Below are 71,785 nucleotides of genomic sequence, written 5' to 3' on the forward strand. Positions count from 1 at the left end.
TGCTCCAAGCCCCATCCAGCCTGGCCTACATCTCCAAATTCCATTTTGTCACACAGAAATCAGGAGTGCATGTCCACTGTGAGCTCCAGTTATGATCTGAGTCTCCTGAGACAAATTTGCCCATTTTTTGAGGAGAATGTGGTAACACCAAGCACAGGAGAAGCTTCACTGCTGATAGATACCTCAGCGATGAGGTGGACTCAGTCTGCTGGGTGGCAGAGGAGTGAATGAAATGCTCTTTTCCAGCCCAACATTTCTGTAATCCAGGTTCCAAACACCCTGAGCAGATTTCTGGATTAAACAAAGACCTCAAATACCTCCACACTGCTGAATTAAGTTCTTCACAGCATGAAACTCTGCCTGCACAAGGAAGGATGTTCATAAGTCTGCACCCTTCTTTGGGATTTTTTTTCTTTGTTTTTAAGAGAAAGAAAATAAAAAATAGGTGCAGATGCTGGCACTGGCAGGAAGTCAGTGCATTAAAAAACATCCTGGTACAAGATGGTGAAGTATTTAAGGAACACTCCACCTGTGTCATTAAAAAAAGCACCAAAAAACACCCAAAAGGCCAGAGCAATAAATCTGTGAACCAGTGCCAAAATCATGCAGAAATGGAGAAATTGCTGTGCTAATGAACAAGAGGAACAAAAGGAAAGGATGTATTGTAGTTACATCTCAGCTTGGGATGTTTTTATTTCCCTGATTACATTGAAAAGCTCTTGAAAGAATTTAGTGTTCAGTGTTTGTTAAACAGTGCTCTGCCACTTCTGGTTTGGTCAGTGTTTGTTAGCAGACAATTAAAACCTGAAAATATAGTATTAAAATTATAGATAAGTACAATAGGGATAATAACTTTGAAAACATTTCTTTTGAGCTTGTGTGGTCCAGTGTTACAGAAATTAATTGATACAGGAAAATAAGGAAGCAAAATTGACAAGTTGCTCTTAATACACTGGACCCCAGAAATGCACAAAATAAAGATAAAAGTTTTACAAAGGAGAATAAACTGAATAGCTGGGCATTTTTTCCAAGAGTACAAGTGACAAAGATTGCTTTGTTTCAGGACCACACGTGACAAAAATTCATTAAATGTGAGGAAAGAAAAGGGATCTGACCTGGCTTGAGGGACAGGACCTGGAAGGGTTTAATGCAAATAAAGATTTGGTGGGTCTGCTCTGCTTCTCTTTCCAGATAGCACAAATAACAAGGATTTCAGCTTTAAACACCCTGCCAAAGTAGACAAATTCACATTGTCTGCTGGAAAACAAAAGGCATGTCTGAGAGAGATTCTCCTTCTGATGTGAGAATTTGTATCCTCTGAGCAAATCAAAAAGTACTCAGGGCTGTTCCTGTGCCTTGGACCCTTTTTCCATTTCTAAGCACATTCCAGAGTGGATGATTTTGGTGTGGGGTCCTCCCCCAGATGTTTTTCACTGTCTCTCCAAGCTGTCATCACTGTTAGACAGGAATGCACCCAGAAAAATCTGGATCCTTTTACCCTGGGCAGCTGAACATCAGTGCTGGGACTGACCTTGGCCATCTTTGGGGCAGAAACAACAGTTCCAGGGTGGATTTGGGTTTGTTTGTTAGGATGGAAAATGCACCCCTAGAGAGGTTTATATCTCTGTTTATATCCCTGTCCTGGCTGTTCTGGGAGCTGGGCTGGCAGCCCATGTGTGCAGGGCAGTTGTCTCTGTACATTCTTGTGAATCCACCCTTAATCTCCTCACAGACAGCCAGGCCATGATTTCCCAGCCTCTTTATCCCATACAAAAGGCAGTTGCTGCACACCATCCCTCCATCATCATCATCACCACCACTCCTGCTTAGGATAGGCCCCACATCCCTGCAGGGTCAGTCAGAACAGGGGATGGGTGATGCAGCTGCAAACTCACTGGTCAAGCAGAGAAAAGAGAGGCTCCTTTAAGAAATCTGCTCTGAAGGGACCTCAGGCTGTGCTGGAGGAGATTGGGAAGCTCCAGTGTGGAAGAGGGGGAAAATGCTGAACAAAATCCTTGGGCACAGGCTGTGTTTAGGTCAGGCTGAAGGAATTGTTGTGTGGAGACCCAAGGGGATAGCAAAGCACAAATTCCCTGGTTTTAAGGCCCATGTGTCCCTAGAAAGGTTGATGATTCCATCCTTGAGTCCATGGATGAGTGTAGTGACCACTGGCATTGCCAGCAGCTGTTCCTGCCATTCCCCAGTGGGATGGACACCAACCCTTCTGCAGCTGTAAATCTGTTCACATGTGTTAACTCCACTGTGGTTTAATCATGTTTAAGATCTGAAGATAGACCTGAGGTTCCATTCTTGCCTTGTGCACCACAAAAGCAACAAAAGAAAACCCCTGAGCTCAGCAGAGCCCCAGCAGAGCCCAGACAGAGTTTGTAGGGTTTGTATAGGAGATAGATCCTGTTACCAATTCACACCACTCCCTCCAAACACAGCTCCACAAGACATCCCAGAGGGTTTTAAACAGAAATGTCCATCCCTGTGCCTGACACTGGCCTAGAAAAGACTGCAAGCCTCATTTCCAGAGGGGAAATAAATGCTTTGCCCAGGTCCTCTGTGTCTGCAAGTGATGGAGAGGGTTTGTGTGGGGAGCATCACCTCTGTTTTGAAATCAAGTGGTTCCAGGAAGTTTTGGGAGGCAACAAAAGAAAAGAACAAAAATGCAACAAAAGAAAACCCCTGAGCTCAGCAGAGCCCAGACAGAGTTTGTAGGGTTTGTATAGGAGATAGATCCTGTTACCAATACATACCACTCTCTCTAAACACAGCTCCACAAGACATCCCAGGGGTTTTAAACAGAAATGTCCATCCCTGTGCCTGACACTGGCCTAGAGAAGCCTTCAAGCCTCATTTCCAGAGGGGAAAGAAATGCTTTGCCCATTTCTGCATCTGCAAGTGATGGGAAAGGGTTTGTGTGGGGAGCATCAGCTCTGTTTGGAAATCAAGTGGTTCCAGGAAGTTTTGGAAAGTTTGGGAGTCTGGTATTGTACCAATCCCATCAGAGACTGCTGGTGCTGGCTTGCCTCACTCTCTCCCTCCTCTGCCTTTGTTGAAGATGGGGTGGCTGAGAACAGAGAGAGGGAAAATCAAAGGGCTGTGCATCTTCCCTCCTTTCCTTCTCTGATCCACATCCTTGCCAAAGGAAAGTGTGAGAATTGTTGGTTGGCACCCAGAGAGGTTCTGAACTTCCTCCTTCATGAGCAGGCTGGTGTGATCTCCTTTGGAATAGCAGCTGATAGGGGCACCCAAAATGAGTCTCTCAGGGGAGTTTAGATCCCCATTCCCTTCTGTTTGCTCTGTGGGATATGAGGAGTCAGGGGATGGAGAAAGGGATTTCAGCCATCCCTGCTGGTGTTCAGGGCTGCTCTTGAAATCTGCAGGAAGGCCTTGAGGTGTGTAATGCTCATGTGCAGGTCTCCACCAGCCTTACAAACAGATCCCTGCAGGGTCAGGACCTGCCTTTTTGCTGGGAGGTTCCTTGGAAAGGGGGTGAAAGAAAGTTCATACCCTCCAGCTATAACTCCTGGATTGTTTCCCTCTTAGTGATGCTGATCTGGAGATTATGAACTCGTTTTGCAAGCAGTTTTGCCATAAGAAAAGAGAGAGAGCTGGGAATGTTCCCTCTGACCTTGAGAAAATGAGAGTTTGATGACATTAAAAAGAAGCATCTCAAATCCAGAAATATTTCCCTTTTCAGCCGGGCCTTGTTCAGTAAATTGCCATCTTTACTGTGTCATGCATGCATCCATTTTCAGTCAGTGAAAGGCAGAAGCACAAATCCCATCCCAGGCAGCTGTCCTCCATCCAGATCTACTGCTGACTGGGAGCAGGAACTCATTTCTTCCTCTCTACTTAGCCACAATTAATTAAGGAAGTTAAAAGAGTTTATTGCTTCCTAATATCATCTGGGAATGGTTGCCATATGTTGTATTATTCTCCAGAGTGGGCAGAGCTCCCCTGTGCCAGCAAAGTGGGGTGCAGCATTGCTGAACCCCAATTAAGTCGTGTTTAAGGATAGGTTGCAGGTGGCCTCTCACAGAAAGCTGCATTTCATCCTTGGTTTCCAGACACCTCACAGGATCCTTTCCACGGGAAAATTAAGCAGACACTCTCCATATCCAGTGCAGCTGTTTGTGGTGTTAAATTAAAGTGCTGCTATTGCAGAGAGCCATGCTGGAGCTGAGCTGTTGCTTAATTGTTTATGGCCATGGATGCCAGCCAAGCAGCAGTCCTGGAGTGGCAAACACTGCAAATCTCACCTGGAAAACAGATGTTTGGGCCAAAGCCAAGGTGGTTTCAGGAAAGACAGTGGGAGGAATGAGAGAAAAGCAGGAAACCAGTTATCTGTCTGATTTATTGGGCAGGGTAAAGAAATCCACCCCAGAGCAGAGTGCTCACACGAGGCTGGGACAGCAGTAAACTCTGGTTTGAGCAAGCTTGAGCCAGTCTTTGCAAGGTTTAGGAGGGCAGCTCTTGGTTTATCTGTGCTGATTCTTGCTGTGCCAAACTGTTTGCTTTGCAGCTGGTGGAAAATTCTCACCTGTTTGCTGGAGGCTGCAGAGTATCTCCTGCAATAAACTGGTTTTTGTGAAGTGTGACCGTGTTCACAGGGATTCTTGGATGAGGGAAGAGACGAGGATCTGACTCCATGTTTCAGAAGGCTTGATTTATTATTTTATTACATATATTACATTAAAACTATACTAAAAGAATAGAAGAAAAGGTTCTCATCAGAAGGCTAGCTAAGAATAGAATAGCAAAGAATGATAACAAAGGTTTGTGGCTCGGACAGGGAGTCTGAGCCAGCTGACTGTGATTGGCCATTAATTAGAAACAACCACATGAGACCAATCACAGATCCACTTGTTGCATTCCACAGCAGCAGATAATCATTGTTTACATTTTGTTCCTGAGGCCTCTCAGCTTCTCAGGAGGAAAAATCCTAAGAAAAGGATTTTTCATAAAAGATGTCTGCGACAGTGAAGTCCCAGCACAAGTCTCTCAAATTTGATACATTGAAGGGATCCATTGAAATTTTAATGGTTTGAGGAATCCGATCAAAACTAAATCTTGCAGTGAAGGTGCTTCATGTGAACAGATCATCCCCAGGTATTCACACTAGCTCTCAGAGGAGGGAAATCTCACATTGGTGGTTCCAATTCAGGAGCTGAGGGTGCCAATTTCCCTGTGTTCCTCACTCAGGAGCCCAAGGGACTGCCTGACACGGGGATGCAGATGTTGCAGACATCTGGGTCTTGGTGAGATCTATCCCCCTGTGTCTCCACAGAACCTCTTGGGCTTCAAAACTCAAGAGGTCACTTGACCTTTGAAATGATGTCTTCTTGTCCCCTTCTTGTCCTCCTTCTTGTCCTCCTCTTGTCCCCCTGCTTGAGCTTTGAAGTGACTTCTTCATGCCCAAGCAGGGACACCAGGTGCTGCCCTGGATCATGCCCAGATGGATTTTGAATATTTCAGGAGTGAAGATTCCACCACATCTCTGGGATACCTGATCAAGAGGTGCTTGATTGCAGAGAGCCAAAATGAAGAGTTGCACTGGAGGGGAGGGAGGGAACATTCAGCATTTAAGATGAAGGAAAGTTTTAAATGCCACTGCTCAGGGAGCTGATCCACAGATCTGAGCAGTAGCATATCCAAGCTGTGATTTTTGGAGCAGTGATTGGAGTATTTAGCAGGACAAGAGGCTTTCACAGTTCTACCTGTGTTGTGAATACATTGATTTAATTGAAGTGTGATTAATTGCAGCTGAAACATTTAGTCCTAATTTTATTTCTTTAGTACCTGAATCAACAGTGTCACCACATTCTACTGCTGAGGAGCCATCAAAAGATCTTTGGATTCTTTTAGCAGCACTCATGTTCTTAGATGCCCAACACACTGAATAATAATCCTGACTGCCACTCTGAGCTTTTAAAGGGGAATTTGGAAAGTCGTGGTAAGGGAATGCTTAACCCCTAGCACTTCCTCCTGCTCCTGCTTGTGGAACAAGAGGTTCCTAAAGCCAGAGGTGTAGGAATTAGGGATTTGGAAGAAGATCATAATTTTCTCTTGCCCAGCAGTGAGCAGAATTGGTGGAATATGGTAAGAAAGGACATTTCTGTTCACACACAGAGGTTCAATGAGGATGTTTTCGCTGTTGATTTTAGTCTTTGCCCATCTTTAGCTTTCCACACTGATGCTACAGAATATGCAGCTGCTTGGATTTCACCTCTGCTGCCAGACACCCTTTGATTTGTTTTTCCTTTTGTCTTTAGACTTCATAGGCTTCTTGCTTTTTGAAACAAAGGAAATGTCTAAGTAGTAATACATGTCTGCATCACACATAGAGGGGGAAAAAATTATATTTCTTATTTAATAATATATTTATATTTAATATATATTAAATATATATTATACATATTATATGTATTATACATATTATATATATATTATATATATTATATATAATATATATAATATATTATACATATTATATGTGTACATCTATATTTCCACTGAAGAGATTTTTTTTTTCCTTTCTTAGTTTGATCAGGTTTCTCTGCTTCTGACAGTTGAGGCAGAACTTTTAGCCTTTTCTTGCCATGGAGCGCTCTCAAACCACTCACTGCACTTCTCTGCAGTGCCACAGGTCTAGCTGTGCTTGAGGATCTGTATAAATGCAAGTGGCTCTCCAAAGCAGCTTCATCAGGCACTTGGCTAATGTGAAACCTCCTTCAGAGATGCTGCCCTCATCCAGAGGAGAACAGGATTGTCCTGATTGCCTGCATCCAGCCCCACCTGGCGCTTTGCCTTTCCCAGCTTTTGGGACTTTGCAGAAGCTCTGATGTTTTCCTGGTTGAGGGCAATGCCACGTGCAGAGATCCGTGGTCTCTGCATTTCTGGAGATACACAACAGACATGAGTCACAGGACATTTTTCCCTTTCTCTGCCCCAGACACCTGATGGTTTTCTTCTCTTTTCAGTGCACTATCCAAGAGAGTTTGTGACTTTTTTGCTGTTTTCCTGAAAACTCAGCCTGGTTGTTGGCTAACTCAGCCAGGAGCTCAAATGGGAACGAGATGCTGTTTATTGTATAAATTGGCCTGATGTAGAGCAGTAAATTTAGGGAAACCTTCTGGGAAGGCAAAGTCTTTGTCAGAGAACAGGGACAGTTGGCTTCATGAGCCATCTGTGTCGGGAAACGTTGGAATGTGAGTGCTCAGTGCTTGTGAGTGCTCAGCCTGAAGATTTGGTGTTCCAGCCCCAGCAATAACTGCAGCAGTTTGTCTTTGTTTTATAAAACAGGAGGAAGGAGAAGATCCCATCAGATCCAGGATACAAGTGGAATAACACCCTGAAACCTGGCCATGTGCTGCCGTAAAGTTGTTCTGGGTTTGGTAGCAGCCCCAGACTTTTGTACGAGGGGCTGATGGAAACTCATCGCTCCATACTGCTGGGGAAGAGAGAGGGCACTCAAGCAAAGGGCTGCATCTTGGTTCCTCAAGTTCTCCTCTCTCCTTGATGGTCTTGCCTCCTGTGTCCTTGAACAGAGAGGCAGGTTTTGAAGGCAGCCTGGCCAGAGGAGCAGGTATTCCTTCAGCTGAAAAAACCTGCCCATGTTGTCCACAACAGTGATGAAAAGAGAAGCCCCTCTCAGAGACTGAACTCGTCTGTCAGAAAAATACCATTTGCAGGTAAGAAAATGCTAGTCCCAGCAAAAAACCTGGAACTTCTTCCAAGTTTGGCTAGAGAAGCTTCCCTTCACAAAGATATTTTTAATGTGTAAAATGCAGAAGAGACTTGGCTGCATCCCACACCACAAGTCGTTCATCCTTTTGCTGTTGTGCTTGAACAATGTGTCCTTGTCAATATATTTGACAGATAGCAGCTGGTGATAGCACTGATGGCTTTTAACTCTGGTGGTCCAAGACAGACATCTGCAGCTAAGTTCAAAGTGCCTCTTGCTCCACATTTACTGGAGGAGAAGCCAGGAATGACAGGCTCAGATGATGAGACAAAAGTTGGGTGGTAAATCCCATTTTTGGGCCCAGATGGTAAAATGATGGGCACTAGCTACAGCAGTTAGTAATTTCTGGTTTTACTAAATCTTCTCTCTGAAGGCTTTGGAAGACCTTGCAGAGGAAGTTTTGTAGTTTTTCAACCCAAAAGTTTTGTAGTGTTTCAACCTAGAGGTTTTGCAGTGTTTCCTGGCACCTTGATTGTATTTGTTTCTGTTTTCAGCTGCTTAAAATAAACCCTGAGGTGCCATTTTTTCTGGCGGGATATTTTGTTTCACTGTCTATACAGTGTGGTACATATGAGCTGAACTTTCTCTTTATAGCTTCACTTGTGAATGTGGTTCAGCACCCAGGAATGCCTGAGCTCCTTCCCATGCTGTATATAAATAGTGCACAGTTATTTCACAGTTTCACATTCAGCTTGCAGGCTTCCAACAGTATTCCCAAACCCCTCTCTACACCCATAGCATTCGGGTTCTTGATGTGACTCAACATCCATTACAGCAGAGGTTCACCCCAGGCCAAGCAAGCTCTGATCTGTGACTCCTGTGCATTGTCATCCTCGTTCCCGGCGGCCGGCGCGGAGTCAGCAGTGCTCAGGGCTGCTCCTGTGGGTTTTTCCCAGCCCTGTGATGAGTTCAGCTCCGTGGTTAAGCCAAGAGCTGAGTTCCAGTACCTTGGGCACGTCCAGCAGTGCTGGCTCAGTCTGTGGAGGGAAGTCAGAGAGGCTCCAGCTGGATGGATAACTAGCGGCCGCTGCCCGACGGAGATAAGGGGCTGCTCAAACCCAGGGGAAGTTTAGACTCTGTCCCAAGAGTTGCCTGTCTCTTGTTTGGCACAGGACTTGTCATGTCTCCCTTCCTGAGGATTGGTTTGTCCAACTATGACAGTGGCCCTTACCTGCCATCCCAGGGGGAGGTGATTAACCCCTACTGCGCCGTGATGGTCAAAGAAGCCGTGGAGTCAGGTGAGTGGGGAGGGCTTGGGGGCTTCTGTAATTCATGTCTGTGCTTTTCTGGGTCATTTCCTGTGTGTGGGTAACTGGAATGAGCCATAAAATAGGTTGGCTTGGAAGAGACCTCAGAGATCATCCATTTCCAACCCCACTTTGTAAAGATTTGTGAAGTCCTTTGTGTGTCCCAGCACAGCGCAGGTTTGGGTTTGGGGTGGTCTGCAAGGCAATCTGATTTTAAGATGGTGCCAGACAAATCTGTATCTCCAATTTGAGGATATTATCAGCTGCATTACAAGCCCCAGCATGTGACAGAGCAGATGAGCTGAGCTGTATTTGGTTTCACTCTTCTATGACCAGTTGTTGGTTTGTTGGTGGGACTCCAGACAGGTGAAATCTGAGTGCGCTAAAATATTCTGGCAGAGCTATCTTTGTTAATCACTTTTTGGGGGGAAACTGACTGACACAGCCACTTCCATAATTAAAAAAAAAAAAAAAGCTAATCAAACAGCCCAGTCTCTGCAGAAATAGTTAATTTATCTGTGTAATTGCTGCGCTGTGTAAAAAGTTTAAAAATGAAACCTCCCAAGAAGCTGTTTGCTGTGTCTGGATCTATGGATTGTTACACATTTATCCTGGTTGAGCAACACTGATGAGTCCTCCTTCAGAAAACATTTATTCTATGTCTTATGCATGAAAATAATTCCAGTGAAAGGATGAAAAGTTCTCCAGTTGTGCTTTCGAAGGATCATGAAGAGCAAGACCTTCAGTGTTAGGAAATATTTGATAAATTTCTAATTTGACTGCTGTGATTCTTTGAAAAATAAAATCCACTCAGAAATCCCTATTTATTGAGAATCCCCGTGTCTGTAATCCCCAGAGGATGTTAAAGTGGTTTAAAAAAATTAGAATTTTAAAACATTTCAGTATTTCACTGGGGTTCTTTTTTTGTTTAAGAGTCAGCATTTATCACATTGAACTTTGTCTTGCCTTAAATGATACTTCAAATAATAATGGAAGATGTGGTGAATAGTAAATTCAAAAGGAAAGAAAATACTGCATGACAAGATATTCCTAAAATCTTACTTTTATCAGAAAATGCATTCTGTTTTAGCTCTGTGCAGAGCTTGGCTGTTTGCTTTAATGAGACTCTTGAAAGCCATAACTCAAATTGAAATCTGTGTCAGTTTAAAAGTGAATAAAATCAATTTGGTCAGAACAGACCTATATTTATTTGTCTGACACAGAGCTGAAAGTGTTTTCTGGTATCCAACAAACACAAAAGTGTTTTCTAAGGGATATAATTTTTGTGCTCCTCAGAGTCAATAATCACTATAGTAATTATTTTAGTTATTAGTGTAATAATTATAATTATTTTAATTATTATTATAAAAAATCCTCCACCAACAAAAAAAATTGTGTTTGAGGGAACTTTTCTCCATTAGTAAGGGCTGAGTGTAGGAAAGTGACTTTTTGATATTGGGAGATTTCTGTTTGCTGGGATGAAATTTCATCTGGTGATGGCTCAGAGCATGGTGGGACAGAACCTCCTGGGGCTGATCCACCTCACCCTCCCCTCCTAGGGTGGGCTGAAGCACCTGTGGGAGGTGTTAATCTGCTGGAGGATGTTTAAATGTGTGGATGGACAACTTTACTTTAAGGGGTCTGAGGAAAGTGAGGCCACCACAGAATCCATCCACCCTGTAATTCCCAGGTTCTGCTGTGTGAGCAATCCCAGCCTGAGGAGCACATCCATGAGGAGTGGGGTGAATCACACCCTGGAAAAACTCCCCCTGACCACACAGAGCACTCAGAGGTCTCGGTCTGACGTGCGGGGAGATGAGCCTGACTCCCAATCCCAGGAATGCTCTCCGTCACCATCCCAAGGAGCTGTCGTGCTCTAACAGGCTTCAAGAAGGCAAAAGGTCTCCATTAACTAAATATATTTGAGGTAGAATCATGGAATCATTAAGATTGGGAAAGACCTCCAATAACGTCAAGTGCAGCTGTGAATCCAACACTTCTAGTTCCACCACTAAACTGTGCCTTATCCCTGCTTCATGATCATTTTTCTTTTGGTCATAATTTGCTCTCCAGCTCCCTGGTTTGACAAAGCAATTGCTACTCAGTTGTAATTGGATGAAAAAAAAAATTAAAAATATTAAAATGTATATATATATATCACTGATATACAAATTTTGGCTAAAATTTTGGCTTGACCAAGGAGTAGGAGTGGGCCAGCTGCACAGCTGGTGAGAGATGGAAATCATCCTGGCCTTGTGCACTGACACTTGGCCATGAAGAAGATTTTTAGGGCAGAAATGATTGCTGAGCAGGGCAGGACATGCCTACATGTTCAAGGCTAAGGAAGAACCTGGTGTAGTGGAAGTTGTTCCTGCCCATGGCAGGGGGATGGAACTGGATGGGTTTTAAGGTCCCTTCCAACCTAAACCATTCTGTGGTTCTAGGTTTAGCACTGGCAAATTGTGGGGATTTTTGGTTTTGTTTTTGTTTGTTTGGTTGGTTGGCTGGGTTTTTACAAACACAACAGTGGTAGATGATAAATGTGTTTCCGAAACCAGTTTGACTTTGGGTTCATGCCAAAGGCTGCCCCTTGTCAACCAGCCATAAGGAAAAGGTTATTGGTCCCCAGGGATCTGGGAGTGTTGAACATCCTCTGTGGACACAGGGATGTCACAGCAAGACCACAGTGAACAATTTCAGGAGTTGTGGATAGATCTTGGGCAGCCTTTTACATTTTTGCACTTGCTTATTTTGTAAAAGAAACCCTGTCACATTATAATGCAATCTGAAAGAAAAAAAAAAAAACACACCTCCATACAGTTGGAGGTGTTACAGCAATTTATAACTGATGACAAAATATTTCAGAAATTATGTGTGCCTCTGAGATATAAAAAGAGTCTGCCCTTTAAAAGTGGCTTCTGCCTTCACAAGCCACCTGGCTGGGTGCCATTTTGCCACCTGCCTTGGTGACATTTGCTTCATGAAAGCTCCTGCTCCATGTTTGAACTCAGCAAAGCCCCCAGGAAAAGATCTCCCAGCCGCAGTGGAAGCTGCTCCCCGGGAAAGACAGTTGCAATTTCATTTTTCAGGAGCCTGGGGTTGGATTAATCCCTGGCAGAATTCCACAGCCGTCAGCGGGACGCACCAGGGGTGGCTGTCTGATCCCGTATGTTGGGCAGTTCATTCACATTCCAGGGCTTGTTTATTTAAGCCTGGTGTCCTGGAGTGCAACACAAATGAAATCACTTGTTTTGCAAGTGCTGTGTTTCACATCTGTGGCTTTTCCACTGATGCAGCAGAGAAATGATGGTCCTTTACTGAGATTCCTGTTTTCCGGGGTGCTGGAAAGTTTATGTCTCATTTTTGTCTCAGATTTTTTATGAATTAGTCCTCTCATTTAGGGAAATTTTTTTTCCAGCATGTGTTTCCTTCCAGCTGCATATTCTTTTCCATCTGGGATTATTGGAAATAGCAGCAGGGCCTTTAGATAGGGGTCACAGGTCTGCTGCTCTTTTTCTCTTATTCCTTCAGCTTCAGCATTTGATGGGTTGCACTGTGATATAGAATTTACCTTGTGTAAGCATCCAAGACTTTTACAGGGCTGTATGAAGTAAAACTGGCTCTGTGAGATAAATAAATCTGGCTGAGATTTTTTTCAGAGACCCAGTTAGAAACCTCTGCAAACCTCAGAGATATCCATTTTTTTACCCATCACCATATTAAGATGCTGTGAAAGAAAAGGAATTAAAGAATTAGGGAAAGCTTGTTTCATTGAAAACTCTACATCCCTTTGGGATAGTTACAGATCTGCATGACAGTTCATGTTTTAACATCCCTTAGTTGGCCACTGGGCTGGACATTAATCCCAAAGTACACCCAGATTTTGGTGGGTTTGAAGCAAACCTGTCTCATTTTGCAGTGCTTTGGGACAGGTGATAAACAAGGTGGGATGGGATTCACCTGATTAGAAGAGGGTGTTTATGGTGTTGGGGTCAGCATTAGAGATCTCCTCAACAGAACTGATGGGGTCATGGGTGGAAATTACATTTTTAGGGTAAATGTCTGTATTTGATCTCATGAGCAGCCCTCACTGGATCAATTTGTGTTCTCCTCTCAACAGAGAATGGCCAAGTGTACGTGCAGAAGAAGCCCACCATGTACCCACCCTGGAACAGCACTTTTGATGCCCACATCAACAATGGCCGGGTCATGCACATCGTGGTCAAGGACAAAAGTGCTGAAATGGTCTCAGAGACCACAGTGGAGCTGAAGGTGCTGGCAGAGAGGTGCAAGAAGAGCAATGGGAAGACAGAGATATGGGTGAGCATCACTCTCTCCTCCTGCAGGATGTGCTGGGGATCTGCTGCAGGGTAAGGGGAAGTGTCCTTGTGTCCATGCCAGGCTGTGGTGTCACCAGCAGCACAGGGAGACTGGCTGGAATAATGTTTGGAGACTACTTGGGCATGACTTGAGGGAGAGGCTTGTCAGAAGAGAAGAGCTTGGCACTTTTATTTTAATTGAAACCTGCCCTGTGCTAGTGAGGATCCTGCTTCAGGTGAGCTGTGCCCATGTATTAGTCTTTGTGAGGAAACCCACTGGGAATAAGTGTTAGTATGACTGGCTGAACATGAGTTATTTTATGTTCTCTGGGGAAACAGCTTTAAAAATTTTATCTGATATCAAGTAGCTGTTTCACAGCTGCCTGAGTTCAGAGTTATGTCAGAGCAACTCCTTAAAAATCACTGAAGTTATGGTGGTGTAAATTTGAACAGTCTTCACAGGAATGCTGAATGCAAGGTTGTGTTCCCTGTTAGTCCAAGCAAGAAAGATCCTGGCAGAAATCTTTAAAATGCAGTATCCAGCTTATATGAATCCAGTGGATTCAGATTTCCAAAGGCACTTATGGATTATGAGTAGGGTAAGTGGGAATTGCCAAGTCCAAGGGGGAGGCCCCAAAAATGCCTGAATCACACAGAATGACTGGGTTGGAAGGGACCTTCAGGATCATTTCGTCCAACCCAGCCCCAACACCTCAACTGGACCATGGCACCACAATAATGAGCTTGTAGCATCCCTCAGGTTGACTGTAAAGTTAGACTTACAGAACTGAGTGCCTAAAAGATTTCAGCATCACCTGTCTGAAGCTGGCTGGGTTTTTTGAACTGCTCCCACTTTCCCCTTGCAGGATCCATTGGGAAAAAGTTTTTTCTGTAGAAAGTGGTGGTCCTAATTTGGTGTCTAAAAAGCTGCCCACATCTTCTGTGCTTTAATCACACTCATCTCTCCTATCATGCTGCTCTGAGTGTTTGATATGATGTGATCAACCCTCCTCTCTCTGTAGCTGCTCCTACCCTGCTTGTTGCCTCACATGGGTATGAGAAACCTGAAAATTAGCATTCATTGCTATTCATCAGTTCCCACTGGGAAAAGGAGATCGCTTGCAAGTCATCTGAAAAGATTTTTCCTTCTCTGAGTGACTGTTTAATGGACTTTTTTCCTTGTTTTTCACTTATCTCAACCAGCTAGAACTGAAGCCTCAAGGGCGAATGCTGATGAATGCAAGATACTTCCTGGAAATCAGTGGCAAGTGATTCTGTTTTTTAATTTATGGCTGTGATTTCTGGGCTGTGGGGCAGACATGGTGTCTTCACTAAAAGCATTGCCTATGTTATTACTGACTGATCCATAACAACAAACATTAACTGCTTGAAACAAAAACTCCAGAAAAGGGATTTTTATTGTGTGGTTACTATTCTTCTGTGATTTGCAAGGCAGATTGTTTTGGCTGGTTTACCATTAAATGGCAGATATTCCCATTATGCTGAACAAGACAGAACAGATACATAAGGAGGCAGCTCCCTCTGAAATAATTCTGCTTTGTGTACTGCAGGAAATTCATGGAGGGGCTGGAGCATGTCCAGAGAAGGGAATGGAGCTGGGGAAGGGTCTGGAGAACCAGGAGGGGCTGAGGGAGCTGGGAAGGGTCTGGAGAACCAGGAGGGGCTGAGGGAGCTGGGAAGGGTCTGGAGAACCAGGAGGGGCTGAGGGAGCTGGGCAGGGGCTGAGCCTGGAGCAAAGGAGGCTCAGGGGGCCCTTGTGGCTCTGCACAAGTCCCTGCCAGGAGGGCACAGCCAGGGAACAGGGACAGGAGCAGAGGGAACAGCCTCAGGGAACAGCCTCAGGTTGGCTATTAGGGAAAATTTCTTGTAGTAAGGGCTGCATTCTGCTCTGTTGAAGGAGATGGGTTTAATTCAAATGCTTGGTCTTATTCTCCCATCTTTGTTGCCAGAATTGTCATACCCTCAGGTGCAGGGTGAAGCTGTGAGGTGCAGATATCTGGAAGGCTCTTCCATTCATAGAAACAGAGAAGCACTGAAAGCAGCCATGGCCATGCTGATATTCTCTTAACCATCCCTACCTTTAATATAGATTGGACTGATGTTTGTGTGTTAAAAGGGGTTAGGGAGGTCAAAGCATAGAAAATGCAAGCTGTGCTTCTACAACAAATATCAAGATCAGCATCAGATCACGCAGGGAGCCAGTTCCTACAGGTTACCTGAGTGACTCACTGTGCAGTGCAGGAGTGGAACTAAGCAGAAATTGATTTTCTGTGTGAATTTGAGATTTGTAGGCAGAAGCAAATGTAGAAGTGCACGTGAAGTCAGAATTGGTTTGTTTGCTGTTCCAAAAAGTTTAAATAACTATGAATTACAACAAGGGCACAGCAAACAGCAAAGCAAGTGTTGGCATGGAAAAATAACAAGAATATCCTGGAACATAAATATCTGCTTAATGACACATGTATATGCATACAGAAGGGATTCTGTTAAATACTCATAAATATTTATATATATATATATATATTTTATATATATATACATATACACATGTAAGTTTGTGTCCATATATCAGTAATTATTAATTTTTATGGAATTTCATCCTTTTTAGGGCATGTTTCTTCAGCCATATAGAGTTTTATGATTAAATTACTTCTCCTTGGGAAATTTTTGTTCTAGGTTTCAAGAGCAGTGTTAGGAATAGTCAAGAGAGCTCAGTGTCCCCAGCCTAAAGTCATTTTAGTGTAGGAATGGTGGATAAAAACCATCCAAACAAGACTTTTGTGGGTTTAATAAAATGGTATTTCTTTCTGTTTTCATTACCATCAGTGAATCGTCAGCTTCAGTCACATAGTACTTGGGCAATTTGCATTTTCTGAAGGCACCTGATCAGGACAGGGTACACTCAAATACCTTTCCTGTCCTCCCAGATGCCAAGGACCTGGCTGACTGCGAGACTGAAAGCTTCTTCTCCTTGCACCAGCGCAGGGGAGCCATCAAACAGGCCAAAATCCACAACGTCAAGTGCCACGAGTTCACAGCCACCTTCTTTCCACAGCCCACCTTCTGCTCTGTGTGCCACGAGTTTGTCTGGTAAATGCAAAAGGATCTGGGCTTCTGCTCCTTTGAACCCCAGGAACCCTTTCTGGTGTCACTGTGGCACTCGGGAACGTGGCTTAGTGTTGGACATGGAAATGGGCAACATTGGGGCAACATGGGTGAGATCTGGGTTAATGGTTGGGCTGGAGGATTTTAAATGTCTTTTATGGATGATTTTTGAGGTCTTTTCAAGCCTAAAAAATTCCATGATTCCCTGTTTCATATCTGTGCTCCCCCTGCAAGACCCTTGGCATTTTACGTGTAGAATTATTGCATTACTTTAAGGATGTGGTTTGCAGTTGTAATTCCAACTGTGAAAAATTCCCCTCACTTTTTAATTTATTTTTTACAAATATTTTTGGGTTTGGCAAAATGCACAAGCATTTCTCGTTGGTCCAGTTTTCTGTTTGGATATCCTGAAATTCAGGGTGCTGAAAGACTTTGAGAACGATAGAGAATCACTCCACCATCAGATTAAATGAGGATAATGAAATTAAATAATCTCTACAAAGAGTAATAAAAAGCAAAGCAGTTTTGTTCTCCTTCTTTGATAATTATTGCTCTGCTTTCTTCTACTGAGGCTTTCAGACAACTCAGGATTAACCACTGCTCTGTTCATTTCAGGGGTCTGAATAAACAAGGCTATCAATGCAGACGTAAGAAACTTTATTTTGTTTTCTTATTGTCATTATTTACTTAATCTTTTCTTAAGGAATTTCTTTATTAACACCATGACACCCTTGCTGTTGCAGAATGTAACGCTGCCATTCATAAGAAGTGCATTGATAAAGTAATAGCCAAGTGTACAGGATCAGCAATCAATAGCAGAGAAACAATGGTAGGTTGTATTACTAATATTGTTGTTTTATTTTATTTTATTTTATTTTATTTTATTTTATTATTATAATTCCCTTTAAAAAATCATGAGTGCCACTCAGATCTCTCCTACACCACTGCAAAGCAACTTGTGATGAAGCAAAAGGACCTGCTGAGCTAAGGACTCTGTGACCTCATCTGTGCCCTTTGCTTTTTATGTTCCCAGTGATTTCATTACCTCCTACTTAAGATTTACTCAAATGCAGCTGCAGAATAAGCAGTTGCTGAGTCAGAACTGACATTTTTCTAATGCATAAAGTATAACTCAGAGGGAAGTCATGGACATGAGGGGAAGATTTACTGGAGATTTACTTCACTATCCAATGTTAAGCTGGACACCAGGCTGAATTTTCAGTTTTGTGCCTGAACAAATCTGTGCTTGCATGTTGTTTGAAACAGTCAGTGGGAGATCTGATATCTCTGCTGTTATTTGCTTTTATTTTTCTCATGTCAGTTTATTCTAAAATTTTCTTTTTGGTAGGCAAAAACAGATCTTAAACTCCTGATAGGACTATTCCCTTTACCTTGTGTCCTACAATGTCTGTTTACTCTCAGTCCCACCCTGGCTCCTGTTCTCCTTCTACAATTTTATAGATGAGATTGCTCTCCCTTCTCTTCTGACATCTCCAGGGTAGATGTAACCAACTTTGTCACCACTTTTCACACTAAAAGAATTCCAACAGGCTCTTCCAAGGACTGATTCATGACAACAAATGTAGGCATCCGTTGCAGGATGAGGTGAATGATTTTTAAAAGTACCAATGTTTTCCCACTGAGAATTAGCGGAGCCTGGGTATGTTAATGAGGCACAAGCTGTTTTTTGGTCAAGGCCAGGGATGAAATGACCCAATTCCCTCTGAACTGCAGTCACTATGTATCAAAATTTGGGTTTGTGTGCCTGATAAACAATTTCTGCTCGGCAGTCATACCCAAGAATAAAAGAGCAGTAGAGAAAGCAACTTCTGTGGTACAGGTTTGTTTTTCCCCACGGCGCCGAGGTGGAAATGAGGAGTGGATTTTCAGCCTGGCTTTTGTCTTGCAGTTCCACAAGGAGAGGTTCAAGATCGACATGCCCCACCGCTTCAAAGTGTACAACTACAAGAGCCCCACGTTCTGTGAGCACTGTGGCACCCTGCTCTGGGGGCTGGCACGGCAGGGGCTCAAGTGTGACGGTGAGTCCTGGCCAGGGTGGCACCAGCTGGGCGTGGGAGGGGTCGTTGTCTTTGGAGGGTGGCAGTCTGAAAATCCAAACCGCATTTATCGCCCTTCTCTGTAAAATCACTATGCTGCGGCACCCAGGAGGGTTTCTGTGCTTGAGATGACCCCCGAGGTATTAAAAGTCTTTTTTCCCAGCCTCATGACCAAAGGAAAAGTCGAGATTCCTCGGTTCTGCTTTTTTTTTTTTTCTTTCTGTTTATTTTCTCTTATCTATGACATTCTTTCTCTGACCCACTGAGATCTGTCCAGCAGATTGGGTTGTGGCACAGTCCCTGCCCTTGGGGTGGTGTTGGCTTTTTATACTGACAACTACCTGTACTTTATTTACAATAATTTCCCAATACCTATCACCTATGTCAGACAGTCTGTCTCTGCTCTAAACCAATCCAGAAGTGTCACCATCACAGCAGAAGATGGAGGACAAGAAGGAGAAGAAGAAGGACAGGACACACCCAGATTCCTCCATCTTGCCTCTTGAACCCCCATTCTAAATCCCCAAAATTCTAGTTTTTCACCCTGTTACAAATTAATTAGCATTCTACTCAAACCCTTGTGGCTTGTACCTTCTCACACAAAGTTGGGAATTGTTTCCATGGGCTAAAATCAAAGGCACAGGCGTTTGTGACTCCGTGCCAAGGTCTCTGAGCCCCCTGCCAGGGTCTGGAATCACCCAGGGCAGCCAGAGCAATGTCCTTGGATCTGACAGCACCCAGGAGGGTGAAGGAGTGGTCTACAGGACTGTCCTTCAAGGAGGATTGTTCTTCAAGAATGAGGACAGCTGTCCATGAGCTGAGAGATGTTTGATCCAGCAGGATGATGAGTTGCTTCCCAAAGGGACAAAGAACATCACACTGGCACTGTTCATCTCCCCAAGTCACCCCCAGTATGAACTGGCAAGCTCTATTTCCATTGTCAGACCGAAGACATTCCACTGTCTTCATCATTCCAAACCAATGGCAGGATCCTCTTCTGTGATAACAGTTTATCTCTGAGATGGTGCCTTGTAATTTTAGTAGCCTGTACCTGCAGAGGCTGATGGATGTGGAAATGCAACTTCTAGCCAGGAGAAAATACAAAAATAGTCTCCATAGGGAAACAAAAAACTCCCTGAGTGCCATCTCAGGAGCTCTTTAGGTGGCTGATCTCTGTCCCTGGCCAACACCTGCTCCTGCCCAACCCTTCATTGTCCTCGTGTTCTCTCTTTCAGCCTGTGGCATGAACGTCCACCACAAGTGCCAGGCCAAAGTAGCAAATCTTTGTGGAGTGAACCAGAAACTGATGGCTGAAGCTCTGGCAATGATAGAGAGCACTCAGCAGGTAAATAGTTTAAGTATCTTTAGATGCTCTTCTAGATTTTGGCTTTTGTGAGTCCCACTCAAGAAGTCACGGTGTTGTTCATACGCTTGGCACGTGATTTTGGCTTAAAAATTTGCTGGTTTCTGTGCCCCAGGCTCGCTGCCAGCGTGACAGTGAGCAGATCTCCAGGGATGGACCTCTGGAAATTGGCTTCCCTGTTCCTGCGAAGGATGTGACACCACTTCAGGCCTTGCCAGGATCAGGGAAAAAAGGTAATTCCTCCTGGTGATACAAGGCAGAGCTTTGCTGTTGTTTAGTTGGTAGCTGGTGAGTTGGGGGTGACATGAGTGGGGAATTTATTGCCAAGCTCTAAACAGGATATTTGGAATCCTTCTGATCACCATGGCAAATTTTCTTTCTGATTTCACATTTTTGGATGGAGGTTGAATTCCAGTAGCTTTGAAAACCACTGGTAGGCCTCCACTTCACTCACCCAGGAGCTGCTCTAGGTGTCACAGCCCTCCATCATACAAGGACAGATGTTTAGGAGGGTGAATGGGAGACTGTGCCCTTTGGACCCCAAGGAGGAATAAATGATGTCCCCATCTGTGTTTATTTGTGTTCTGTGCAAGTAGAACTGGCTGTGCTGATGTGAAACAGTGAAGCCTCAGGTGGTTTCACATCTGTTTCACATGTGGGTGAGTTTGCTGAGTAGTGTTCAGTGTTTTAGAGCAGTTACAGCAACGGGATAAATCCAGTGAGGGGCAAAATCTCTTACAAGTTCTTATAAATCCAGGTTAGTGGAGTATTGAAAAAACTCAGAGTGATTCCACTCCAGGCTGGCTGGAGTGGTTGATCTGGAATGCTTCACACCCAGAACAGGAGCACAGTGTGAAAATGCCATCCCAACTTTTCACCTAGCTTTGCCTAGGGTTTTGAAAACACCTTGAAAAATGAAATTGCATCATAATGGCAAGCAGCAAGAAGGACTGGAGAAGACAAGTGGCCAGAAATTAAGGATTTGGTGCTATAAAACAGAAAGACAGATGAAGGAGTTTGTAAAGTGGTTTGTAAATTTTAAAAAAAGCTACTGAAGAAGATGCAGCTTCCACTGGAGTAAAGTTTCCTCTGGAGAGAAAGCAGTGTGGGAGCAGAGCCAATCTACTCAGAGATGGCCACCACACTTCCATTTGTCTAAAATACCCTTTTAAACCTCTAAGCAGAATACCTGTGAGTGTTCTGGGGATTTTCTGCTCCTGTTCAGGGGTTTATTTGGGTGCTTTGATGTGTGTTGCAGAGCCACAAGGCATCTCCTGGGAGACTCCAGTGGAGGGCACAGTGAAAGGAGAATCCCTCATAGAGTCAGACTTGGGAGAGCAGTCCCAGGAGCAGCAGGAGCACCAAGTGCAGCTAAAACTGACCATTGAAGATTTTGTCCTGCACAAGATGCTGGGGAAAGGCAGTTTTGGCAAGGTAAGAACTGGGACTGGGACACCACTGTGGGCATTTGCATGTTGCTTTGTGTGGCACTAAATAAATCTGGTTTGAAGGGACACTTAGGGAAAAACATGGAATGGAATCATTTGGTTGGAATGAATGGAATCATTTAGGTGGGAAAAGACCTCCAAGGTTTTTCCATCCAACTGCTAACCCAGCACTGCCAAGTCCACCATTAACTGTGTCCCCAGGTGCCACATCCACATGTTTTTTGAGCACTCACAGGGATGGTGACTCCACCACTTCCTTGGGCAGCCCCTTTAATGCCTGACCACTCTTCCAGTGAAGAAATTTTTTGTAATATCCCATCTCGACCTCCCCTGGAACAACTTGAGGCCATTTCCTCTTGTCCTGTCCCTGTTCCCTGGAGCAGAGCCTGACTCCCCCCGTCTGTCCTCTCCTGTCAGCAGTTGTGCACAAGGTCCCCCCTGAGCCTCCTTTTCTCCAGGCTGAGCCCCTTCCCAGCTCCTTCTGGTGTTTCAGCCCCTTCCCCAGCTCCATTCCCTTCTCTTGACACGCTCCAGCCCCTCAGTGCCGTCCCTGTAGTGATGGACCCAAAGCTGAATACAGGATTTGAGGTGTGGCCTCACCAGTGCCCAGTACAGGTCACTGCCCTGGTCCTGCTGCCACACAATGGCTGATAAATCTCCAAATCTTCAAAGAGTCCTTGCTCTGGCATGGCTGAATCCTGAACTCCCTCTTCTCCTCACCTTGTCCTTCTCCCTGTCCCATTAGCTGCTCTCTCATGACAGGACAGGGATGCCCCAGGCAGGGTTTCAATTTCCCCTTTTGTTCAGGTTGATGGATCCAGGATGTCGCAGACATCTTTTTGTGAAAATCCTTTCTTAGGATTTTTCCTGCAGAAGCTGAGAAGTTTCAGCAACAAAATGTAAACAATGATTATCTGCTGCTGTAGAATGCAACAAGTCCATCTGTGATTGGCCCATCTTAGATGTTTATAATTAATGGCCAATCAAGGACCGAGCTATCTCAGACAGAGTCCGAGAGAGCTGCCTTTTGTTATCATTCATTCTTTTCTATTCTTAGCTTAGCTAGCTTCTGAAGAAACCTTTCCTTCTATTTCTTTTTAGTGTAGTTATAATGTTATATATATATCATAAAATAATAAATCAGCCTTCTGAACACAGAGTCGACATTCTCATCCCTTCCCTCACCCAAGAACCCCTGTGAACACTGTCACACCAGGATATCCCCAGAGAGCTGGTGGGAGAGGGCTCTGTGCTCTCCCTCCTCACAGGGAGGTGGAAGCATGAGCTGAGGAGCTGGGTGTGGATCAGCTCTGCTCTCAGAGCAGCAGGTCCCAGCTGGGAGCAGTAAATGCTCTTTCCAGCTCTGATCCGTGCTGCAGCCCAAAGCAAATTTTGCAGCAGCCAAGGATTTGTGCTTTTGAAACAAGAACCACCTGTTTTCAGTGGATTCTTTAATCCTGGTGAATTGTGGATTGTTCTTCCCCATTGCAGGGGACTCGGGTTACTCAGTGCCAGCACAGAGCTGAGAGAAGCAATTTCAGAGGGATCCCCATTGTGTTTTCACAGCCAATAAGGAGAAGGAATATGGATCACATTGCCCACATCCCACTTCTTTCCAAGGGGGAAACTGTGCCTTGACAAAGGGCTGCTTTTTGTCTGCTAAATGATCTGGAGCAATTGCGGCAGCCAGTTCCTCCCCTGGTGAAATATTTCCTGTGTTGGCCTTTCATACTAGAAAGTAACAGAATCATAGAATGGTTTGGGCTGAAAGGGGCCTTAAAGACCATCTATTTCCAGCTCAATGCACAGGGAAATTTTCCACTAGAAAGTGTTGTGTCCACTTGTCATGTCCACAGTTTGCATGGGAGCCAGAGCTGAAGCATTTCACAGCTAAACCAGAGTACCCCAAACCAATATTCCAGACTAACCTGCAATCAAGAATATGAATATAATGGAAACATTTTTATTGGAAGGAAAAGATCTCTGGAGGTCTTCTTATCTAAACCATTCTTCAAAAGAGATCTCATGAGAGGTGAGAGGTGTTCATCTCTTCAAGTCCTGAGTGCCTCCATTGAAGCACATTCTGTACCTTGTTTTAGCCCTCATGCTGACATGGACTCTGCAGGCTTCTGCATCTCTCTGAAGTGCACATCTCTCTGTGGGTGTGGAGAGGATGGGCCATTTTGTGCCTTTCTTCAACAAAAGCTCACCCACGAGTTTCCTGTGCTGGTGTCATCCTGGTGCCCTCATTTGCTTGGAGAGAGATTCACTTCCCCGTAGAGGGGACAGGGTGTCACATCTCAGTGCCTGTGTGATCCTGGGGGGCTGAGGGGCAGATCCATGAGGAGATCTCCCACCACCCCCTCTGGATGTGCTCTGGCATTGCCTCCCTGCTCCTTGGGAGCCACAGCACAGGTCACACAGGCAGCACATTCATTCCCCAGCTCCCCCAGGAGAGCAGTGCCCAGCACAAACATGAGGGTAAAAAGGGAGCCTGCAGCATCAGCACTGTGAGCATTTCTGGTCATTCAGTGCAGAGACAGAGGGAGGCTCTACTCTCTGTCTGGTGCTACAAAGTGAAATGCAGCAGTAGCCAAAAGGGTAAATAAAACTTTTGTCAGGGCTAAAACGTGTCTGAGCTTACTCAGTAAATAGTGTCTGGCAGAGAACTTCAAAGACCTCTTTGAAGAGGTCTTTAAATAAATCTTACACATTTATTCAGTCTATAGAAACAGGGTCAGCAGGCTGTTAGGGTGAAGATCAGGACTGTCACTGCCTTCCAGGAGAGACTTCTTCTCTCTGTGGTCTCTAGAAACCCTTCTCTGCTGCTCTGGGTTTCATTTTCCCTGCCTATAAAAATAGACGGAGGTTGTAACTCCTCTGGGAGGTGTTTTCCCATTCTCAGAGAAGAACTCCTGCAAAAGCATGGGCGACCCAGCCTGTGTGTTCAGACCTGAAAACTGAGAGGAAGGAGAGAAAGATATCTGATATAAAACCAGTCCAGCTACTGGTGGACATCATTTTCCACCTGCTGAAGAGCTGGTGCAGGGTATTTGCATTTCAAATGCTGACACAGCAATATTCTGTGTTTTATTATTTGAAGTCAGAAAACAGGAAATGTATCTGAGGAGCATTTGCATGAGGATGGTTTCTGTTATCAGAGGTGTTTGGCTCTCTGGCATGTCCTTTCCATCCAGGCATTCACATCCTTCTCCAGGGCTCAACTTCATAAAACTATTCTGGGTTTGGGGAGCAAACTCAAAGTCCCTAATGGCAGAATGGGGCCTTAAGCATCAAGGTTTTTAAGGTGTGAATTCCCAGAAGCTCAGCTCCCACCCTCACATGGCTGTTCTGAGAGAAGACAATCCCTCTTTCTGAGCATCTGTTTCCATTCCAGGTGTTCCTGGCTGAGCTGAAGAGCACAGACCAGTATTTTGCTGTGAAAGCCCTGAAGAAGGACGTGGTGCTGATGGATGATGATGTTGAGTGCACGATGGTGGAGAAGAGAGTCCTCTCCTTGGCTTGGGAGCACCCATTCCTCACTCATGTCTTCTGCACGTTCCAGACCAAGGTGAGACAAGCATCTGCCACCTTCTTCCACAGGCTGAGAATGCTTTACTGAAATACAGGTGTTTGGTGAAGGGCTTCAGCCTGCTGGGGTCCACCTGGGACATGAAGTGGTGCTCAGGGGAGGGATCTTCAGATTAAGCCCTCAGAAAATAGCGCCAGAAATTTAATCTACTTTCCCCACATCAGTCTGGGGATGGGATGGTGTATTTGAGGATTATGGCATCCAAGAGTCTTTGAGGTAAAATCTGCTGTTAAAATCTGCATCTGGTACCCTGGGCCAAGGATGTGCCAAGGCCACAGCCAGGGTAAGGATGACACTGACTCCTCATGGAGTTATCTGAACCTCTTGGACCATGGAGCATTGTTCTGCAGCTAGCCTGGATCAAAGCCAACTCAAGAAACCCTGGTTTTGCAGGATAAACATGCTGTCATTCACTTCTTTGCCCCCAGTTGCTGTTAAATGGCAGCAGACACTGATGGTTCTGCAGAGCTCCTGAAATATCACTTGTGACTGCAAACCAAACCTGAAGGGATACTTGTGACTCCAAACTAAAACTGAAGTGATATTTAAGTAATACACTTATTTCCATGATCCTACATGCCAACACTGCTCAGCTTCCCAGAGCCACAACCAATAGCCTTAACACCAAGGCACACACAAGGCATAGAAAGAAACCATGGAAGTTTGAGGGTTTGTGCAACCTACTCAAACCATTCCTGAGAGGTGATTGATATCTCTTAGCTCAATTTCAGAGCAGCAGTGTCTCATGGCTGCTTGCTCAGGGGTTTGTTTGGATGCCCCCAGTCCCTGCTCAGCCCCAGGGTTTGGTGGCACAAGGCCTTGCTCAGTGTAAGGTTAGGACCTGACCAGTGGGAGGTTCTTCGGCAGGGTCAGGAGAAACAAATACAACCTCTGTGGCACATCCCAGTCATCTGTGGATGTGGCACCTCTTTAAAGACAGGTTAAATTTATAACAGAGAACATCTGGGAACTGCTGTAGGTGATGTGGCATTGAGCCCAGGCATTCATGTTTAACCCCTTTGGGACTGACAGTGGGGATAATGTGTGCTGGGAATGAATCCTTTTAACTCCCTACTTGAGGAGGGCTGGTTTTCAGAGGAAAATATAAATGCCACAACTCCAAAAGCAAAGAAGATGAAGATTTAATTGAAGAGATAAAAAATTGACAGCAGTCACAGCTCTATGAGGGAGATTTTACTCGAGGGATTGCTGCCTGTATCTCCAGAGGGATGCTGACTGAAGCCAGCAGCAGAACCATGCTGTCTGTGCGCCAGCCTGGTCTGGGAGCTGGAGGTTGTGATGGTGTTCATAAAAGTCTTAGGATGAGGGAAGAGATGATAATGTTTCAGAAGGCTGATTTATTATTTTATTATATATATTATATTAAAACTATACTAAAAGAATAGTTATATACTATATATATATATATATATTATATATATACTAGTATATTTATATACTATATACTATATACTATATACTAGTACTATATATATTAAATATATTATATATATTATTTATATACACTACTATATACTTTTATGCTAGTATATATATATATACTATATATATACACATTAGTATAAAACTATACCAAAAGAATAGTAATATACTAGAACTATACTGAAAGAATATATTATATTAAAACTATACTAAAAAACTCCGTGTTTCAGAAGGCTGATTTAATATTTTGTGATATATATTATATTAAAACTATACTAAAAGAACAGAAGAAAAGATTTCATCAGAAGGCTAGCTAAGAATAGAAAAAGAATGATGACAAAGGCTTGTGACTGACCAAGAAAGTCCGGACCACTGGGCTGTGATTGGCCATTAATTAGAAACAACCACATGAGACCAATCCCAGATGCACCTGTTGCATTCCACAGCAGCAGATAATCATTGTTTACATTTTGTTCCTGAGGCCTCCCAGCTTCTCAGGAGGTAAAATCCTAAGGAAAGGATTTTTCATAAAACATTTCTGTGACAGTAGGTCAGGGTCAGGATGGTGCAGCAGGGACAGTGTGCAGTTCTGGATTCAGGCAGCGCAGGCATGCAAGTGTCCCCTTCCCTCATGAGACCACAGCAAAAAGAGGGGAGGCCAAATGGAGTCGTGTCAGGATCCAGGTGGGATTTACTGACTGTTTAAGGGGAAAAACTGAAGGATGGAAAAGCAATGAGTGCCTGAAAGATTCATGGGTGCCAGGCTCAAAAAGCCAGATGGTTTTTTTTCAGCGCTTCAGGGCAGCAGCACAGAATTGCCCTCCTGTCATGGACAAAGAATTCTCATCCAATCTCATCCCAAGCCATCCCTGCCTCTTTAAATCTGTGTGATCTCCCCATCTTGGCTCCACAGAGAGAGAGGAGCTGGGGTGGGGCTGCCCAGGCCGAAGCTGCTCTGGGCTCTGGTTGATTTTCTCCCCTGTATTTTCTCCCCTGACCTTTGCAAGCCAGCAGGGATCACTCAGGGCAGGAAAGTCACCCAGAGCTGGGAGCTGTGACAACCTTGGATGGTCCTCCAGGGCTCAAAGCACTGTGGCTGTCAGAATGTCTTTTATGGCAATAATTTTAGGATCATGGAGTAGTTTGGGTTGGAAGGGACCTTTAAAATCACCTATTCCCATCCCACTGCCATGGGCAGAAGCCACAGCACCTCTGTGTAGAGTCCCTCTATGGATTTTAATATTGAAAATATGACATTTTTTTGTTTCTTGGAGTTTCACTGGATAGATAAGTAGTTTCAAACAGAAACACATGTGCCAATGCCTTTCTGAATTCCTCATGCTTTGGCTTCCTGAGCTGCTCCAGGTGCTGTGTCTCTGCAAAGGACAGCAAAAACAGGAATATTCCTGCACCAAAGCAAGGACCTCAATAGTCCACATGTTTCCAGAGGGGGGAAATTTCCTTTAATCTGTTGGCAGCTCTCTGAGCTCTGGGATGAGTTTCTTCCTCACCTCCAGCCAGGTAATGAGTGACTGCTCAATTATATAAATCTGGATGGTTCTTCAGACAGGTTTTTGGAGTCTGTATAATCAGTGCTTTCAAAACTCAGAATACTTTTCTTGTTTTATTGCATGAGAATAAATACAAGCCCACAGTGTTTGGGTTTTTTTTTTTTATTGTCCAATCTCTTTTTGAATTTTTCTGTTTTATTTTACCGCAGTCATCTTTGTATCCAGATATTCAGCTGGCATAATTACATACTCTGAATTTTAACAATAAGCTCAAAGAGCTATTCTGCTGTTCTGCTGTATTAGATTTAAAGAGATGCTGTTATGTTAAAGAGGAGGAAAAATATGTTTATAATTCTGTGAAATCCCAAATTCAGTAATGCCAAAAGAGTGACTAGGCATCCCAGAGCTTATGTTTTATTCTTTTTTGCATTTCACTGATCTTCTGCCATAAAAATAGGCTTCCCCTTTTTGAAAGTCACTTTTATTTCTGTTTCTTTACCTCATTGACCAAGTTTTATTAACACCCTTTACCTAAATGCAAATTAAATCTTGAGGCATTTTGACTTGCAGCACAAAATAGCATCAGAGAAGATTATCTCAACCCAAAAGAGAAGTAATGGTTACTACAATTTAAAAGAAAATATTACAGAAATGTTTATTTTCTGCTTTAGTGTTGTATTACATGTTTTTTTCTGGTGGTGAGCATTTTTCTCATCCTCTGTTGCCCTTGTGTGCTTAATACTGACTGAAAAATCTCTTAACACTGGCAAGAAGGAGAAAAGAATTGTAAAAGAAGTGTGGCCGTAGTTTGAAAATTCTTTGTTTTCCATGGGTATTTTCAGATTTCTCAGTAAAATATCTCTTCAGAGATTACTTAAATTCCTGAAATTATTTTTTTTTTCCAAGCATGATTTCAGTTTTCTTCTCTCCGACTGGCTCTTGAGGGGCAGGGCTGATTTCTTTGCCCTGAATCAGAGCATGGGGTTGGCACGGGGGCATTTTAGACCCTTTGGATGCTCAGCTCCTCTGCCTGGTGGCGCCAGGGACCTCCTGAACATCCCCAGCTCCATCCTCCTGCTTTTTCTTGGAAATATCTGTCCATCCTTGTAGCATTCTGAGTACTTTGTGCTCGGAAAAAAATCTGATTCAAGGCCAAGTTTGAAGCAGCTGATGGGAAATTTTAGGAAAGCTCTGAGGATTTTGCCTCTTGCAACCAACAGGCAGGAAAGCTGGCAAGGTCTTGTTGGATCCTGGCCAAAATTTCAACGTGGTTTAGCAGAAATAGCAACGCCTCAGCAGAGCTTTGGGATTTCTACAAGGTTGTGCCAGAGGAGGTGTGAGCAGCTGTAATTAAAACATCAAACATGTGAAGTTTTTGTAAGACACTTCTAGGTGATGTCAGCCCATGTGGTGTGAACTGGGGGAAGGAATTGGCCAGGAAAAGAGGAGGATAGCTCAGAAGTGGGGGTTTTTTAAGTAAAAGATGATTGCCATATTCAATACACATATTGTCATTGTCTCCCCATCGTCCAGCCTGAGGAAAATCAGCCCAAAATGCATTCAGCTTTGCCTGAGATTTCTAAAAATCTGCAGTCTAGCTGCACTTTATCCTGAAAAAAAAAATTACTTCCTAAAATATAAACATTTTTTTTTTTCTGTTTTTCAACTGCTAAAATATTTACTTTTCATGGATTTGGCTAGTTTTTGTTTCGTTTGTGGTCTGGTGATTTTATTTTTTTTTTAAATCCACAAAACTTCAGACAAATCTTTCTCTAGCCTTGAGAAAATCAGTCTCTCTCCAAGATTCTGCTGGACACTGATAGGGAGAACCATTTCCTCTTGCAAGACCTGAGCTGATGGTGCCTCAGTTTATCAGTGAGTGATGGGCTCTGTCTGCTCTGAGTGTGAGGAAAGGTCTTGGGATCTCAGAGCTCAAGTGGAAGCCAAGTCTGCACCTTCCTCTCTGCAAATGTGTTTTATTTATGTGTATAAATATATATTTATATGTATAAACATATTCCTGTGCTTTGTACCAAGCAGATGGGCACACCATGCTGAGCATCCCAAATGAGCAGCTCAACATGCAGCCAGGAATGCTGAGTGCAAGGATTAGAGCAAGGAATAAACACTGAGAGAAGAGGCTGGATTGGATTATTGGGCAGCTGTAAGAAATGCTGCCATCTCCAGAAGATTGGCTGACATTACACAAGAGGGTGGGGAAAAGTATTTAAACCAAAAAACAGAATTAAAGTTTGGATTGCTCTGGTGCAAATTCCAGTGGAGGTGAAGGAGTAACCCTATGTTAACTGTTCCTTGTGACAGTGCACACACTGAAGACTGCATTTCCCTCTTTCCCACTGGATGGGATGCTCTGATGGGATTGCAGCACTCAGTGATGTGGTGGAAAAGGCTGGAGAGGCTTTTGGCTGCCAACTGTCCCATGAAATAAAACAGATCCAAGGTGTGAATCAGCACCCAGACTGTGCTGAGCTGCATGAAAAGGTGAGACCAGAGCCAGCTGCAGGAACTGCATCATGTCCAGCCTTTCCCTTATCTAGGGACAGCCTAGTTCAATGGGAATGCAGCAGGATTGATCTAGAGCCCTCACCACATGGAGACATTTGTTAGGGTAACTGATCTAAACACAGGTAAATCCACACTGTCCTGCAGCATTAATTATTCTGACATCCATCCTCCTGGAATCCCTGGGAAGAAGAATTTTTGCTCCTCGGCAAATGGTGTTAAATTGTGTATTTGTATGTATGCAAGAGCTTTCAAAATGCAAAGAAAACAAAAATCTGAAAATCTCTGCAGAAAAGTGCTCTGGAGGGCTTCCAGCTGGTTAAAGGACTTTAAGAGCCTATTAAAGTATGTACCTTCAAAAGATCCATTTAAATGCTGCCTGCTTTATACTCATTGTTTATAAAGTTGAAAGCATCTCTGATAGTGCCTATTCATTCTCCCAGCAGTGCAGCAGAGCAGGTTGGTTTAACCCCATCCCTGCCATGTCCTGGAGAGGGAGCAGGTGGCTCTGTGGGGAGGAGCTCAGCACAGGCACTGGGGGATTGAAAGGGCAGGGAAGTGAGTTCCTGCAGCAATCCAGGCTTTCAGCACTGGCAGGACCGGAGAGCAGTGTTATTTTGTGAACAGGAGCTGTGTTATGCTGTGCAGGACACTGCTGCCATGTCTGTGTGTTGTACAACCTCATGTTGTAGGGCTCTGTCTGCTGCAGGAGCAGCACTTCACCCTCCTACAGAAGGGTTTGTCCATTCCCAGTGCTGCAATGGAGAAAGCCCCTGGGAGATGGTCTAGAAGTAGAGAATGGCTGATTGTCTTGGTTTGGAAAGACAGGAGTCTGCTAAGGAAGGCAGAAGCCTCCCCTGACTGAAATTGAGAACGTAAACCCTCCCCACCCCTCCAAATTGCTATAATTTTTAATTTAAAGGGCTCTCAGGCAAAAATATGGGAGCAGGAAATAACAGTTCTTTAATAGGAAAGGAAAAATAAAACAATAAAATAAACAATGCAGTACACTAGAACAACCCTGACAGAGTCAGAACCAAACCTGACACCCTGTGGGTCAGGGTGTTGGTGGCAGTCCCATTGGAATTGTGACTGCAGCCCTCCTGCAGTGCCAGGGCTGGTTCTGCTGGAGCAGGGATCCTGTAGAAAGGTGCAGTCTCTTCCTCTGAAGATCCAGTGGGAGAAGAGGCAGCTGCTGTTCCTCTGGGCAATCCCGTGGAGAAGCTGTGCTGGTGTTCCAGAATCTCCAGATTATATCCAGGTAGGAATGCTTGGCTCCTCCCTCTGGGCTCACATCTCACAATGGGATGCTGTAGTTCTTATCAGTCATGCAGTGACATTCAATAGTCTGTTATCAGCAGATGTCCCCTCCCAAGGGAGGAGTGATTGTGAGCACTCAGAGAGAGAGAGATAAGGCAAACTGCCCACTTGACAAAGGTAATCTGTCATACAGATGGCAATAGAATACATCTTGCATTGCAATCTGGAAGACTGATATGTGGATATTTGTTGTCATCTTATTGCAGGGGTTTCGTACTGTCTCCTATCACAAAAGTTCCAAACCTTCTTGGTGTTTCTCATGGACAGCTCCTCCCAGGACTGACTCTTTCTCCTTCACAAAGCCCCCAACTGACTCCAGTTCCCTTCTTACCCAGCCACCTCACTCTTTTATAGCATCTCCTGCTCATTGCTTACAGCTGTGGCCTGTTAAAGTCAGGCCTGTTCCTGATCTTTGATAATTGGCCCAGCTGCAGCTCCTTGGGGGTAAGATTACTTTCTACACTATTTTCTTATATTCTATCCCCCTACAGATATTCTTAAGACAACTGGTGTTAAATACATCAGGAAGTGTTTGGACAATGCTCCCAAGCACATGGTGGGATTCTCAGGGGTGTCCTGTGGCCAAGAGTTAGACTTTGATGATCATTGTTGTTCCATTCCAGCTCAGAATTTCTATGATTTTATAACTACCCTGGTGCAGTCTCCATCTCTGAGTGCAGGAAGGGCCTTTACAATCCTTCTTGAGCTCTGTGATCATAAAAGATGGTCATGAGGTCTGCAATGAGACCAAACTTTTTCTGTTGTGTGAGTCCAGAACCATAACCAGAAGTTTAGCTTGAGCATTTGCTACCCAGGGATGCTCCCACAGGTGGTCAGCACTCTGTCTGTCACCTGCCTGCCGGACAGAGGGACAGGACACTCTTTCCAAGCCTTCTGCAGAGCTGTGTGGGTCTCACATTGAGCAACAACATTCCTGTTGTTTGCTCAACATCCACAGGCAGGAATGCTGAATTTGCAGGCAACTCCAACATGGGAAGAGATGAGAATCTTGACTCCATGTTTCAGAAGGCTGATTTATTATTTTGTGATATATATTAATGTTAAAAGAAAATTATATATTAAAACTATACTAAAAGAATAGAAGAAAGGATTTCATCAGAAAGCTGGAATGGAATGGAATGGAATGGAATGGAATGGTAGTAAAATCTTGTGACTGACCAGAGAGTCTGAGACAGCTGGACTGCAATTGGCTATTAATTAAAAACGACCACATGAGACCAATCACAGATGCACCTGTTGCATTCCACAGCAGCAGATAACCATTGTTTACATTTTGTTTCTGAGGCCTCTCAGCTTCTCAGGAGAAAGGATCCTAGCAAAAGGATTTTTCATAAAAGATGTCTGTGACCCAGGACTGCTGCAGGGGATAAGGGCATGGCGGAGCCTTGAGAATCAGGGAATGGTTTGGGTTAGAAAAGACCTTTAAAGGTCATCTAGTCCAGCTGCCCTGCAGTGAGCAGGGACATTTTCAACCAGATAACCCCCCCCTGCCTGCTCCAAGTGCTGACAGGCTCCAGAGCCTCCCAGGACAGGCAGGAGCCACCAGCCAACTTTCCCAGGACAAGGGGAAGTGAAGTGGAGCCTGTGCGCAAGAACGTCCCCTGCCCCACTCCGACCCTTTGACCTCAGCTCTCTCTTGAATTTTCGGTGGTTTCAAGAATGGGTTTTGCCACTTCCCATATTTAATGTGTTCTGTGGCTCTGCAGATCTCAGACCTAGGAAGCTGACTGCAGCAAGTTGTTGCACTTGGCCTTTCTTGGTTACACCTCACCACTCATAATGACGTAGGGCTGATCTCAACCAGTTCTCCTCCACGAGCTGTTCCAGGAATTTGCACTTCTTAAGAAGCAAGGGGAACTTCCAAACCCCTTCCAAGAGCAGGAAAGTCAGAGTGATCCTGTCTGTCTTTTCAATAGAGTTTTCTATAGCACCTGATATATCATAAACTTCTGTACTAAATATTCCTGAGTAAAGTTTGTATTCTCCAGCTCCATAGCTTAAGGAGCAACAGGGTTTGTATATGAGGATGTAAGTTAATCTGAGGGGTTGCTCCACCTTTTCTTCCCTCAAGGATGCTGCCAGAGTCCCCAGTTTCAAGTCAGAGTCTCTGGGTTCAGTTAAACAGGTACAGCAGATGTTGCTCAATCCATGAACAAGCAGAGCATGACTGTTCATTCTACTGTATAAACGTGGATTTCACATTACAATTAGAGATGTGTGATGAGGTGTAGCCAAAATCAGTGGACTTTACAGGGGAACTGAGGGGTTTTTTTCCTTCCCAGCCCCCTAAAGCTGAGTCTGGCCCATGAGGTTTCTTCAGTCCCAGCAGGACACACGTGGTTGCTGGTGTGTTGTTGGCTAAACCCCATCACCTCCCTGTGCACCTTCCCAAAGAGCATCTGTTCAAGTATTTTCCTGAGCTCACATTGCTTCCAGCATTTATACATTTCTTCACTAAATTTCCCACCTTCCTCTGGCCTTTTTTGCTTGCTGAAACTCATTTATGTGCACAGCCCCCTGCAGGTGCAAGAAACACTGAAATCCTGCACCCATTTGGTTGAGTGATGGAATTTGTATTCTTTCCCCAGGAGGCCAGATCTGGCTTTGAGCTTGTTGGATAACAGGTGGGGTTTCCAGTGAGTCCATTTAAATAAGAGTGCTGTAATTAAGAGGATCTGGCTAAAGAAATTGCACAAATTAGAGCAGACAGCTGTTGTTTGAAAGGAACAAGCACTTTTGTGGTTTTTTAACATAGCCAGCTCTTGGCTTGCTGCCAGAGATACTTACATTAGATCTTATGGATGAAAACCTTCAACTGCTAAAAATATAAGTGAAAATAACTCTATTTACCCCCCAGAAAAAATGTAATGGGCAATAGGCAACACAAGGAAGATATTCATAAACTTTTTGGCACAGCCTAGAGATGACTGACTTCAGGTGTGTACAGAACAGAGAGAGGCTTTTGAGGGGGAAAATACCACATTTCTTTTGTTTTATTCCTGCATTTATGCACAAAAGGTGAGATTCTCAAAACAGAAGTTTAAACTGGGACCATAGCTCGGTGTGCAAATCCTTTTCCTTCAGAAAAAGGTGTCCTTTCAGCTTTGTAGAGACAGTTCAGTGTGGAAGGGATCAATCCAAACCAGCTTCTGCAGGGTTCTGGTGGTGAGTTTTGGCTCTTGCAGCTGTGGGAGGATCAGTGTCATGGACATGAGCAACCTGGTCTAGTGGGAGGTGTTCCTGCCCAGGGCAGGGGGTTGGAACTTTCGGGGTCTTTAAGGTTCCTTCCAGCCCAAACCATGCAGTGATTCCATGATTCTGTATCCAGGATTGGAAAAGAAACTTCAGTGATCAGTTCTGCTCATTATATATAGAGATTCCATAATTTCTGTGTGCCAGGAGAAGAGTTTTTCACTGCCCTGGTCAATGGTTGCATGCAACTGGGGACAAGAGCTTGACTTTTTCCAGGTTTCTTTGATATGCAGGTACTCAGTGGCTAAATATGATTAATTTGAATATTTAATATGAATTAATCATATTTCTAGAATCTAGAAATTAATTACTTTCCCCACCAGCAAGTTACACGGAGCAGCTTTCAGGGTTAAAATCAAGCATGTGCTTGGAACAAATGGCTCTGTCTGGCTGGTGTCTGATGGCTTGAGAGAGTCAGCCCCAGGTGTCTCCACAGAAGCTGTGCAGGGATGGAGGTGACACCAGCTTGAAGTGACTCCTCTGGACGGGTACTGAGCTGGGATGGGGACCAGAGGAGAGCTGGGAGTGATTTTTGCCTTTTCTACTAGAAGCTCATCCATCTGTCCTTCTGCTGTACAGGCACTGTAAAGTCACTGACCCCTTTCTGTGACCCTGGAGCTCTGCTGGTAAAAATCCACGGCCCCAGCAGGTTATGAAGGGGCTTTGCAGTGTTTGCTAATGGTGTTTACAGAAATCAGAGCAGGGAGTGTGAGTATGGGCTTAGGGAACCAAGAGGAGAAATGAGGAATCTAAAAAGAAAAGGCTGCTTTATTTCCAAAACCCTCACAGTAACACTTTCCTTCCTCTTTTTGAGTGCTTTCTGAGCAGTTTGATTTTATTATTTATTATTTATTCTCTCCTTGTCTCCTTCTCTAGGAAAACCTCTTTTTTGTGATGGAATACCTCAATGGAGGAGACCTCATGTTCCACATCCAGAGCTGCCACAAGTTCGACCTCCCCAGAGCAACGTAAGACATTTACCATTGCCTTTGGGCCTGATTTTATTCCCTGCTCTGCCCCTGTCCTGCAGAGGAAATCTTGGGCAGATTATTTCACCTCTCCCCACCTTGCCCAGCTGAAAAGTGGGGATGATGCTTGTGCTGGAAGCCTCTCTGTCCCAGCTGTCCCCAAACTCAACAGAGCCATACAGGACATTCTCCCAGCTCAGGGAGGGACTGGAGTGAGTCACTTCCCATCCTCTTCTCCCTCCCACAGAAGACTTTTAGTCTTGGCTTCACTCAGACATGACCTTGCTTCTTTTCAACACCCTGTAGCCAAGCTGCAGGACCTGCTTAAGCTGAGGTCCCCAGCCCAGTGGTCAGAGGTGAAGCTGTTGTTTGTCAGAAGTAATGGGATTTTCCCTTTTTTCCCCCTTAAAGTTCAAGGGGGTGGGGTGAAAACCTATCAAAAGCACAAAAGGTAAATTTAAATGAAAAATTAATATACCAGCAGAGAATTAAATATGTATTTAGCTTTGATTAAAGCAAATAGAAGAATTAGAATAAATGAAAGGTGCTTTTGATCCTTCTGCAAGCAAAAGGTATTTTGAAAGTCAACATTGAAACCACTATAGGAATTACATTTATTTAATAATTTAGTAATAAAAAACCCACACCATCTTTTAAATCAGTGTTTGATGATATTTTTCAAATGCATTTGAATGTCCAGAATTAAGGGCCAATGCATTGAAGACTGAGGGAGCAGAGCTGTGCCACACTGGAGGGGGATATGATCCTCTGGTTTCATTCCCTTCTGGGACAGCACTTTCATTCTTCACATTGATGCTGCCTCTTTGACCTTTGGGTCAAAATGTGCTGAGAACAATGACTTCAAGCTCAAAAAAACTCCAGAGAAAGGCCACCAGCCTGCTGGATAGCCCATATTATGGATAAGCTTTCAAAATCAGAAAACAATTTCTTTACTGAAAGTGTGGTCAGTCATTGGAACAGGCTGTCCAGGGAAGTGGTGGGATCATTGTCCCTGGAAGTGTTCAAAAGATGTGGATATGGCACTTGGGGACGTGGTTTTTAGTGGTGGTTTTGGCAGTGCTGGGTTAATGGCTGGACTCGATGCTAGAGGGGTTTTCCAGACTAAATAATTCCAGAATTCCAGGATTCTTTGAAAAGCAGGTCATAAATCTGGGCAGGGAGTCTGTCTGTGCTCCCCATCCCAGATTTCCCCTGCTTTTGGGAATCTCACATCACCCATCAGTAAAACACAGTCACCCCAAGCCTTCTGGAGACACTCCAAACCTTCTGGGAGCATCATGAAATTTTGGCTCTTGTAGGGACAAGGTTTCCCTCTTTTTGGGTCTAGTTGAAAAAACCTTTGGGAAGCTCCTGTTCTGACCTGTGCCTTCTGTCATTCAGGTTTTATGCTGCTGAAATCATTTGTGGGCTCCAGTTCCTCCACTCCAAGGGCATCATATACAGGTAATTTTACTCTTTAGTGTAATTAATATGCTAAATGCTAAACCTTTTTTGCTTTTACCTGCAATGGCAGGAGAGAGGCTGTTCCTTGGCTGTACTTACTGGCATTGCAATTCCCTGCACATTTCCCTTCTACATAGTTTGGGTGCTTTATTTTGAAGAGAGACTGTAGAAAAGGCAGTTTTGATCCTTTTTTCAGAACCCACTTCTATTTCAGTTAACAGTAAAACAAATGGATTTATTTGGATTTGGTTTTTACATTTTACATTTACACAGAGCCATTCACACAGTACCTAGTGTAGGCACCTTGTTTAAGCTTTCAACATATCAAGGTATATCAGGGTTAAGTCAGAAACAAGAAATTTGGTACATCTGCTGTGCTGGTTACCTTGGGACAGTGGTGACAAGCTCAACCCAAGTAACAAAAGCAGGGAGACAGTGATATATTCTTATTTTGGATTAATTTTGTGCACAGTGGGGAGATGGGATTCATCTCACCATCATGAATCTGAGTTGTCTGTTAAGCACTTCTTGTAGAAAGCAGAGAGTAAAGGGCATCTATAGGTTCATCAAGCCTGTGTTAAAATGTGTATGGGAAGTGTCCAGTTCTACCAGAAATTAGGCCACAGTCTGATTTCCCATAGCCAAAAGGAGGAACTGAATTTCTGGGGAGCTCTGGTTAAGCTCAACCTCATGGCAAAATTCAGTTACTACATTGCAGCCTTCTTTAAAAGCAGAAAACAAATAACTTGTCACAAATAAATGAGCAGGCTCCCTACAGCAATGATGTTTGCAGAGCCCAAAATGAGCTTATTTCAGTGTTTGTCATGTAGCATGAACATTAGAGCAAACGCTGAAAGTGAATGACTTGCTCACAATCCATTCTCCCTTTGAAACACAAGTTTTGATTCTTATTAGTACTCATGTGGGAGCCATTTATAGTCTTTATTGACCAGTGATGGTGATTGCATAAACATGAGATCAATATCAGTGGCATTAAGCTAAGATGATCTCTGGGGCCTCAGCAACTTTTCTGTCTCTAATTATTATTCTCCATGAGTGAAGGGAAAAATTTTCTGAAGTGCACAAATCACTTGGCCATGTCTGTTATTTTTAGTCAGTCTTCTCAGAAAATCTGATTACAAATATCTGCAGGACATGGTGACTTTATGGCAGGGCTCCTAACGCTGACATTTTATTTATAATTCACATTTTTACTTGGAATCACTGTGCCAGTGCTGTGCTGGGGTTTGGGACCCATTTCCTCCTGAAAGGAGAGGGGTGCTTAGGGTCTGGAGCCTTGGGAATTGAGGGAAAATTGGCACATCTGGGCGCTGGGTAGCATGTGGATAGGAAGAAATATCTCATTCCCAGAAGTTGGTGATATTGCTTTGGGTATCAAGCATTGAGAGAAAAGGTTTAACCAGTCCTACTCTCTTTTCCCTTTTTCACTGAAAACAAGACAATGAGATCAGCTGAGAACACAGAGTCATCAGTATCTCTGTCAGAGCAAACCAAGCACTTAGGAAAGTGAATAGAAATAATTTTTGAAGCTGCATCTCTTGTGATGTTGTAAGAATAATGAATCCAGCTGTTCTGTCTCATGCACCCACGTTTGGAAACATTGCCTTAAATTTTAACGAATGAGCCGAGGTGTTTTTTGGCAGAAACTCCAGTCCCTGGAGCCAGTGAGTTTGAGACTCATCAAAATAATGAAAGGGAACTGTAGGTGATGGGTTTTTTTGTTTTGCTTCGATCTACCAGATGAATAAAAGCAGTGCTGGCAGCCCGAGATTGATCTCAACGTTGTAGCTAAAATAAGTCATTCCAGCTGGAAATTGTGACAACATGAGTGTCTGCCACTTGGAAGGCAAATGTCTCTTGGTTTTCTCTGTATTTCTCTTTGATTGATGACTCCCATTTTGTCTGGGGCCATATTCTTGCAGCACACAACAATTTAGTGTGTAAACACTGCAGTGTCCCCCACCCTGATGGGGACCTGGCCCAAGCAGGACAAGGAGCTTTGCACAGAGAGATTCTAAAGAATCACCTTCCCTGCAACTGCAGGCCATTATCCCAAGAGCATCAAGCACTAGAAACACCTTCCTTGAGGAACATTTCTGAAAAAAACCCCACATTGTAAAGCAGTTTCAGAGGGAGGGCATCCTTGCAGTAGCCTCGTTGTTGGGCCTCTTGCCTGAAGTGTGGAAAATCACAGAATCACAGATTCACAGAGTGGTTTGGGTTGGAAGGAGCCCTGAAGATCACCAGCCCCCTCACCATGGGCAGGGATGACATCCACAGGATCAGCTCCCATCCAACTTGGCCTTTTGGCCAAAATATGTGTAGGCCCTGAATTAGTGTGAAAAATATCAATTACACCCTCAGCTGTGGGCGTAATTGTTATTTTTATTTATTATTTTATATATTATATTAATATATTATAATAATTTTTTAATATATATATTAAGACACACAAATGTGTCTAGGTGCTTTGGGAGAAGGAGCAGTGATTGCCAGCACAAACCAGGCAGTGCAGGAATGTCTGTGCTCAAAGACCAAGTGAACCAAATTCCACCCACATGCCCAGCTGAGTGCAGCATCACTGATCCAAACATTTTACCTGGGTCACTATCTCAAATCAAAACAAAACCTTTAGGAAAGATTTAAGAAAATTAACATGGAATCCATGCCATTCTTCCTTTCTTTCTGCTTTTTCTACTCTACAAGTTTTTCTCTCCTTTCACAGTTAGTTCCCACTTGAGGACCTCTTTGTTCTCCACCAATGGTCATGATTCGTCAGCTCGTTTGCTTTTATTTCCTTCTCTGTCCATTTCTGTTTTCTTCCTCTCTCTGGGCTCTTCGTTTCCCAGAGTAGCTGAGAGCCTGAAAACTCAGACAGCAGCCTGGCAGCTGAGTGTGAAAGGCTCTGTAAATCCTGGGGTTCAGATGGTGCAGCCCAGCAGTGGTGGGAGCTCTGGGATTATTCTGGGATTATTCTGGGATTATTCTGGGGTTATTCTGGGATTATTCTGACCCTCTGCAGAGCTTGTGGGTCCTTACCCCTTGTGGCATTTGTAGAGTCTGCACTACAAGGGAGATGTGGCAGCAGCTTCAGAGAGAATATTGAGATTCCCAGGGGAGGAGAGAGTGAGAATTACCTGCTCTCATTCTCCAGGCTGTGTTAGGGAAGAAGCACCAGCTGGCACAAAACCCTTCTTAGCTTCATTATTGTGCATCCTTGAAGGAAACAGTTTTTAGAAGATGTCTGGGGTGATGTGATCATTGGAAGTGTCCAAGGCCAGGTTGAATGGGGTTTGGAGCAGTATGGGATAGTGGAAGCTGTCCCTGCCCATGGCAGGGGATTGGAACTGGGGAATCTTTAAGGTCTCTTCCAAGTCAAACCACTCTGTGATTCCATTATTCTGTGTCTTCTCCAGCAGATAAATCAGTGCTGCAACAAGAGAAATGCAGGAGGGGAATGCTGAAGAGAGCAGTTCCTCATTTATCCCTCAGCCTTCCTTTGTATTTCCAGCATGGAGGCACTACACAGAGGCAGGGAATGAGTGTAATAAGTGTAACCTGCTAAAATAACTTGTGTGCTTCACACTCTGAAGAAATTGTTTTCTTCTCTTCCTCCACAGAGACTTGAAGCTGGACAATGTCCTCCTGGACAACGAGGGGCACATCAAAATTGCTGACTTTGGGATGTGCAAGGAGAACATGTTTGGAGATGCCAAGACAAGCACTTTCTGTGGGACTCCTGACTATATTGCCCCTGAGGTAGGTGTGGGGCACAGGGAGTGCTGTGGGACAGGGAACATCTCCAGACATGACTGCTGTGCAGTGGTGGAGGTTGCAAAGAGCAATAACCTGGTTTGGAGCAGTTTCAGGCCAAAAACTGGATTTCAGCACAGCTCAGAGTCTGTGTTGCTGTTTGGCATTGCTTATTTTTTGGGGCAAGTGGAACTTGGCTTAAACCAAGGAAGAGAATGCTGAATGGAAATTCTTTTTGGACCACGGCAGAAGAAACTCCAAGAGGTCCTGAAATTGAGGGACAGACACAGCCTGAGGAATGCTGACTGTGCCCTTTCCCTTATTTCAATTTTTAACCAGACATAAACTTATTCTTTTTTTTAAGCTAGAAAATTTAGTTGTTTTGAACTAGATCCCTCCAGAAAAGAGAAACTTTCCTTAACTTGATGACTTCACACAATGATAGATCTTACTATGGAGAAGCTTTGACTAATTAGGTGGCCACAGAAAATATTTTTTTAGCTCAGAGAAAAACCTACGAGTCATCCATGCATCATGTCTGACATCAGTCTGAAATCCATTTATTTACCTTTCAAGATCCCATTTTGTTATTTTTGTGTTTTCATGATGGATATTGGTATTTTCCAAAGAGTTGTCAAAGCCCTTAGGGTTTTTTTTCCCTCTGCTATAATTCATTGGTCCTTCACTTTGCACTAAGGGCTCGAGTCTGGCTGAGGTTACACCACTGCTGGCTCAAGGGTCTCTTCAAATCAATTGGATTTCTATTGCCTAAGAATGGGTGTAAGTGTGCTCTGCAATCAAGCTGCAATTGTCTTTTATTCCACTTCAGTATGCCTTTATTTAAGAAAAAAAACCAAACTATTTTTTGCTCCTAAAAAAAATCCAAGAGTTGATCCATTATCTGGGGTTTTATTTTATAGAAAAGAGAAAAACTGAAATAGCTCAGAGTTTTATTTCTACGCTATGTTTATTTTAGGGATTCAATGAGTGCCTATAAAACATTTTATCTCCAATTTGAAAGCACTTCTGGAGTTTATGGATCATCTCTCCTGCCACAGGCAGGAGCACTGGACTCTCTCAGTATTTCACTGCAGCTGCTGCCACTGTAATTTTTTACAGACCCAGCACCTTGGCCACAGCCATGCAAATAAGGGGGGTATGGGTCAGTAGACAATTTTTTTTAATTTCAAAAAAATCTGACCATAAAAAAGACAGCCTGAAATTAAATTAATGAGTTTATTTTTGTCCCAGAGAATTTCAAACAAAATAAACCCTTTTATTTCTGAGTGCCATAAAACACTTCAATTTCAATTTCCAGATACTTTAGACTTTTAAAGATAAAGCCTTATAAAAATAATTTCTCTTTTCAGAAGGAAAGGTTGGGATGATTTTGTTTGTAAGTGATCCAGAAAAAATATATTAAGGGGTCTTGGTGATTTTTATTTTTTTTGGCTCTGAGTAGAATTGTATATATTACAGCACATTGTATATATTACAGCTCATTGTATATATTACAGCATATTTTCAAATCTATTTTTTGTCCCTTTGGCATCGCCTCTTTTGGAGACAGATGGAGCATAGAGCATCCCATTGCAACCAAGATGTGGGCTCAAGAGTAAAGATTGTGGCTCAAAATTAAATTTTCCCCTCTACAGATCTAAAATTCTGCTGAGAATCCAACACACCACAGTCGTCATGTGAACCTTTAGACATCTGCAATGTAAAAATCTATATATGAGCAAGTTTTTGAGGCTCTTTGAGAACCAAAGGAGACACACAGGGGTTGTATTTTACAGCAGGTAGATATTTAATTAGATGTTTAAAACTGGCTGGATTCCCTTCCTTTGCTATAAAAGGAGCTAGTGATAAGTGGTCCAGCTCTAGATATCTCCACAACAGATACCTAAAAGAAGATGAGATTAATTTTGCTTCTCCAGAGAGGGAGTTTAAGAACTTAAGGATGGTCCTTTAGACCCTGGGGACGTCATCATTCCAGCTGGATGTCACTTTATAGGTGACACTGAAAGGCACAAACCAAGGGACTGACTGAGGACAAATTCCCATTCCTCCGTCTAAAACCCAGCTGGTCTCAAGAGGACAGACCAGCAACCCCTTTCATGTTTTTCCTGGGGAAGATTTTGCTGGGGTAGAGTCACACCCTTTCAAGTGACTGACAGTCCTGAACTACCTTTAAGCTGCCACATTTGTAATTTAAAACTCAGCTTGTGTCACTGGAATTAATCCCAAGATGCTGATTCCTGACTATTTGTCCTCTTGGACTTCACAAACCCTTGGAGAGCAGGCTAAAGATGACTTTTTCTCATCTTTTATATTTGAGATCTCTCTGGTAGCCAAGGATTTGTTCAAGTAATGTAAGAATTAAGTGCAGCCTGTTGTCTGTATTGCCAGGGACTGGTTTAGCACTCAGATGTGGCCGTGCCTCATTGCTCCAGATTTCCAGTGGCAGAATTCTGGGTCCTGCTGCAGGCAGGGGGAAGCACCTCTGACAGAGCAGCTGTTGCAAGGCCATGGTCTGCCCGCCCTCCTGAAGCTGAAAAACTCATGTCAGACATTTTATGTCTGCCTTTGTGGCTCCTCTTTTTGGGCAGATACTGCTGGGGCAGAAGTACAACACCTCTGTGGACTGGTGGTCCTTTGGTGTCCTCCTGTATGAGATGCTCATTGGCCAATCCCCTTTCCATGGCCAAGATGAGGAGGAGCTTTTCCAGTCCATCCGCATGGACAACCCCTTCTACCCTCGCTGGCTGGACAAGGATGCAAAGGACATTTTGGTGAAGGTAAGAGTCAACACCCATCAAATGAAAGCCTTTCTGCCAGAATTATTGTTTTGTCTTCAAATTGTTTATCTTCAGCTGTTGCAGAGAGGAACAGATGTAGTTTAGTCACTGTCTTTCCTGTACCACACCTCTCCCACAAGGAGATTTGGGTGTATTCCTTCTCCTGATATCTCCTCACAGACACCAGCAGAGATCAGTTTATTTGCAGAGCAATCCCTAAGGTTTTAATGAGCAAAGCTCATTAACTCCTGGGAAAAATACTTCAAACTAAGGGTTACGTGAGTCTGAGATGTTGAACATCTCTTTTTGGGGCACATGCTTCCATCTTTCTGCCCAAACAGTCAATAATTCTGTCAGGATTAGAGGTAGGAATCATCTTAATACCAATCAGTAAACTTCCTTGTTTAGGAAAAGAAAATCCCAACATTTTCTCGATTATGGCCTCTTCTCTGGATAATTACACATTTCACCCTGCTTTATGCCTGTGTTATCATCAGAGAATTTAACCTATGGGATCAACATTCCAGCTTTTTGTAAGAGAGCCCGAGAGGAGGCTGGGGGCGAGAGGGAACATCCGCCAGCACGCCTTCTTCAGGGAAATCAACTGGGAGGCTTTGGAAGAGAGAAGGATGGAGCCTCCTTTCAAACCAAGAGTGGTAAGGATGGATCTTCTTTCACTTCCACCCATCTCAGGTCTTCTAAACCGTGCATTTCTACTGGCTGATCCTCACAGCGCTGCTTGGTGGTGGCTGTGAGCCCAGGTCTGGCACACCCACACCTGGGAAACCATAAATTACTCACTGCTTTCCCAGTTACTGCAGCAGGGTAACACCTTCCCTTCACCTCAGAACTGCAGCCCATTCTGAAGGGGTTGCCTTTCATTGCACTGCAGAAAGTAAAGCAGCTCAGGAACCAAGTGTTTGGCTACATCAGAATAATTCTGACTATTAATGACAGTCTTGTTAAATTATTAAAGTCCTGTTAAGAACAATAATAGAATTCAATTTGACAAGCACATCATATTTTCATTTTACAGTCTTCCACAACTGTTACGCAATTGGTGAGTTCAGTCTGCCATGTTACAAAGCTGTAACATCCCTGCCTGGCAGAATTCCTGGATCACAGGCTCAGTGCCTCCTTTATAATATTTATATTTACTGGCTCCCAACTGAAGGTGGAGCTGAGCCCATAGGAAGCAGCCTGATAGGGCCAGTACCATGGTAATAAAGATCTGAATATTAGTGGTTTAACATATTTTTTTTTCCTTTTCTTGAAGAAATCTCCAAGTGACTGTAGCAACTTCGACAAGGAATTCCTAAATGAAAAACCCAGACTGTCCTGTGCTGACAGAGCACTGATTAACAGCATGGACCAAAATATGTTCAGCAACTTCTCTTTTGTGAACCCTAAAATGGAGAAAATATTTTCCTGAGATCTGCCTTACTGAAGGAATTCACTGTAATGATTTGAGTAGCACTTTGTCAGCTGAAGACTGTGCATGGTTGTTTTTATCAAGAACCCTCCAGAAAGAAAGCACCTCAGAGAAAGTTTGTACCATGCCTGGAGGCTTCTGACTTTCTCCAGTCCATGGCAGATGCCAGCCCACTCTTCATTGATGATAAAGTTTCCTTGTGGTATCTTTTGGTCTCTCTTTTCTCTCTTCCCAATGTTCTTGAAGTAGAAAGCATTTGAAAATGAGGAGGTGCCAAAACCTGTTCTCCACTGCTTGTACACCCACCCAACAGGTTTCTCTGTAAGGAAAAGTGAGTATATTTGAGGTTCTGGTGATGTCAGTGCCCATTTCTGCAACTCTGACCCAGACCCACCTTCTTCTGAAGGAAAAGTGATTTTCTCAAGGCCTGATCAGGGAAGACTCAGGTTGGATGCTTTGGTAACCTCCACTTGTACATGTGAAGAATTGCCAAAGTGTGCACAGCTTTGAAGAAGAAATTTGCTCCCTACACACTTTAAAAATGCTGTTCAGAGGTGTTTAGGACTCAATTTTTCTCCATAGGACAAAGAAACTTTTTTCAGGTGCCCATTCCACCATCTGCACATGTCAATGGATCATTACCAAAGGGAGTGCCAAGACTGGTACAGAAAACCAGAGGTTTACACCTAGTGCCTAAGCAGGAAGGATGGGAAGTTGCAGAACGTTTTAAGAACCCTGTTCTAAAGCTTTAAGTGTCTTCTGACACACCAGACTCAGGGCAAGATCTCAATGGGGCTTTCTGACATTTTACCCTAAAACCACATGAGAAAAAGACAACATTTCCTCAAACCATTGTTTAAGCATTGCAAAAGTGGCCTTCCAGTCACAGAATTGGGGTATTTAAGTTTAAAGGTGCTAACTGGTCCTGCAAAGTCTGATTTACTTTCTATTTCTCTAAATTATGTCCCAGCTCTTGGGCACAGGATGGTCACAGGGCAGGAGGCACATCAGGTGAGGGTGGCCGGCACCCTCACCTTGTGACATTTTGCTGTGTGTTCTATCCAGTCTGTGGGAATGTGGGTGGGTTTGAAAAAATGTCTTTTCCATGATCCTTTCATCATGGGATCCTTTTAAATAAAGGTGCACTGTTTTCTGAGGTTGGAGATGCGTGAAACCACTTGTCACTGAGATACCCATGAAAAGCTGGGTCAAAATCAAGTCAGAGCCTAAAAAGAAGATTTTGTAACAACTTGGGCTTAGGCAGTCACTCAGGTTGGTGTTGGGATCTATTTGAAGAACATACATTTGGAGCTTTGTTGTATCAGCCTCCAGTCCATCGAGAAGAAAAGCTCTGGCAGGTGAGTTATCCCAACATCTGGTTCCCTTCAGAGTTGACTTCCTGGTTCTGCTGGTCCAGGCTGTCAATTTGGAGCTCCCAACAGGATGAGTGCAGCCTTGCAGGCAGTGCTGGGATATCACTGGCAGTGTCTGCAGGCACAGAATCCAGCAGGAGCAAGGCTTGAAGTCAACCAGAAGAGCAGAACACCCTGAGAGAGGTTTCAGTCCAGTGATTCTGATGAAATCCTTGTTTGTGCTGTGTGAAATGCAGGAGGGGGCAGCTGTGCTCACAGTTTGTGGAGCTGGTCATCATGTTTCATTAGAATGGTTGACATGAATTTTTTTAATGCCAGTGCTGTTTGTACAGTTTAATAAAATGTTGTGTATAATTGGGAAATGGGCATTGAAGTGATTCAATAGGGACAAAGAACAGAGATGCTTAGGAAAGCCATTAAAATGGCTCTGTGCTGTCTGGGGAACATTCTCCAGGGGAATTTTGACCCATAAACACACAGCAACAGCAAGCACTTGAACAACTGTAACTACTCCACAGGGCAATACCTAAAGCAGGGATTTGGTGCTGTGGTACCCAGGAAGAGAGTGAAATGTTCCTTTTCACTACCAGAAGGTGACACAGCTCTGAATGGGGGGGCCTGGTATCTCAGAAGGGTTGCAGAGGAGATGTACAGAGGTTTGTATTAAAAGAGGGTACCTTAGGACATCTTCCTTTGACACCCAAATGAGGGTGAGCCATGTCCTGTGAGGGCCTGAGTGTGTCCATGACTCTGATGGAGTCTGGCCAGCCTCATCCAGACTAGAGACTGCATTTCTAAGCATTTGAAGACTGGCAGTATCCCTGGACGAGTTTTAGGGATGTTCTCTTTGCAGTGGCACAGCATTTTGGTCTTGACTCCAATTCAGGGACAACCCAAGAGCACAGACCAAGGGAGGAGGGTGCTGGTTCACCTCTTGTGGTTAAGTCACTGAAGAGAAACAGGTTTTAACACCTCTGTGATCAGAAGGAGGGCTCTCTGCACTCCAGCTGTGGTCCCGTAGAACCACAAGCATGACTTGTGAAGGAGCTGCTTGAGTAACTGCTAGAGCAGGCACAGCACGAGGATTAGTGTGAAGCTTTTGATGCAAACCACAAGAAGCAGCACCTGCTTCTCTCTGTGAGGCACCTTCAGCTTGCAAACCCCACAAACCCACTGGGGATGGGGGCAGGGAGAGGGGGAGATGGGTACAATGCACCACAAACGTGCTCACTGTGTCCCAGCTGTGCCTGGGGGTGTGAAGAGTGACGTGGGAAGCAGCAAACGCTTTCCTGTGGTGACAGTGATTGAGAGATATCAGCCTGGGAGGGCTGAAAGCACCCACACAGAAATGAGCCCCGGTACCCACAGAGATGCTCCTCTGCCATAGCTGAACCTGGCACCTCCATTTCCACCTTATTTCTCTTTCTTTCTCTCCCCTCCTCCATGAAATATTCATTTTATGGCATAGTAGATTGTCACAGACATGTTTTATGAAAAATCCTTTCCTTAGGATTTTTCCTCCTGAGAAGCTGGGAGGCCTCAGGAACAAAATGTAAACAATGGTTATCTGCTGCTGTGGAATGCAACAGGTGCATCTGTGATTGGTCTCATGTGGTTGTTTCTAATTAATGGCCAATCACAGTCAGCTGGCTCGGACTCTCTGTCCGACCCACAAGCATTTATCATTCCTTCTTTTTCTATTCTTAGCATAGCTAGCCTTCTGATGAAATCCTTTCTTCTATTCTTTTAGTACAGTTTTAATATAATATATATATAATAAAATAATAAATCAAGCCTTCTGAAACATGGAGTCAGATCCTCATCTCTTCCCTCATCCTCGGACCCCTGTGAACACCATCACAGTAGATGGGGCTTGACAGGTTTGGTTATTTGTTTGCTGAAGGCCCCATCCTGTTCTGGAGCCCTGTGGGATCACAGCACTGCTGCAGGACCAGGGCACCAGCAAACATCAGGGCCTGACCTCCAGCACCACCTGCTTCAGCTCAGGTTTTGGAGTCCCAAGTGCTCCTTTCTCAGTCTTGCTGCCTCACCTGGTGGATGTATGGATTCCTACTTGTTGGCATCCACCAAATCAGGATGAGTGGGAGTCACCTGTCAATGACAGCCCTGATTTCAGCACTCCTGCAAAGACTTCCAAGAGGAGCTGGGTTGGTCTCACAGCTCCTCAGCATTCAGAAGAGAAAACCAAGCTCTGTCCTGCACCCCACCACGCTCTTTGCAGCCTGTGCTGAAAGACAGCTTTGCCCAGTTGCTACAAGACACTCTTGCAGTACAAAGGTGTCACCAGAATTCCCTGTCTGACAACACAACTCCAAAGCGGGGGTCCTGGCACTTGAAATGCTCCTCCCTTTGTAATTATTTTTGTACCTTGGACATCTAAAGCCCACAATAGAGATCCCAACTGAGACCTGACTCCAGGGATGCCACATCCCCTGCAGCCACCACATCACCATCAGAGTGTGGCTCAAAGTGTGTCTTGTGGTGTGAAGCCAGCAGAGGTCTCAGTGCAGAGCTCAGGAAGCTTTTCTACCTTCCTTGCTTACACAGAAATTTTATCTCTGCTCCATCACAGCACAAGCAGAGCTGGTGAAATACAGGAAGTAAATGTATTTTTAGCTCTTCTGTAACTGGCACTGGGTGCAGCCCAGACTGTACCTGCTGTAATGGGGTCCATTCCACTGTTGGTAACAGAAAATTTGGAGTCCTTTATCTTCTACCTCACCTCAATATTTATGTACACAAAGAGAGAATTGGAAAATAGATGAGGTGTGAAACAAAGGAAAAAACAGCATCAAGTTTTGGAAGGTGAAGCTAGCACAGAAAAGGCAAGTAAGGAAGAAAAGAGGGATACAGGTTGGTGTAATGTTATGTAACACTTCCCTTCATCCACTGGTTTCAATTAGAGCTCTGCTGTTTTCCTTCAAAGCCATCAGTGCCATCCTAGAGTTGCTTTTGTAGCCAAAGCATGGAACTTTTGGAGATTTCAGAGAATGGGACAGCCTGAGACCAGAATGGCTCTTATCTGGCCTCCCAGGCAGCACAGAGCTGCCTCTCCTGCTCTGACATCTCCCCTAAAAATCCAAATATTTCTGCTTTGAATCTGGATTCAGGTCCCAATTCAAGTATTTTAATTAGGCTGTCTATAGCAGAGTTTAATGCAGTTTAACTGCTTGCTTTTAGTCAGGTAACAGCTCTGAGACACCCTGGGTTATCCTGGAGGACTTTTCCTAAATACGTGTCTGCCCTACAACCTGTGACTTACCCCACAGCCGAATTTCCCCCAAATACCCCCAACAGCCATGGACACCTCTCTGTGAGCAGAGTCAGGCCTGGAGTTCACCCTCCAGCAGCACCCTGCACTCATCCAGTCAAGTCTTGTCAGAAGAAACATCAAAAATTAGTTATCAACATGTTTTCTGCATTTGCTAAAGAAACTTCATGAAGGAAATCCTCCATCTTCATAAAGGGGGACCAGAGGCCACTGCATTCCCATTTTCACTGCCAAGCATGTTCCCTTCTCCCACACTAAAGCAGTGATAATGAGAGAGACACCAAACTCAGTTATTATTGGTGTTTTGAGAACTCTTTGCTCTTGAAGGGAAACACTTTTAAGCTGAAAGAAGGTAGGTTTAGATGAGATGTAAAGAAATTTTTTTTTTTTTTTTTACTCAGATGGTAGAGAGGCCTTGGCACAGGGTGCCCAGAGAAGCTGTGGCTGCCCCTGGATCCCTGAAGTGTCCATGGCCAGGCTGGATGGGGCTTGGAGCAACCTGGGATAGTGGAAGGTGTCCCTGCCATGGCAGGGGGTGGAATGAAATGGGCTTTAAGGTCCTTTCCAACCCAAACCATTCTGTGATTCAATCACAGGAGATACATCACAGGGGGTGCTCAGTTACAATTAAGCTCAAGGGCATCAGCTCTTTCTCATTCTGCATTTTCACATGTTGAATTAAAACAACCCAGCCCTTAATCTCTGTTCCAAGAGTCAACTGGATTCTGCCTGTCTGGGACCCAGCAATCTCCCAACTCATGCTGCTCCTCTGCCTAAACAAAAACCTGCCAGTGCACAGCAGCTGGGGAGGTGAATCATTATTTTAATAATCACCTAGAGGAAAACATGCTGCTTGAGTAGAGAGAAAATAAAAATTAAGTATCACATTTAATTTATGATGTGGCCTTTTATTTTAAAGGAACATAAACTGAAAATATTCAGACATCAAAGGAAGAATCTCAGCTTTCACTTCTAAATTCTATTTTATTATTGCTGTTAGCCTCCCAGTAGCAAAGGAAATGAGTTCTTTGGTAATCATTTCCATTTAATTTTCAGCTCCCTTCTGTTGATAGCATCGTGTGTAACCTTTTTTCTAACAGTTACTTTAAATTGTGTATTTTGATATTCCATTCAGCTGGTGGAGAAAGAAAAATCAGTTCTAAAAAAGCCGTTTTATCTCTGCTGTACATGAGCTCAGCAGGATAATGTGATATCTCAGTGAGCATATTTATTTTAAGTTATTGGTATTTTCCACCAGGGTGAAATTGTTCAAGATATAACCTCCCATTGCCTCCCCTCTTCCTGCCCAAAAAATGTCATGGGGCCAAAGCAGTGGAGAAAAAGGAACAGAATAGCAATGCTCATTGAAAAGGAACAATAATCCACCCAGCAAATCAACTCAGTTCTGGTCATTCTGGGCAGGATAAAAAGAGTGAAAAAAACCTGAGAAAATGGGGGAAATGGAGCACACAATCATCATAGGGATAATAAATCCCTGGGCACAGTTTTTGAGTAGTGAGGGGGAGGTCAGCAGTGCCACCTTTCTCATAAAGATGTTAAAGCTCAACAATGTGGTTTGGTTCTTCGGGAGATCCACTGACACTGGAATTCAGATGGGAAGAGGAATGCTGGGTTTCCTTTGTGCTAGGCTGTCTCCACACCAAATCTCAGACTTGCTTCTTTCTCTTTGGGTGTACTGAAAAGAAAGGAATAAATAGAAAGCCTCCACAAAAGACCACAGCAGCTTTGGCTGAAAAACACCCAAAAGCAGGGTTTGAACCTTCTGAAATGAGGACTAAGTGCCTTAATGTTTCAATTAAATTCCTTGTTGAGAATCAGCAACACTTTCACAGACTTATGTGGAATAACCACTGAAGAGAGGCAGCTGTAACAGCTCAAACCTCTGCTTTTAGCAGCAGATTTACCTTGCAGCACTTCCCATGTTCCAAATGGAGGGTCTCCAATGGAGCTCTGGGGAGCTGTGATGTGGTTCTTTATCAGCACAGGAGCATATGGCAGATTAAGATCTCACACTTCCAAAGTCTTCCAAAATGTTATGTCTAGACATAGCTGAGAAGGTGACAAGAAAAATTCAAGGCTGGGGCTGCAGAGGGCCACAGCAGGAGAAAATGTGCATTTTTTTTTCTTGTAATAAGGAAATAATAAACACTGGTTGCTGTGGAGTCACTCTCTGAAATGCAAAATTCTTACTCACCATCAGTGCTCAGCCAGACACTGACATTGCAGTGGTGAAACTATAACCAAGCTCTTCATTTTCACAAGAAATAAGTCAGCCCTGCACTGGAGGCAGCTTTCCACCATGACTTAGCACAGGTGTAGCTCAGTGTCCCCTGGCACAATTCCTGACTTACACCAGGGAATCAGCCCCAAACATCTGCCTGTTCATATGATTAGAGATTTTGGATTAACCCTGTGCTTCTTCTGCTGCTACAGAGGAGAGGTCTGGAAAGTATTTATATTTGAGTGTGGCTCTGCAAATGACATAATGTTTGGTAAGGATCCCTTTTCTTCACAGTCTGTAGACCTGAGCTGGATTTTGAGTTTGGAATCTATTTTCCATGATAGGACAAGCCTTATTTTCTTCATCTGACTTTAGCTATAGAGATCATGGAATCATAGGATCATGCAGACTGAAGAGGACCTCTAATTCCATGGATTCCAGCCATTAATCCAACACTGCTCCAAGGGTCCAGCTCAACAGGACAAGGAATTTTCCCACACAATCAGCAGAGGCACATGGAGAGGAAGGCTGATCCCCTCCCAAAAAGGGGATCAACAGAAAATTCCAATGAAACACTCTCCAGCTGCCTGTAAGGACTGAGCCAATATTGTGTCTGTGACACATCTGCAGTCCAGGTGACATTAAAGTGCTGTAGAAATCTGTGATTTACACCTGCACTAGAGTGTGTGGAGTGTAGGTGTTTGTACCTGACTGAGCACAACCTCAGCTCCCTCTACAGTCACTGAGGACTAATTATTACTGTCAGAGAAACTTATAACCTGCTTACAGCCTGCCCATGGAGTGCTGAGGGTTTATTGCCTTGATGGCAAGCACCAAAAATGCTGTGAAGTGTTTGAATCAGAAACGTAAGAAATTTTTAGAACTTTGGGCCTGTAAACCAAAACTTAGAATTAAACACAGGATTTAATCTGAGACTTTGGAAAAGACTTCCTAACTAAAGTACTAGAAGCAAGAGTGTGGATTTATAGTTTAAAACAGAGACACATTAAGAAAAAGAAAGTTTAGAGTTTTAGAGTTTAAGATATAGAAAAAATAAAAGTAATTACAAAGATATACAAAAAGTTTAGAGTACAGTACTGCAAGTTTGTGTATCATAACATGATTGACTAAGATTGACTATTACACTATATGAGTAATATGAGTCTATAAGAAAAAATATTTAAGGATTGGATCAAAAACATAAATATCTTATTAGCAGTGTTTTATTAGTCAATAAATTCTTAAAAGGTCTTATAACTAAGGGTCTTGTAATCTTCTGAACTATATAGTAAAGATGTGAACCAAACTCACACTTCCTGTCTATGCAGAAGATAAGAAAAACAAATCCTATCTCTAACTCATTCAAAATTCCCTCCAAAATCCCTATAGTGAGGTAAACCCAGGTGAGATCTCTGTGATATTCTGCCTAAGTTCCTGGTGATCATGCCAACAGGCTGAAGATATTGCCCTCTCTTCCTAGACCTACCATCTCCAAAAAAGGAGAAATCAGCCCATGCTGAAGTGACCTCATCCAAAGAATTCAGCGTTATTATTCAAGACTTACACCACTGTAAAACATTCCAGGTGTCTCCTGAGTCCCTGACAATGGCAGGGCAGCAAAGGGCTGAGACCTCTTCCCTTTGGATCAGCTCTCTGCTCCTCTGCACCCCTCTGCACGTGCAGATGTTCATCCTTCTCTCACCTTTCAGCTCTCAGAGGGGGGATTTCATCTCTCCAGAATTATTTCAGAAGTCACTTTGTGCCAGTTGTGCACACTGAAAGGCCTGGGTGAAACCTCTGGGTCTGCTCCAGGGCAAAGAAAAGAAAAATCTAGAAGACTCAAAAAATTAACTTGAAATAAAATTTACTCAAGTAGCTTTAATGAATATCAAAATATTCTTCCTGTGAGGGAAAGAAACTACTTTTATCTACTGTGGATCCTAGCATCTTCCTTCAATGGTTTCAGCAATGTCCTTAGCAAGTTGAGGACTTGGATCCACAATTCCTGCATGTTTGGCCATCTTTGGACATGGAGATTTAGCTCATCTCATCTCTTTTTCTCTCATCCACTCACTGTGTTTAAATTATTCCTTCCTTTTTACTCACTCAGCAGAGAACTGAAACTTGCTGATGTCAGGATCTCGGAACAGATGGGAGAGCAGTATTGATTAGGCAGTTGAGAGGAGGACATAAATAGCTTGTTAAAAGTAAATAATAATAGTTTAAATGCTGTGTACAAACCTTTATAAAACCTAGTGAAGCAAATCGAATAATCCTTCCAGAAATCCATCTGAGTTTTTTAGCAAGGTGATGAAATTCAAGAGCCTTTTTCACTTCCTTATGTTAGTGCTGATATAAGAGCTGATTGAACCAACAGTCTGGAACTGCCAGAGATGAGCCTGCCTTCAGCATCCCAGCCAAATGAGATGTTTGCAGCTGATGTGTAAAAGGGAAAAGAGAATTGATGAGGGGGAGAGAGCAGGAGGACAGGAGCTGCAGAGTGTGAGCCAGTTTTCTTAGCAGTGGGGAGGGAAATTTATTTTTCATCATAAATTCAGAGTCTGGGCCCAAACTCACTGCTGTGTGTGACATCCAAATTGGGGTCTGAGGCAGGGCATGGTATAAAGCCATGGAGGAGATGTATCCTCATTGATTTTGGTTCAGGTTTGATATGTACAAAGTCCTTCAAAACAGAGAGCTTTGTGAAGTCCATGCTTAAAATCCATCTGTTCCTCCATACACAAACCACACAGTACCCAGCTGGTTGTGAGTCCCAGTTATCATGGTAGATATAAAAAACAAATTAAAATTCTAAGGTTATGTATCAAAGATCTGGAGAAAGAAAATTCATTCTGAGCTTGGGCTGCTATTTTCCCTCAGATAAATGCCATGTTTTCCTGATCCATGTCTCTGCTGATCAATCAGAATCTGGACAAAGTCTGCAGCAGAGACTGAGTCACTTCAGAAGTGTTCAGAATTACAATAATAGCTCAAGATGAGGGACAGGATGTTAAAAAAAAAAGAAAAAAAAGAGGGCAAAAAGAAAGAGAAAAATAACTCCTTCAAGTTATTTGCTAGAGAGAAAAGAGGATTTTCCTGTGGACCCATTCCCTGTTGCTGTCACATTGACCTATTTCAGCCAAGAAAGTGCACAAGACATGGCGGCAGGAACACTGATGGCAGGGCTGGCCCCTGAAATGCTGGAGATGCCTCCTCTGGAAGGACATTGCTTCCCTCAAGTGTTCATCAGTGCTGCTGCAGAAGGAAAAGCTGGAAACTCACTGCCTTCATCCCCTGAGCCCTGAATTTCACCCACGATGGGTTGGGCACCATGAAGGGGGTCCCTGCTCCCTTCCCACCCTGGGGCAACGGGCCAGGAGGAAACTCTGTCCTTTGCACCTAGGAATTGTTCAAGGTTTCCAGTGACTGATTTCAGAAAAACTGAAATGCCCTGTGATGGAACCCAGGACATTCCTCTGGCTGCCCTGGAGGACTTGAGACCCTTGGCACAAAGTCACAAACACCTGTGCCTTTGATTTTAGCCCATGGAAACAATTACCAACTTTGTGTGAGGAGTTACAAGCCACAACAGTTTGAGTAGAATGATAGTGAATTTACCATAGGGTAGAAACGTAGAATTTCGGAGTTTTTAGAATGGGCGTTCAAGAAGAAAAAGGAGAAAGACAGAATACGCTCAGATTCCTCCATCTTGCTTCTTGAACCCCCATTCTAAAAACCCCAAAATTCTACTTTTCTACCCTATGGTAAATTCACTATCATTCTATTCAAACTCTTGTGGCTTGCACATCTTCACACAAAGTTGGTAATTGTTTCCATGGGCTAAAATCAAAGGCACAGATATTTTTGATTCCATGCCAAAGTCTCAGAGTCCCTTCCCAGGGTCTCAAGTCCTCCAGGGCAGCCAGAGGAATGTCCTGGGTCCTGACAGCCCTGAACAGATTCTGTTGGGATATTTCAGGTGAAATTTCTTACAGATTCAAGGTGTTGTGGGAAAATCCATATTTAAAGAAATAGTGAGAGATCCCAACAACTTTTAAAGCAGATTCTGTGTCTCAATATAGAGACAAATTAAATATCTGGCCCCAGGATTTTCAGCAGAAGTGACAGCCTAGGAATTTGAGATACAGACACACTGGAATACACAGCTCTGCAGGGAAGCAAAATTTCTTACACAGCCTCATAACCAAAAAGACAAATCAATTAAAGATTTTGCAACAGCTACATGCAATGAATAATTAACTTGTGAAAATCACTGCTGAAGGATAATGTGGAGTTTAATAGCACATCAAATGTTTTAGTAATATTGGATGAAAACATGTGAGGAATAGGAAAACAATAAAAAGAGAAACTCACAGCTGGGTCAGATCAATAGAACTCATGGTGCACAATCATCTCCCCAACCATGGTGAGAAGTCCTTGTGGAGGGAAATCTAAGAAAAAATGGGATCCTCCTAATTTTCCCTCTCTTTCAGCTCCAAACTTAATGTAAAGAAGGAATAGAATACCAACAGAAAAAATAATTTTGTGGCAATGGCAGTACAGAAGAGATTTGGATATAATCCCATTTTCCATTTAGCAAAGGGCAAATATTACCTGTGCACACCTCCTTTCCTATGAAAAGACATTACCAGTCTTCCTTAAATAGCAGGTGTGCTAATATAGAGCCAGAGCACTTTGGAGATTATCTGCTGATACGATTATGAAAAACAGATATTAGATAAAAAGACCAATAAAGGAAAAGTTGTTTGTGTTACTCCTGATTCTCATGAAGAAAAGAAAATTCCCACAGTGAAGAATTTTCCTGATGAGCAGAAGGTTGCTGTGTAACAACATTAAGGCATCACAGCAACATTAAAGAGAATTGCTGCTATAAACAAGTTATTTGATATATTGAGAATGTTTTGTTTGCCTTAATTATTCACAAACAGGTGGTATTTTTACTAATTTGTTCTCTGCTCAAAATACTTGGTTTAAACATATTTTTGTCTCTCTGATAGCACATCAGCAGTGTTCTCATTAGTCCTTCCTGGCTATTTGTGTCACTGTTGGATATTAAATCACACATCAGAAATTATGATTTTGCCACTACAGCATCAGCTGCCTCTCAAAAATAAAAAAAAAGGGGAAAAACATCCTTTCCTTTTTTTCTTTTTTTTGTTGGCAAATTATCTGCAAAAAGCTTAGCATTGTTTGAATAATAAAAAAAGCTTTTACAGATGGCCACAAAAGTGTTTGAAATGAGAGTATTCTCATGAATATTTATTCTCACCAATTCTCCTGACAACTTAACTTTCTGCAGACATTCTTACAAGTAAACATTCAAACAGTCTCCAAAAAGCAAATAAAAAGCTTTTGCACATAAACAGAAGAAAACTCACAGATCCTTTATTTTGCAGCGGTACCTTGAAATCTCACCCAGAAGAAAAGCCCTCTTGTGTTCAGTTCCGTAGAGGCACAGATGAGAAATTTCCTCCTTAGTGGAGAGTTTGGTCTAAATGCACATAAAAGAAAAAGGATCCAATACTGTCCTCATTTTCTAGACATGGAGCTGATGCTGACCGCAGAGAAGACTTCTCCTAAATTAGACAGCAAATAGAAAAAAAATCACAAAATTGCCCTCTGCTCTCCCTGAATACCCAGCCTTGCATGAGGTTTAGTTCTAGGTGGTTTTTGCCAGGCAGTGATTATGGGGTTTTTTAGTGGGCGGATTTTTGGACTTTCACTCTCTGATAACTCCAAACAATGTACAACCCCTACAAAGGGTTCCCTATGTAAAATCTAAGAGTCATGTTGGAAAGGAAGACCTGAAGACCATTTTGTTCCACCCCTTGCCATGGGCAGGGACGCCTTCCACCAGCCCAGGTTGCACCAAGTCCCATCCAGCCTGGCCTTGGGCACTTCCAGGGATCCAGGGGCAGCCACAGCTTCTCTGGGCACCCTGTGCCAGGGCCTCACCACCCTCACAATAATGAATTTCTTTCTAATATCCAATGTAAACCCACTCTCTTTTAGTTTGAAGCCATTCCCTGTGTCCTGTCCCTCCATGCTTTGTCCCCAGTCCCTCTCCAGCTCTCCTGGAGCTCCTTTAAGCACTGGCAGGGGCTATAAGGTCTCTCTGGAGCCTTCTCTTCTCAAGGTGCGCACTCCCAGCTCTCCCAGCTTGGCTCCAGCCCTTGGAGCATCTCCATGGCCTCCTCTGGACTCACTCCAACAGCTCCATGTCCTTCTTGTGCTGGGGTCTCCAGAGCTGGCAGCAGCACTGAGGGTGGGGTCTCACCAGGGCAGAGGGGCAGAATCCCCTTCCATGACCTCCTCGTCACCCTTGAGATGCAGCCCAGGATGTGTTTGAGGTTTCAGGTTGTGAGTGCACCTTGCCCAGGCATTCTGAGCTTCTCATCATCCAACACCCCAATAATTTGGCATCCTGCTGGGAGCAGGTTTGCCCTCGAGCAGGCTGCATGGGCCAGATCGTTCAGTCCTTTATGGGGACAGACTGCCCGAGAACCCAAGCTCTTAGCTGCTGGCAACCTTAGCAAGCTTAAGGGATATCAGGTCTTTTAGTGATTATCAGCTCTCTGTTATTCCAGCTCTTAGCTTGCAGGGTGCCGAGGCAGGCAGACTCAGGGCGAGAGAGGAGAAGGCCGAGAAGGCCGTTCTGATGTTCTACAGTGATGTCCTTATTGATTCTTCTGCTGAACTGGGCTAAAACAGCCCTTTATATAGGGTATAGGGGAATCAGAAATTGTCCAGTAGCAGGGGTTAGGAGAAGTGACCTATGAACTTATGAAGAAGAAGAACTTAGAAGAACCTATGAAAAGAGATAAGCAGGGGTCCAAAAGGCAGAAGACAGGGGCTTGACATGACTTGACATTTCCTATCTTTAGGCCTCTGCCCTCCACAGGGCCCTAGCAGGCCCATGGCCTGCTACACCTTGAGTCCTCCACCTTAGGGCTGCTCTTAATCCTGTGTTTTAGCTTGGAATTGCCTCCACCCAGGTGCAGGACCTTGCACTTGGCCTTTTTGAGCTTCACCAGTGCTGAAGATCACAGTGCAAGATGTTTTCCATTACCATCTCTATGGCAGATTACCTTTGTCAAGTGGGCAGTTTGCCTTATCTCTCTCTTTGAGTGACCACATTCACATCTCTCTGGGAGGGGACATCTGCTGATAACAGCTATTGAATGTCACTGCATAACTGATAAGAACTATGACATCCCATTGTGAGATGCTCTGCCCAGAGGGAGGAGCCAAGCATTCCTACCTGGATATAATCCAGAGGTTTTTGAGATACCAGCATCGGCTTTCTCCACTGGATTCCCCAGAGCTGTCTCTTCTTCCCCTGGATCTTCAGAGGAAGAATACATCCTTCTCTACAGATCCCCCTTGCTCCAACAGAACCACACCTGACACTGCAGGAGGGCTGAGCCACAATTCCAATGGGACTGCTGCCAACACCCTGACCCACAGGGTGTCAGGTTGTGTTCTGACTCTGTCAGTGTTCTAGTGTACTGCATTGTTTATTTTATCCTTTTTTTCTCCCTTCCCTATTAAAGAACTGTTATTTCCTACTTCCATATTTTTTGCCTGAGAGCCCCTTAATTTAAAATTTCTAGCAATTCGGAGGGGTGGGGAGGGTTTACATTCTCCATTTCAGGGGAGGCTCCCGCCTTCCTTAGCAGACTCCTGTCTTTCCAAACCAAGACAACCAGGTTTGCAGAGACCCACCTCTGCAGCCTGTCCTGGATCACATCCCCCAAACAAGCGCTTTGTAGTTGGTGTCAGTACACTCCACATCCTAGCAAGGGCAAGAACTGCAGTTATCCACTTTAATGAGCAGGGGCTCTTTTGCCTCAGCCAAATTCCACGTCCACTGCAGGATTTTTGAAACAAAGACAGAATCCTTTCATGAACTGCCACAGTGAGCAGCATTTGAATGGCACAGCAGCACGGGTGCAAGGCACAGAGGCTGGAGCTATGGAGGGTGACTCTGAAAAACACCAATCACTCGTTTTTAAAACTTTAAAAGTTTAATGGTAATAAAATGGTTATAAAAATAGTAATATAATTAGAGTAACAAAAATTTGGACAATTAGGATTTAGGACAATATGAGACAATAAAAACAAAGAGTTAGGAACATCCAGGTACCTTTTTCTGGGCAAAATAAGCCCAAAAAAGGACCCACGTTAACAGAGGATTAACCCTTAAAAACAATAATCTGTTGCATATTCATGGGCTCTCAGCTTATCCATGATGCATAAATTCCATTCAAACACAGGATTCTGGCTGGTCAGTGTCAACTTCTTCCTCTGAATCCTATCAGCATCTTCATAACTGAGTGAGGCAGGAAGAAGTTCATTTCTCCTGATAATGGGGCAATAAATTCTCTTTTTCTGAAAGATTCAGGTGTCCTGTGGCTGCTATCTCAGTGTGAGTCCTCTCTTTAAAAAAAGTACCTTACATAGCATCGTTTATATTATAACATTATGTTATAACCTAAAATTATATTTAAACACTACTTAAGAAAGCATAACCTTCTAACATAACACATATAATATTCATTTTAATATTTGCAAAAAGCAATCATAAAATACACTTTTTTCACAGTGGTGTATTCAGCTGGGATGCTTTCCCCCACATGGTTCTTTTACGGGAGTTGAATCACTGCAGATTATGCCTGGCTGAAAGGAAACAGTATATTCTGTGGTGTTTAAAGATGCCACACTCATTGCAGAGCTTTTGCAAACCAGTGAGTCAGCAGGAGGAACACAATGCTGGTTCCAGCTATTAGGCAGTTATTTAAAACAAAACAAACAGAAAAAAAAAAAAAGCCACTTGTGAATTCAACAGATGCAGTGAATTCCCTGCTTTGCAAAGGCTAAAGTGTTTGCACAGAGGAAAGGGACACTTTTATTAACATAAAGGTCACTGCAGTTCAATTCTTCCTTTGAATGAGTTATTCAGTATTTCCTTTTAATCTTGTTAAATGTGGATGTCTGTAAACAAATTCTGAAGATGCAGAGAAAATCAGACTAGCAAAAAGCATGTGCAGCGATGGGAAAGAAACAGAGCTGACAACTTTTGGGTGCACAAGGAGCACAGACAGATTTTAGCTCAGTGAAGAAAACACATGTGAGAGCTAAAAATGCTATCTCAACTTCTTCAACCCTTCTCATACATGTCCTGCCTTCCCCATGCGTGGATGGCTTGTTGCAGATGTGTTTCCAGCAGTGCTTAGAGAATGGAAGGGCCTGTGATCCACAAAACCCATCACTGAGCCATCTAGATATCCAGGCTCCCAGGTAAAATAGGATTAAATTTACTCAAAATGGGATTAGACAGCCCAAGTTCTCCTAAATCCATGTGTTCTGTGTTTCCTAGTGGTGTTTCAAAGCCTTCAGAGATGCTGTCTACTTAGAAAGACTGGCTTCATGTAACTAGGTATAATTTCAACATCAGCTGTAACCAACTGCTTCACATTTTCAGAATATTGAGATGCTTAACTTCCTTTAAGAAACAGGAAACCTGAAGCCACCATAGATGACATGCCACAGTGTAATTACACCAAGCTCTCTGGCACAGATCTACTCTCTCCCTCTCTGTGCATTTATAAAATCTCAGAATAGATTTGGATGGACTCTCCAGACATAACTGGAATTTAAGAAATAATGTTTTTCACTTTTCCATGCATGGTAGATAATATATGCAAAGACAGAAGCTCCAGAGCTGTGCATCCAGCATCTGGATGTTGGAGCTCTGGAACTAGCTAAAAATCAAAGTAGAGGAAAGGAAAAAAAAAAATCACAGCATCTTCTGATTAAGAATTTTCTGTTCTCAGACTTTTAATTTTCACCAACTCATTTGTCAGTCACAGCTATTTGAGGAGTGCTTTGAGCAGCCATCTCATCACTGATCTTTGTAGCTTATTCTTTTGCAACATATGTATTTATTTGCATTTAATGAGCCTGCTTGGGTGGTGGTCTCACTGTAAATATTCCCTTTGTTTGCTGGTTCTGGTTCTAAAACACTCTTCACTTTTAGGCAGCTCTATTTAGCCAAGATCTGGAACTAGCATCTCTTCTGGTTAAAGGGAACACTGTATTTCCAGGAATAACTACATGCTTTGTTTTCATCTAATGAATTCCTGGTGTTTAGTTACTAAAGCCCTTGGGTTTTATTTGCAGCCCTGCTTGAGCACAGAGATAAATCTAAATCCAAGGCTCATGTCCACTGTAAGCTTCTCCTGGTGGATAGTGATTTAGGCTTGGTACTTTGATCTATGGATTTTGTCTCTCCTGAATTGGTTCTCCTCAGATGGAGAACAGGGTGAAATAAATTTTTAAAAAGCATAAAACAAGCTAAAATTGCACAGATTTGCTCATTGCTAGTCTGAGCTTGTTAGCAAAGGAAGGTATTGCAGAAAACTTATGAACTTTTAAGTGCTTGTGTGCCAGAGAAATGTCCTATTTTCTCAGAACTCCTCTTCCTTGTAACTACAACTTATTCCCATGGCAATGGCAACAGCTTTTTTTTTTTTTAGTTCACAGAATTTTTTTTTCTCTGAAACAGAAAACCACATTGCAAGTTGATTGCCCTTGTGTATGCTTGAGTCAGATTCAAAAATAAAGAACAGGCAAGTTCAGACCCAAACAATGGCTTGAAAGAAGGCTCTCCAAGACAGAGCTGGCTCATAACCAACCAATTTCCAGTCACATTTCAGAGAAAGACTTCAAGGAGACTGCTCTCAACCATATTTGGTGCTACTGTACTGGCTCTAAATTGTTCTCTCCTTAAACCCTTTGCATAGAAAAGGACAGATCCAGCAATACCCATCTGTTGTCACCTTTTTCTCCTCCAATTGCTCTGTGTCAGTGCTTTCCTGACGAAGGAAAGGAGGAATAACAGCAGCCAGGAGAGGGGTGGAACTCTGACTCAGGATAGCAGCCTGACCCTGAGCCTAACTTCACTCACCTGGATAATGACCTTTCTCACAAAGTTAAACACTAACTAGGTCAACATGGCTATTTAACACCTCCAGGAAGTGATTATGGCCACCTAAAACACAAGTCTAACAGATTCTGCCATCCTGTACAGTCAAGAGGAAAAAGCAATTGAAGTTCAAGTACCTGAGCTGAATTTAGGACATAACCCAGAATTAAGAAGCAGACTTCATGTAATGCAGTGCACCCCTAAAAATACCACCCCAGACACTGCATTGAAACCAATTTCAGTAAAGAAAATATTTCAATTTTCATTTTCTTCTTCCTTTTCTAGTTAAATAAGACTTATCAATCCTGTTCTCTGATTTCTTCTTTGCTTGTCTTTTTTCATTGTGCTCCATTCACCTTCTGGATCTACTGAAAACAAAGTTAATAAGCAGAAAAAAGAGAGTGCCTACAGGGAAATTCACCATAGTCAGGGCTCTTCCTGTGGCCCTGAGGCCCCAGACAACAACCTGTTCATCTCCATCAAGTGCAACTCTTTCAGTTGCAGTTCTCAAAGTTCTCTTTGACTTTTGAATTGCTCTTTGACCCATGCTAAGTTTTGGATGGTGGAAGTTGTCCGGAAGAACCTCAGCCAGTGAGAGTTTAATTTTTATTTTTTTTTAAATCATCCCATTAACTGAACCATTACAGTCCAGGTTCTTGTGCAATTTCTTGCTATGAACACAACCAGACAGATGTGATTAAAATGTGTCTGTTCATGGCAAGTCAAGAACCATTCTTGTACTGACAGATTACTCCACATTTCTGTTTTTCATCCATCAGAGCCTCAAAGGTTCACAGAATTCTCAAGGGGGAAGAGAAGAGCTTCTCTGAATGAAGTTGATCCTTTCCAAATTGCTCTAAAGTGGAGAACAGTAGGAGCTCACAGAGCCAGAAATGGCCAGTAATTTAAAATAGTTTCTTTTCCCCTTTTCCCTTGTTTTTGGAATCAGCAGATGGGGATTCTCCTTCAGAATACCAGCTGATGGTCAGGCATTGCCCAATTCCCTTGAATTATTTGTAATTCTTCCACAAGCAACACTTCCCTGTCACAAACTCAGTCTAAGTTTGGACCACATTAATTGGGATCAGATGCCCTGGAGTTGAAAATAGCTCTAAGACCATGACCTTCTGCTGGAGCTTTTTAGCAAAGATTTTTCCTGAGAAAACAAGGAATTGAAGAAGATATTTTATAGCTCTGAGTGACCAAGCCTGCTGATTTGTGTCCATCCTTGAGAGACTGTGAGCCCCATCAAGGTCACTCACAGCATTTTTATTGTGCCCACCTGGGTGAGAGATGCACTTAGAGCACATTTCCAGCATGCCTGTTTGATTCTTGTAAATTTGAAATCTGCTCTCCAAATGAGTTGCTTTAATTAGCTGTTTGAGTGGAGTTTTCTGCCAGCAAACTCATTTGCTAAAATATGCATAGAAGGTAAATGCAGAAGAATATCTACCAGTTGTGAGCGTGTCTAGAAATTAGAGTGAATATCTACTGCACTGATTTGACAGTAATTGCTATGATGCATTAAATCTGGGCCATTTTTATGCCTGGAACCACGATTCCTGAAGTTGTCTGAGTCTGTTCTATAAATCCACTTCACTTGTACAGCTGCTGTACCCAGTTGAGGTCGGGTATGAAAGGAAGTCATTTTTATCTGACAGCCATTTGTTGGCAACAATAAAATCAGCTGGCAATCACAGCTCATTTCCTGCTGCTGAGAGGCCTCACCAATAATTCCCAACCCTCACACAATTCCCTGCAGAGAAGCCTCAGGATGGATGAGCAAAGCTGGTCTCAGATCCACAGGGTGGGAATTATGCAGCATCCCAGGACCCCATCTGAGCTCAGAGGGAGCAAAAGCTGCCACCCCTGCTCAGGGCAACAGAACAGGGCACTCACACCCCCCTGAACTGTTTGTTATTAAATTGTTGGACTCAGTGGGGTCTTGTTTAGCCTAAATGATCCTAGGATTCCATTATGATGCACTCAGGGAGGGCAAAAATTGACTTTTTTCTCTCTGAACCTCCTGTGTGCTGCCTAGCTGGGAAATATGACAATTTATATCACAGCTTATATCTTTCCAAACTCTTTAACCCTCTTCCTGAGGTGCCTGTGCCATGAAACACAATGCCCAAACCCTGTGCCAGGAAAGGAAAGGGGAGACTTTTCCAAAGGTTTTCCAGCTGTATTATCTTTTCCCACATTGATGTGGCTTGGTGGGCAGCAGGGCAGGCAGTGCCAGTGCCAAACCTTCTTCCCACTCATGGTGTTTGATTGCATTTTTCCTGTCCCTGTATCAACCTCTCCTCTCCTGTTTTCCATCTGGATTATAAAACTTCCCATCTTTCCAGTGCACTGGGGTTAAAACTGTTCAAACTAATCAGTGAAATAAATGAGCCAGGGGATGCTCCCATGTACTGGGGTCACCTTGAATGTCATGGCTTGACTCTGTGGCACTGACCCAGCAGCCAGAGCAAGGCTGTGAGCAAACTGCCAGATGGAAATTGTTCCTGGACTGGACTAATTGCCAAATGTGGGAATGGTTTGGAGGTTACTTAGTAGAAATAAGCCAAATTTGTGTCAGGGAATGTTCTAATATTTCACAAACATTGGCAGTGGCCAATAATATCTCTAGCACCCTTGACCAATTTTATTAGCATAATTATACACAGGGTATATACCTGTACTGGTGTGCTTGTGTCCAGGGACACCTGGTCCACAGAGGGAATTCCTAATTATCCCTCAAAGCAGGTCACATAAATGAGTAAATTATGATTAATCTCATCCCTCCTTCAGAACCATGGTCTCTGATCTCACAGTTTTCCCAAAGAGCAATTGTGACACAAGCGTATTTTGCAACCAGCAGTAAATCTGTCACTGCTTCAAATCTGGCCAAATGTCACATGGTTTCTCTTGCAAATGTCTAGTGCAGGTCTGGGTCAAAAACTGGGCACTGAGGTGACAGTGTGGTAGGAATTACACAGAATGACAAATATAAATGTTGCTGTGAGCAACTTTTTTGTACATGTAGGTTGACTGGGCAAGATTTAATCTGGCAGTGCCCTGCTTTTTGAAAAGAAGCCAAAACTGTCTTTAAAAGTTTCAAGAGCCTTTTCTGGGAGGGAATTGCTGGTTTGATTTAATAACACAATAATCAAGTCCAGATATAGCCCATCAGACTAGATAGTGCAAAGTCTCCATGCACTGAAACTTTACAGGGTGGGAAAAAGAATCAGATGTCTGGTTTTAAAGGGTGGTTGTAGGGATTTGCCAGACCATTTATTATAGGAGTGAGCTCAAAGCTGAAGCACCTCCTGGGATATGAGTGCCACACACCTTTAATCAACCATGATGTGCAAAAAAAAAAAAAAATTAAAATTACTACCTGGAGACCCTGGGTGGGATGGAGATGGAGCCTGGCCTAGACTTTATGCTTCTGTCTTGTGTTGATCCAGTGTTTCCAATAGTTATTATTTTCCACAGGAAAGCTGCCAAAGAGATTGAGAATCTGTAGCCTGTTCAGCGAAGAAAAAAGCCTCTGTCCTTTCTCCAGAAGTGAACACAAGATGGTGCTGCCATCCACCAATTGCCAGCCTTGCTTGTAACCTTACACAGCTTCTGATCCTTGGGATGTTTAAAATGAGAGGTATTAGAAATGCCTGAGCATGCTCATGTAGAAATTCGGGCTTCCCCCCCACAAATGTGGTGGGATCAATAACCCAAGTGAAGTACATCTAAACCCAGCACATGACTCAAATTACATCAGAGAAGGTTAAGACTGGATATTAGAAAAAAATCCTTCACTGGAAGGCTTGCCAAGCACAGGAATGGGTTGCTCAGGACAGTGGTGGAGTCACCATCCCTGAAGGATTTAGAAGATGTGTAGATGTAGCACTTAAGGACATGGATTAGTGTCAGGATTGGCAGTGCTGCATTAATGGTAGGATTCAACGACATTAGAGATCTCTTCCAAACTAAATGTTGCTCTGACTCTGTGAAAATCCTCATTAGTCCAGGCAGAAAGTGCCAGATGGCAAGTGCAACACGAGCTGAGCAAAAAACTAGCAACAAAAAAAATGCACTCTCCAGGATTATACTGTAACCAAATTCAGAGCTGCTGTGTCTGCAGTGTTCCCATCCCAGTCAGCATTTGGGAAAGACTTCTCAGTCCACTGTGGATGCAATGCAAATTCCCAGCTCTTTTCTCCTCTCTAAGGAAAAGCTCTGACTGATGTGTGTGAGGCTTGAGCCACTGCACCAGACTGAGCCAACATCAAAAGGAACGAACTTGAGGAAAAAAAGCATCGACTACCAGGGAGCTGGAGCAGATGGCAACTCACTGCTCCCAGAATCACATGATTATATGAGGCTCACTCTGAAAAAGATGCGCCAGACTAGCAAATTTTAATGAAAATGAGGAAATCAGTTCCTCACAACATCAAAATCCTTCCTCTCTTGGCTCCTGAGCTGAGCCCTGCACGTGACTGAGACATTTATGAATCACATTTTTGCTCATGGCTCTTGCACAGGGCCTTTTGTGCCCAGTGACTTTGTCTCCCCTTCATTAGAGCCTCTCACAAAGATTCCTCTTCCACCCAGCCCCATGCTTGCAAAATCCATGGGCATGTCAGTTCCTGGGAGACTGCTCCCTCCCTCCTCACCGAGATTGGAACCAGCCAAGTGGTTCAATGGTTCTTGGTGAGACCCACATCACTGAGGAAGTCTTTCCAAAGGAAACCAGGCTAAAGGGAGATTTCTTTCCTTGCTGGGGAGACTTTCCCACACATTAAGAACATCATGCAGATATTCTTTCCATGAGGAGGGAGAGAGGTGGTTTTGGACTCTGAGTGCTCTGTCCCACCTCTCATTTCTTGGCTTTCCAGTCCAGAGTAGATAATTTGGATCTGTGTCTTTCCCATCTTCATGGTGCTGTGGCAGGACCAGGGGCTGTGGTTTCTACAGATGTGGCTTTAACATTTTCTCAGCTCGTTGTTTTTCTTCTTCCCATCAAAATCCAAATGGATTTCCCCTCACATAGCCATGCCACTGGATCTTGGAATATTCTGAATATCCTGAGGGAAGGGAAGGGACCCACAAGGATCATCAGCTCCTGTGGAGGTGTCTTGAGTTGCCATCCTGGTATCATCCAGACTGCAGCTCGTGTGGGTTTCAGTGACACAGGGAAAACTCACAAGCTGTTATGGATATTTCTAACCCTGAACCAAACCAACCTTCTCCTCTCAGACCCCTCAAACTTGTTTGAAGCCATTCCCAGAGGTCTCCACTCCAGGTTTCCTCCTCCATGGCATAGACACACATTACCAAAAGCCAATCCTCCCCTAGGAGTGCCTGGAAATTTTCAGCCTGACATTTTTCAGTCTGGGCTCTGAGATTTGCCTGCAGTTTGACAGCATTGATAGCTGGATGGTCAGAGGTGAACAAACCAAGCAGTAGAAAATTGCAGGATGGCTCAGATATTCACCAATTCAGTGGGAGGGCATTGAATCCTGTGATCAAATCCTCATCTTTCTTTAGATCCCCACTTAGCCATCCCTTCCCTGCAATTACCTTGATCTTTGTAGTAACCAATCTATTTCTTTGTGCTGATTTACCTTCAGGATCATTTGTTTGGAGAGAAATGCCCCTCCTGGAAAGGCCTTTCTGCTGTCACATGAGCATCCTCCTTTCTGTCCCTATTTCTGTGACATCCTATACTTTAAAAATAAATAAGGATGTTGTGGGGAATGTCACTCACAGGCAGACTCACACACAGCTCACCAGTCCAAAACTCTGGATTGTTTTTGAGGCAGGCAGATGATGCCAGCAAGGGTAAATACTGGATAGGATGAAAAATAAGTGGGAAAAGTACTCATGTAAACTTTCAAGTGCCAAAAAGCAATTCCAGGCAAACAGCCTGGATGTGATTCCTCTCAACACCACAATTGTACATCATGTCCTAAGACTGTGTCCAACCCTTCCCAGTGAGGAGGATGAGCAGGCTACAAACCAAATAGAATTATCTGATTATTCTATGAAATAAATAATCATTAACTGATGATTCTTTGAAAATCAGGGAAGTTCACAATATGTCTGTCCTGGATTGCCAAGCCAATTGTATTCTATTTGCCATCTGTATGGCAGCGGTCTTCTATTAAGTGGGCAGTTTTCCTTATCTCTTCCACACCCACTCCTCCCTCTGGGGAGACATCTGCTGATAACAGCTATTGAATGTCACTGCATGACTGATAAGAACTACAGCATCCCATTGGGAGATGTGAGCCCAGAGGGAGGAGCCAAGCATTCCTACCTGGATATAATCTGGAGATTCTGGAACACCAGCACAGCTTCTCCACTGGTTTCCCCAGAGGAACAGCTGCTCTCTTCCTCTTGATCTTCAGAGGAATACTGCACCTTTCTACAGGATCTCTGCTCCAGCAGAGAACCACCCCTGACACTGCAGGAGGACTGCAGCCACAATTCCAATGGGACTGCCGCCAACACCCTGACCCACAGGGTGTCAGGTTGTGTTCTGACTCTGTCAGTGTTGTTTTAGTTTACTGCATTGTTTATTTTATCTTTTTATTTTCTTCTCTAGTAAAGAACTGTTATTCATGCTCCATATTTTTGCCTGAGAGTCCCTTAATTTAAAATTTATAGCAATTCAGAGGGAGAGGGTGTTTACAATTTCCATTTTAGGGGAGGCTCCTGCCTTCCTTAGCAGAAGGAAACACAGACCTGTGTTTCCAAACATCTGAGCAAGGAAAAATGAATATCAACTCAAAGAGCATCAGCTGAAGGATCCAGTACACACCTAGAGCTGCAAGGATGTACACACAGCTCAGGTTCTACCTGTTGGAGTGGAGACAGACAGCAACAGGGATTGTCCAGGAGGAGACACAGCTGTCAGCATGGATAGGTCAGGAATTCAGGTCCTTACAGCTGCTCATTCATTCTGTTTATCACCAGAAGCTGAGCAGGAATACATTGTCCAGACTACACCAGTGGTCAGACAAATGAGAGCAGGCATCTTTCTCCAAGGCCAAGCACTTCTGTGCTCCCTGTCAGCAGGTACCACACACCTGGGATCACTGCCAGCAGCAAAATGTTGCACCTCAGAAGTCCCCTCAATCCCTAAAGGAAGGCACAGAAGGCTGGCCTTGCAATGATATGGACATTTTCTGTTCAGGACCATGCCAAGAACTGTCAAACTCATTCATCAGCTGCCTCTGTACAAAGGGCAGCAGCATTCACTGGCCAGAAGCTTGGCAGGGCTTCAGAGCACTGACCTAGAAGTTAAAGGCTCTTTGTTTATCACTAATCCCTGGAGCTATACAGTCCCAAAGCCATTCCCTTTCTGTGCAACACAAGACCAGCTTTCAGAGCCCATAGCCTGAGCCCAGTGAAGCCAATAGAAAGGCTGCCATTGTCTCTGGTGACCAGTGCACTGTCCCTGGATTCTGCAAAACGAGACTGGCTCCTGCTTTTGTTGAAATCAATGCAAGTATTACCAGTGGCCACAGCTGAATCCAGACGGGGCTGTGGCACGTGTCCCTCAGGAGCCTGAAATCCATAGGCGCCTTTTTCTGAATATTTCAGAGAATGCAGGATAAAGGCTTAGATTTTCAGCAGGTTTTTAATATTTTTGGTGCCTTTTATTCCCAGAAGGATTTGTTACATCATGTACTCCTTTGTCCTACTCCCACATAACCCCTTTTGAAAGCTTTACATCTCCTAGAAGCTCTTCTGCAGAGATGTGAAATCAATGTCTGGGTATAGCAACACCTTTCTACTGCAAAAACTGAGCTGGGAAATGGGAGATCCAGCAAATAAACAGCAGCTAATTGTTTGAAACCATCCAAGAATCTGTTTTCGTGTTCAAAGCAAAACCCCTGGGTTATATCCTTCAGCAAGGCTCCTTCTGGACTCCTGGACTGGGATCTCCTCTGCTCCCACTGTCTTTGTGTCATTAACAAAATCGCTGCTATTAATTGGTCCTTGATAAAGATCAGAATTATTCTCAGATTTGGGGAAAAAATAATAACAATTTAAAAATAAAGCCATGAAATCCTGAGCCAGGCATCCACGAGGAGGATGAGTTGCCCTCTAGAATGATCCTCTTCTCCATATTGACCACGAGGAGAACCAAACCAGTATTTTATACTAAGTCCTTGCACTTTCACTGACAGAACCCAGAGGAAAACTGACCCAGAGAAAGCAAGCCCATCCCACTGACCATGGCAAGCACAAGGTTAAGCCACAGTGTTTCAGGCATAATTTTTCAGCACTTTCTTCAATTTTGGATAATTATTGCAGATAAAATGCCTTTTCTGGGTCTACGCACCAAAAAACTCTGCATATTTTTATTTTCTGCATTAAAATAATTCTTTTCATTGGAATTTTGAATGTTGAGAAATGAAAATTTGCTTCCTATTGATTTAGGTTATTTTTATTAGAAA

General features: G+C 43.6%; 1 protein-coding gene across 1 annotated transcript; it reads left to right on the plus strand.

Annotated features, from left to right (window-relative positions):
- The first annotated feature begins 7,446 nt into the window (after positions 1-7,446).
- On the plus strand, positions 7,447-45,671 carry PRKCQ (protein kinase C theta). Its single transcript, XM_054292410.1, has 18 exons — positions 7,447-7,703; positions 8,869-8,994; positions 13,124-13,323; positions 14,526-14,586; positions 16,271-16,433; positions 17,064-17,095; positions 17,192-17,277; positions 18,358-18,487; positions 19,741-19,850; positions 19,984-20,101; positions 21,127-21,302; positions 24,714-24,887; positions 35,855-35,946; positions 37,348-37,410; positions 41,052-41,190; positions 43,794-43,982; positions 44,510-44,638; positions 45,259-45,671. Exons 2-18 carry the CDS (start codon positions 8,877-8,879, stop codon positions 45,412-45,414), a joined length of 2,136 nt encoding a protein of 711 aa, XP_054148385.1. The 5' UTR covers positions 7,447-7,703; positions 8,869-8,876; the 3' UTR covers positions 45,415-45,671.
- Positions 45,672-71,785: the final 26,114 nt, after the last annotated feature.

The sequence above is a fragment of the Melozone crissalis genome, unplaced genomic scaffold (assembly GCF_028551555.1).
Source record: "Melozone crissalis strain CALT ecotype California unplaced genomic scaffold, PUWL_Pcris_2 ptg000110l_1, whole genome shotgun sequence".
In the NCBI taxonomy this organism is placed as follows: domain Eukaryota; kingdom Metazoa; phylum Chordata; class Aves; order Passeriformes; family Passerellidae; genus Melozone; species Melozone crissalis.

Excerpts from the sequence above, each read along its gene's own strand:
- PRKCQ (XM_054292410.1), top strand. The coding sequence starts at position 8,877 with ATGTCTCCCTTCCTGAGGATTGGTTTGTCCAACTATGACAGTGGCCCT. Across the intron at positions 16,434-17,063 it reads GTGTGCCACGAGTTTGTCTG|GGGTCTGAATAAACAAGGCT; the intron begins GTAAATGCAAAA and ends TGTTCATTTCAG. Across the intron at positions 17,278-18,357 it reads TCAATAGCAGAGAAACAATG|TTCCACAAGGAGAGGTTCAA; the intron begins GTAGGTTGTATT and ends TTTGTCTTGCAG.